At 36.3% G+C, this 60,948-nt stretch overlaps 3 protein-coding genes, 1 non-coding gene and 1 pseudogene across 4 annotated transcripts; 4 read left to right on the top strand and 1 right to left on the bottom strand.

Moving 5' to 3' along the window:
* Positions 1-5,774: 5,774 nt before the first annotated feature.
* LOC115969492 (protein ASPARTIC PROTEASE IN GUARD CELL 2) lies at positions 5,775-7,641 on the top strand. The gene has a single exon (XM_031089181.1). The coding sequence runs from the start codon at positions 6,001-6,003 to the stop codon at positions 7,501-7,503; it is 1,503 nt and encodes a 500-aa protein (XP_030945041.1). The 5' UTR covers positions 5,775-6,000; the 3' UTR covers positions 7,504-7,641.
* Positions 7,642-10,260: 2,619 nt separating this feature from the next.
* LOC115993000 lies at positions 10,261-12,195 on the top strand. The gene is made up of 2 exons (XM_031117265.1): positions 10,261-11,232; positions 11,365-12,195. Exons 1-2 carry the CDS (start codon positions 10,261-10,263, stop codon positions 12,193-12,195), a joined length of 1,803 nt encoding a protein of 600 aa, XP_030973125.1.
* A 4,873-nt stretch (positions 12,196-17,068) lies between these two features.
* LOC115992967 (protein ASPARTIC PROTEASE IN GUARD CELL 2-like) lies at positions 17,069-17,602 on the top strand. Its single transcript, XM_031117223.1, has one exon. The coding sequence runs from the start codon at positions 17,069-17,071 to the stop codon at positions 17,600-17,602; it is 534 nt and encodes a 177-aa protein (XP_030973083.1).
* A 1,371-nt stretch (positions 17,603-18,973) lies between these two features.
* LOC115956197 lies at positions 18,974-19,063 on the bottom strand. The gene has a single exon (XR_004084277.1). It is a non-coding gene; the product is annotated as a small nucleolar RNA snR60/Z15/Z230/Z193/J17 (small nucleolar RNA).
* A 41,300-nt stretch (positions 19,064-60,363) lies between these two features.
* Positions 60,364-60,948, top strand: part of LOC115949578 — a 4,641-nt pseudogene continuing 4,056 nt past the window's right edge.

Genomic DNA, 60,948 nt, shown 5'->3' with positions numbered 1-60,948 from the left:
ATCTCCTATAAGCCTTGATTAACTTTTATACAAATCTTAGTCAGCTAATATTATTGTACTAGCGTGGTGCCAAAAGAATGAGCTCAGCCACCATTACGAGTTAAAACATCAGATTACAAGCAATATTTGCTTTTAAACTACCAATCCACTCACTAAGGGAGAAAAAGGCTGTCCAATCTTTGCAATTTTTTTTTTCTAATTTATATTAATATTATCTGTTACGTACCAAGCACGATGGAACTCGTGCTTCAATTACAAAAGATGAATAACTTTCTCTCATCCTCTGAAATGAGCCGCCCACATAAAATTAATAAAGAGTGAACTAGCTGGTCATTGCATTAATAATATTTTAATTATAAGTCACTGATGTTTATTTATTCTTGCAGAGGTAAAACGTAAAAACCCTGGACATACTTGTAGAAGAGAACCCAAAACCGGAAAAATGAAATAAAGTCTCATAGAAAAAAAAAAAAAAAAAATCATTTTTACTGCTTTTGCCTTGAGGCCCCTAGAAATTCATTGTAATATTTAGGGAGATAAGGGGATTTTTAAAATTAATTCAATGATAATGTAGAATAAATTTGAAATTGACGCTAGTGAAAAGATGCCAAAAATAGAGCATATATGTTTGCTTCAAGAAAATAATTTAATAATCCTAGAATCAAGAAGCAGGAGAATTCCTAGAATTCACGAGAAAGAAAAAAAAAAAACACTCTCTCAAATTTTATTAATGTAATCCTGAATTTCTCAGAAGGCTACAACTACAATATAGATACTAAAGAAGTTGTAGGGTGGTTAAGAAACCCTAGAAAACCTTAATTCATATTAAACACGAAATTAGGCTAGAAGATATGAAAAGTCACTAAAAAAAGACAAAATTGAGAAAATTGCATAATTAAATTGTATGGACTCTAGAAAAATGTCCTTGAAAAAACGGTACCATATTTTGAATTTTAATTTGAAAATTATAACATAAAATAAAATTACTATAAATAGCAAAATTGACTAAATGGGAGCATAAATGAATGAATTTGATTATTTTGAACTTTAATTTAAACATTATAACATAACAGAAAATGACTATAAATAGAAAAATTGACTAAATGGGAGCCTAAAAAAATGAATTTGCTCGAAAAATGACATAACTCTATTAGCGTAATTAAGGTTTTTGAGATTTGGGATTTTTCTACACTATCAAACAATGTTGTTGTGCCTTCAATATGAAGCTGGTGATGGTCTTATTAAACGACGACTAACTTTGTAGCTCAGGGAAAAATAAAGAAGAACAGGGGTCCAGTTCTTCATATTTTGTAGTTAACTTCAACCCAGAAATTAATGGACCATAACCTTGTGGCTTGATGGTATATTTTTGGTTATCCAATGGAAGAGAATGGGTTCAAATCCCCCCTCCACTTGTTGTAATCTGGCAAGTTCTTAGTTTGAATTCTTTAAACATAAAAGAAGGGGGGTAGGGTTTGACTTCAACCTTTGATCTCTCTCTCTCTCTCTCTCAGAGTCAGAGCTTATTCCATTTCCAATTGAGAATGGGCATTATTGTGCTATGGAAAAGCGAATGGGCTAGTCCATGTAGTGCAATTATTATGTATGCTTGCTGCATGCATATATATATATATATATGATGTCGTGGAACCATCTTGCATTAATAGTGCAACTTTATTAATTCATACTCATGCTCATGCATGTTCTTAATTTGCCCCACTGCCTCTCTGCGTGCAGCATCATATCACATCACGCGTGCAAGAGACTACTTAACAACGACACCTACATGATCAATTGTTTGCTTGGATCAATATGTATTCCTACACAAAATTTTCCCATTCATATATGAGAAATGCTAATAAATACCTTAGGGTAATGGTTAAGAATCTAATTAAAGAAAATTTTGACATCACTTTTATAGGAAATGAAAAAAACTATCAATACATTAATTGCTTCTTTTTTTTCCCATAAAAACTTTCTATAACTGGATTCTTAACCAGTATCCTAAAGACACTCGTTAGCATGACCCTTCATATATATATATATATGTGTGTGTGTGTTAAAATTAATTAAATTAATTAGATACGATCGCCCACCAACATTTCCCAATAACTACTGGATCTTTGTCAGTGGAATATTTGAGGCCAATAGGGCCTGTACGTTAATGATGTATTTAATTTATTCTGGTTCCACCTTTGCATACTCTTTCTCTTTTGTCCAAACTCTGAGCATGGTCCCAATCCCATTTTAATATTATTATTATTTTTTTTTTATGAGCAATCCCAATTTATGATGATCACACCTTTGTAATGAAGTTATAAAATGAATATTAATTTGACTAAGGTCCGTTTAAAACTTTTTTTTTTTAAAGAAAAAATATTTTTTAAAACCATTTTTTTCAGCTACAATATTTTCAATTACCTAAATTTTTGAAAAAAGAAAAAACAAGCTATACTATAACAGCCCTACAATTACAATATGAAGTTGTGAACCATGTATCCAGTCTGTCGAATTGAATGAAAACCAAGTATCATACACACACACACAAGTCATTTAGTGGTTTGATCTCTTGCACTTGGCTCAGAGCTTGATTTATGGTCCCCAACTAAGTGACTGCATGTAAGACAGTAATATTCATTTGTTACATCTGGCATCATTCTCTGTTTAAAGATTCATGACTGGTGTATTCTGTGACACTGTTTCTCTGTAGAAAGTTATATATATATATATATATATATTCATTCCTGAAGACGACCTCGATCAATGGACATCAGAGAGGTGTAACTAATTACAGCACAATAATTTCATGATTGATTGGCGTTGGTGATACTGATAAGAGGTAACTTTAACATGGGAACAATTTTTTTTTTCCATTACAGAAACACATGCATATATGTGTACTACCTTTTCTGAATAAATTAACAAGTTATAACTTTGTAAAAAAGGCTATGAAGGTTATTCTATTGTCCATGTAAAAAGATGGTTCTTTGGGGTTTGTATATATTAAATGAAAGAAAACAGGATTACTTTTGCTAACATCACAAGGTTAATATATTAATTATTGTTATTTTTTTCTGTACCTAAAGCTTTTCAAGGTTTTATTTTCGAAAGGCTAATACATAAAGTTCACCAATATATATATTTCAAATATAATTCAGTCCCTCTCACTTTTGAAGCTCCACTCAACTCAAGAAGCTAATTAGCAATATACATATACGTGGCGAGTCTTTGTCTTGAGTGTTTGCCATTCTCTCAGAATAAATTACATTTTTTTTTTGGTTTCCCAGAATAAATTACATTTGTTTATTGGAAATGATTCAATGCCCAAACGAAGCATAGAAGCTCCCTCCTGCAAGACTAATAGAAGGATCCAACAATCATCTCCTGCCAAACCTTTGCAAGTATAATAAAGCGATGTGATAGATAGATACCGTGTATCATAAAATGCTCTTTATCTAGATTGAAATTTTTTCCTACATAGAGAGAAAAAGGTAATGTCACTAATAATGCACTGAAAAAAAGGAGTAATGTCACTAAGCTTAATAATTTGTAATTGTGGCCTATATATGCTCCACCAAAGAACCAATATGTACGTAATTCCAAAAATGAGTTAACCTACGGAAATGATGGTGAGAAACTATAATATCCCATAGGATGCTTATTAATTGATGTTTATTGGGGGAAGTTAATTTGGTTTTCCCCATAATTAATATCCCAAAGTAGGCTTTGTGGTCTGGCTGGTTATTCACTTAAGCTAACCATGCATAGTGAAGCGAGATAAACTATCACTTACCAATTTAAAAGCTTCAATGGTTAGAAAATAATAAATTTAGACACAAGCTAGTTGTTATAATTTCATGATAGATTACCATTATTAATATAACTCAAAAGGTTAAATTGGTAGGAAACAATGAATTTAATGATTGTCTTGAAAGTTGAGGTTTTCAAGGTGACATATTAACCTTGTTCTTGTAAAAATAGACTTCAAACTAGGGATGATATCTATTTTTATTGTTCTTTTTATCTAAGAGGATTTGGTGGAATCTGCTTGTGTCTAAATTAAAATAAGGTCTGTTTGTGGTTGGAGTTTTGAGTTTGATTAGGCTATTAAAATTTTGACAAATGAAGGTTTTTAGACTCTTAATTATCATTTGTGGTTAAATTGAAATGTCAAATTGGACAATAGAAGAAAAAGATACGAGGATGCAATTTTCAAACCATTAATTTTGCAAAAAGTTTAGGCACACATTTTGACGTGTCAAGTGGTGATTGAACCTTTTTATTTTATCAAGAATCAATGGTGATCTTATGTATAAATGATGTATTAATCCAACCACAAGTAACATATTTATAAATTTTGACAAAGTATGTGTCTGAATGGTTGTTTTTTAGCGTGAGAGTAGGGGTAGCTAGATTGCATTGATATAAGAATACATGCCATTCCAGTCTTAACAAAGCTTCGTGATGTATGCGGAAGATTCCTTTTTTAGTTTTTAGTCATGAGTTGGGCTTGCTTTACTGTCCCTCTTTGGTCTTTTATATTTTTTGTTTTTTGGTGTTTTAGCTAGCTTTCTGGTGTTTTGTTTTAGTTTTGATAAAATATCTCATTCATAAAAAATAAAAAAGGAATAAAATAGAAAAGAAAAGAATATATTTTTGACGGCTTTTCTCCTTCCTTTCTTTGGAACATGGAAATCTTCTTTGGATCCAAGAAGCATAAGAACTTTTTATCGACATAAAATGATCGTGGACTGGAGGAGTTTCATGTTGCACTTGAACACACGAGTCAATTTTCATCATTCATACCATGTTGTGAATGCAATTCATTAATAGTCAATGTCATGTTTACACTCATTACCAGCTTTAATCAGGGCTTTTTGTGTATTGTTGACTCATGTTGAGAACTTCATGTTTAGCTACTTAATAAATAAAAGAGGTTTCATCTTGCTTTTCTCAAGTAGGCCTAGGTTGAGATCAATTCCGATGTTTCTACACATGATATGAGCAAGTTTGACTTCCTGTTATGCAAGAGCTCAATCAACGTTTACTCAGGAAACCAGTCGTAGCTCCTTCACAAGGGATCCAATGGTCACATTCTGAAGTCACATGATGGTTTCACACAACCAAGCATAAGTAAAGTAGTTAGCATAATTATAATCAACCCCACCTCCTTTTCATTCAGGACGACCGGCCCGGCCCGGCCCGGCCCTTCTCTCCAAATAATTTCCTTCTTAATTTCAAATAGTAATATAGAAGATCAGTTTATGTATAAAATATAACAGATGATTTATGCGTTAAAACTCGGTTGGGAGAGCTTTGCCGCCCTTGTGGTCCTACCCGGCTCGAATCCGGATTTAGTCGGAGCCCCTGTGGTTCCGGATACCGGTGGTTTAACCAAAAAAAAAAACAGATGATTTAAAAGGACATCACATCCAAAATTATATTGAATCGTCATACCACTATGCTTGGCATTAAAATAGGAGAAAGAGACAAAAGATGGCCTATAGATAAAAGTTAATTGTCCTTTGCCAGCTGCATTTATGATTTTTTTTTTTTTTTTTGATGTGATCTGCATTTATGATTAATACATACAAATGGGTCTCCTTCACCTTGAATTTCCTTTCCTAAAATCCTATCTATATGTGCCAGCAAGTTGTATTAATTCCATGCACCCTATGGTCAAGATATCCTCACTCTGAAAAGGGAGAAAAAAAGATATACTACAATTAAAGTAGGAGAAGCACGAGACATTTCCCTCTCAAATTCTCAATCAATCCAAAAACTAGAATACAAAACCAAACAGAAACACCCCATATATCACTCAATTATTCCACACAGCCACACCTACCTTTTTTTTTCCTCTCCACAATCCCAAAGCCCAAACCAAATAAATCCCCAGATCCCACTCCCACTCCCACTCCCACTCCCACACCACTCTACCCAACCAAAACTTTAAGTCCAAGTGCCAGCAGCAAAAAGCCTTTCCCACAGCCAAAAACCATGGTACCCGTACGGGTTCTACTCATGGTGTTGGTGTTGTTGAACCTCCTAACTAGTATCACCGCCACAACTAACTCGAACTCCACCCCCACCACTTCCTCATCAAGCCATGCAAACGCAATATCCTACCCTGATTTTCAACACCTTAATATAAAAGAAACCATAGCCGAGACTAAAATCAAGCCTATAATAAATTCCCAAAACCACCAACCCCTTGATACCCACGATGATGATGATGATGATACCAAGTCCAAGAGTACCGAGAAAAAGTCATGGAAGCTGAAGCTAGTTCATAGAGATGGGATATCCAAAGACAACTCCCACGAGCATTATAGCCACCGCTTTCGTCAGCGCATGAAACGCGACAGTAGAAGGGTCACTAGCCTTATACGCCGCCTAAGTGTCGGCGGAGTGAGTCATAAGGTGGAGGATTTTGGGTCAGAGGTGGTTTCTGGAATGGAACAAGGAAGTGGAGAATATTTCATAAGGATAGGGGTTGGTAGCCCTCCAAGGAGTCAGTATGTGGTTATTGATTCGGGTAGTGATATTGTATGGGTCCAATGTCAACCTTGTAACCAGTGCTACCACCAATCCGACCCGGTATTTGACCCGGCTGATTCAGCCTCCTATACTGGAGTGTCTTGTAACTCTGCTGTTTGTGACCGAGTGGAGAACCGGGGGTGTCATGCCGGTCGATGTCGGTACGAGGTCGCATATGGTGACGGGTCGTACACCAAGGGCACGCTTGCACTCGAAACGCTGACGTTTGGGCAAACCGCAATTCGAAACGTCGCCATAGGATGCGGCCACATCAACAAAGGCATGTTTGTTGGAGCAGCTGGGTTATTGGGTCTTGGAAGTGGGTCCATGTCATTTGTGGGTCAGCTTGGCGGTCAGGCTGGTGGTGCATTTAGTTACTGTTTGGTGAGTCGGGGCACTGGGTCATCGGGGTCACTAGAATTCGGGCGTGGAGCAATGCCTGTGGGTGCTGCATGGGTCCCCTTGATTCGAAACCCACAAGCCCCAAGTTTTTACTACGTTGGGCTAGCGGGTCTTGGAGTCGGAGGCATGCAAATACCTGTTTCTGAAGATGTTTTTCGTCTAACTGATATGGGTAAAGGAGGTGTGGTTATGGATACGGGCACGGCCGTAACTAGGTTCCCGACATTGGCTTATGAAGCGTTTCGAGATGCTTTTATCTCGCAAACCTCAAACCTCCCTCGAGCCTCTGGAGTATCCATCTTTGACACTTGTTATAACTTACTTGGGTTTGTATCGGTTCGGGTACCAACGGTGTCATTTTATTTCTCGGATGGGCCAATCCTAACCCTTCCAGCAAGGAATTTTCTTATTCCGGTGGATGATGCGGGAACTTTCTGTTTTGCATTTGCTCCGTCCCCTTCTTCTGGACCTTCTATTATTGGGAACATTCAACAAGAGGGGATCCAGATTTCCTTTGATGGGGCTAATGGATTTGTGGGATTTGGCCCAAACGTGTGCTAAGTGAAGACTATATGAATTTTGCTAGTCAAAGTTATATTCGTATTAGAAGTATGTATAGAAGAATCATTTAAGGCATTAATATTAATAATGTAATGTGGGTTTTGTAGAATGTAATTATAGAATGTGATTTCCTTTTCACCTAGTGAGAAAGTAACGTATAAAAACAATCTAATTTATAATGTTTCTTTAGCGAAAGGTAGTTTGATTAAACAAAGGGAAAATATAATAGAGTCAAACATTCCCAACGGAAAATCTACAATACAGTCAAAAGAATCGCAAAAAAGATTATTTACTTGGGTATAGAGCACCCTTTATGTGCCATGAGATGATCCAATAGATCCCTTTTACCCCATGTATAGTAGAACCAAAGCAATCTTTTACTGATGGGTACATGACCCTGACACAAAACAAAGCCTTTGCCTTTTGCCCCCACCTTTTTTTTTTCTTCTTATCATCCAAACAGTGAGATTCCTATCTCTCTCTCAAGGCCGCTATAGTGTTTGAATCATGAGACAAGGGAGCCACCACCACGGTGGACATGTGAAGCCATCACTAGGGTTTTTGCGTTTTGGTCGACCTTTGGTGTGACCCAAGTTGAAGTGCAATCAAGCAATGACTTTCACAAAAGCAATTTTTTGCTTTTGCCTCTTTTGAAAGATTTAAGAAATATTACTTTTTTAGATTGAGAAGACTAGGAAAAAAAAAACATAACTGACGCATCCCATTCAGATCTCTCAAATAATAAGGTAAATATAGCTCTTTTCTTTTGTTCATCAAAAAAAAATATAGCTCTTTTCTTTTAAGGGTGAAAGGCTGTTATACTCAATTTACCTCCCTAGGGTTGAGTAATCACTTTAGACTTTAGAGGCCCACAAAAGTCGGAATTTGTTGGTGAAATCAGTGAAAGTAAGGGAATCAATAAAAGAAATGTTAGCTTTGGTCAGAAATAAGCAACACTTGGGATATACTTTCAAATTTCTTACAAGACTCGAATTATACCCACAACTATTGTTCTCAACATTACTTTTCAAAGATTCTCAAAAAAAAAAAAAAAAAAAAAAATCTTTTCATATCACCTGGGCAAAATTAATTATTATCACTCAGACACTTTTTTCTCAAGCCCTTTGAGCTAGAGTGCTATTGTCCTAGAGCACCATCTCAATTATTTCCAATTAAGAGAGTAAAATGAGAATAATAATTAAATAGAATACTAGGATAAATATCATATCAGAATTATCTGATTGTTTATGTCTATATAGCATGACTACTTGATGAAAATTGAATGTACGCATAACAAGTGGCTAGCTTCAAAGAGAAAATAACGTGATTACTCACATCTCGTTTGATGGTCAAAGGCAAATTGACAATTGAAAACTAAGAAATTGTAATTTTAAAGAAATAATCATGCATATTATCATCAATAAATTTGTGATAATAAATACTAAAACAAAGCACATCCAGCAAGGTTTACAGCAATCTCCTATATCTTTAAACAGTAGTTTGTTAGCTTAATAATTCATAATGACTTTAAGATGGCTTTATTACTGATACCCTCGTGACAAAAAGAAAATATGATATAGAATGACTGGGAAAAAACAAAAGAAAACAAACAAACAGAAAGCATTCCAGAATATTTTTCACAGTTGGACAGGATAGGCACCAAATTTCGGGATAGGTGTTGAAATCTTTAACAGTATTGTCCCTGCACCCAGAGTCAATGTGCAGTATTTATATACAAGACTGGTTCAATGATATCTGGGCCAAGTTCAACATGCTAGTCCATTGGGAGAAAACAAATTGTTTTTTTTCTGGGCCTTCAGCTGGTGGCTTTGAATAAAAACCACATGTCCTAGGCTGGGTTGGGTTGATAAAAATACCCCATGACCCTTCTTCATAAAATGTCCAAAAAGCCCAAAGCCCAGAAATAAGACAAAACATGAAGATGCAATTACTAAGCCCGCTCCAAAGACAAGAAGAGGAGTTATCAGATCTCCCCTTTTTGGGCCTTTCGGCGCAGCAAACGACAGATCTCTAAATCGTTTTTGTGAGTTTGCGGTTTATAATGTTTCTTGTCCTGTTAAGGTTGTGAACTTGTGATTTTGCATTTTTCTATAACCATAGGAAATTATTTGCTTATCAAACACTAGAAGTTAGAACCAGAAGAGTTTCTTTATGGAGTGGAGAGGAAGGAGTACACTGTGAAACAGACTAAGATAGAGATAGGATAAAATTGGGTCATCACCAGCTTGGTTGTTTTCTTCTTTACCCAATCCAACTTGGCCCAAGAATATCACTTAAGTTTGTCTTCAACTTCTCTCTCTTTAATGTTGTGTAATCAATTTTTGGCTATTCTAATAAATATGGTCATTTGGGTTTTGAACACTTGTTTCTTAATTTGTTATAAATTTATCTTTTACATTTTTTGTGATCACTAAGAACCCAATGGATTTTGATTCAATAGTTACACCACTCATGACAGAGATTCTGCATATGTTTTACCAGGCATTTTATAACTTATATTTAATAATTTAAATTATTAAATATAATTTTGTTAGAATTGTAAAATTTTGAAATTCTAAATTGTGTAACATAACTTATATTTAAAATTCTAGAACATAGCTTATATCATCAACTTATATGTTCTAACATTTTATAACATGACATGTTATAAAATGATAACAAATTCTAAATTGCATTATGTTCTAACATTCTAACAAAATTATAAATAAATTGCAGCATAGAACTAAATTGAAAAGGATGTCGCTCTTGCTCTCAAGGGAAGAACAGGAAGAGTTAGCTAGGAGCAAGAAAAAAGTTAAGGATGTAAAACATGCAGGTTTTAGTGAAGGAAATGAGTCGGGTTTCTCACCACCGGTCAAAGGTCTTGGTCCTTGGAACCAGAGTATGTCTTTTAAAGACAAACTTGTTGGTGAGATTCCAGGTGCGTATATTCAAGCCTTCAACTTTGAGGATCTAATGGAGGATGATGTTGAGTCGGATGAGGAGATAGAAATGTTTAGGCAGGGGCTGGTCGCTATCAGGTTCTCAAAGGAGGAAAAACAATTGATTCGGGACCCATGGGCTAGAGCTGTAATAGTCAAGGTGTATGGGAAATCTGTGGGCTTTCATTTTCTTCAAAGTAAGCTGCTCTCTCTGTGGAAACCAGCGGGTAGGATGGATTGTGTGAATATGGGCAATGGATTTTTTCTTGTGAGGTTGTCCTTAAAGGAAGACTTTGAAAACATCCTGAAGAAAGGTCCATGGTTCATTGGTGGACATTTTTTGTCTCTCCGGCCATGGGAACCAGATTTTAGGCCTTCGTCGGCAAACGTCTCCTCAGTTGCAGTTTGGGTAAGGCTAAATGAGCTTCCTATAGAGTATTATAATGCTGAGGCATTACATCGGATTGGCAATGCCATTGGCAAGGTCCTTCGAGTTGATACCTTCACTGCATCTGAGACTAGAGGTAGGTTTGCTAGATTGTGCATTCAAATAGATATTGAGCAACCATTGGTTACGGCCATTCTTCTTGGGAAAGTTGAACAACCTGTTTCGTATGAGGGAATACAGAAGTTATGCTTTGGATGTGGGAGATTGGGTCACCAACGTGAAGCTTGCCCATATACTGTCCGGCACAGTTCACCGACGAGGGAAGCGGAGACGGGGATGGAAGAAAAGGGAAACGAGCATGCACACAATGAGCGTGAGCAGAGCAGGACAGCTGTGGAGGTGGGGCCCGAGGGGGTTTAGAAGGATGCGACAAATGTTGTTCAAGATTGTACATATGGGTCGTGGATGGCAGTAGCATGGAAAAAAAATGGGGCGAGAACGTACAGAAGTGATGGGGATCATGCGGGATAGACAAAGACACAAGGCTTGAATAGTAACGGTAAGCATGTAGTGGATGCCAGGGAAAAGTTTGTGCTGGGAAGGGAGGAGAATTCTATTGGGCAAAGCAGAGAGTCCAAAAGGAAAATTCCAACTTTTAGAGGAATAGAGAAAGGCCAGATTCAAAATGCCATTCAAGGTATTCGTAACAAGCCCGTGGGACGGGCCCAGCCCCCTTTAAACCAAAATCCAAGCCTGCATGAAGTTGTTGAGGCTGATAATGGGCCTAACTCAGTTCACACTCCTGTTAAGCCCACACGGCCTGCTTCAGTGAAGGGTAAAAGAGCTTTAGCTCGTCTGAAGGAGGCAAAAGCTCAGTGGAAGGGCGCCGATGTAAATGGGAAAGCACATAGTTCCTCCTCAGTGCTGACACGGTTCCGCCCTGTGCAAGATGTGAACTCTCAAAAGACGAGCAATGGTGAGCTGAGCGGTGGTGAGCTAAGTCCGAGAGAGGCCTCCAATTTCCGATTTGGCGAATCTAAGTGGGCAGAGGGGATCTATCAGTTTGAGGGGCACAGCCGTGGTGAGCCTGGAGAGCTTTTAAGCTGTGATTTGAGCCAAGCAAGTTCTCAACATGGGGATTTTCAGCATCATTACGAAGAGAGCACGGTTATGCAAAGGTCCGGTGACGGCGAAGGTTGCGAAGGTAAGCCGGTTACTGTTCTTGGACCCTTTTTGGAGGATTGTGAAGAACCCATAGTGGGTAGTGCTAGTGGTTGCGCTGCCATCAACGGAGGAGGTGAAGATTGGGTGGGGAATCAAATGGATTTTGATGGAGATGGTGGAGCAAATGCCGTCTGTTGATTACTGCCTCTTCCCAAGTTGTATTTTTATGATGAATATCTTAGTGTGGAATTGTAGAGGAGCTTTGAAGCCCTCTTTTCAGAATCATGTTAGAGAGCTGGCTCAGAATCATGATCCAACAATTCTTGTTGTAATGGAAACCAAAGTTGGAGGTGATAGAGCAAGGGAAATAACTGACAACCTTCCCTTTGATGGAGCTATTCACACGGAGACTATCGGGTATGCCAGTGGCTTATGGGTCTTGTGGAATGCAAATAAGGTGGAAATCACTTCCTTAGCTAACACTGAGCAGGAGATTCACATTGTGGTTAAGGTACGTTCTTTGAATTCTAGTTGGCTTTTTTCTGCTGTGTATGCTAGTCCTAGGAGTGCTGAAAGGCAGATTTTATGGAAAAATCTCATGAGTGTTGCAGAACTCCATAATATGCCTTGGGTGATAGCAGGGGATTTTAATGAGCCTCTTGTGGGGGAGGATAAATTTGGGGGGAGAGCTATTAGTGTTAGAAGATCTCTTTTGTTCAAAGAATGCCTAGATAAATGTAACATGATAGATATTGGCTTTTCTGGTCCTCGATTCACCTGGACTAATAGAAGAGAAGTGCAAGCTCTAATTCAAGAAAGAATAGATAGGTTTTTTGTAAATCCTAGCTGGTGTGTTTTGTTTCCTGAAGCGAAAGTGGTTCATCTCACAAGATGTCATTCGGACCACTGCCCTGTATTGTTGGAGATGCAGCCAAGGGTTATGAATAGAAAAGTTAGGCCTTTTAAGTTTCAGTCTTGCTGGCTTTCTGATGCATCCTTTCCAAAGGTTGTTACTCAAGCTTGGAGGCACTGTAATAGGCTTGTTGATGCCATTGAAATTTTTACTAAGGAGGCAAAGGTGTGGAACAAGACTCAATTTGGTAATATTTTCTCTCGAAAAAAGAATATAATGGCTAGACTTAATGGTATTCAGCGTTCTATTGCTAGTAGGCCTTCTTCTTTTTTATGTAATCTGGAAAATGAGCTGTTGAAGGAGTTGGATAATGTGATCAGCCAGGAGGAGGAGCTGTGGGCTTTAAAATCCCGGGTAAATTGGATGATTCAGGGAGATAGAAATACCTCATTTTATCATGTTTCTACTCTGGTCAGGAGGAAAAGAAACCAAATTATGGCCATTAAAGACACGTGTGGGGATTGGATTGTTGAGGAAAGCGAGGTCAAGGAGTACATTAGAAGTGGATTTGCTGATGTTTTTTCAACTTCGTTAACTAGTGCCTCTGCCACATACAATTTAGATTACCAATGGCAGCCTAGACTTTCGGAGGAAGAGAAGCAAAGTATTAGTGGGGGGGTCACGGATGAGGAAATTAAGGCAGCCTTATGGTCGTTAAAGCCTTTTAAAGCCCTGGGCCCAGATGGGCTTCATGCAGGCTTCTTCTAGAGATTTTGGCTTGTGGTGGGAAGTTTGGTGATGGAGGAAATAAAGCGGATTTTTATGGAAAAAAAAGTCCCGGATTATCTTAATATCACTCATCTTGCTTTAATTCCGAAGATTCAAGGGCCGGAGACTTTGGGTAATTATAGGCCAATAAGTTTGTGCAATACTGTGTATAAAGTATTGACAAAGATTATTGTGGCTAGATTAAGACCGTTTTTGGGTAAGTTGATTTCTCCCCTCCAAACGACGTTTGTTCTAGGAAGGAAGGGTATGGATAATGTGATCATCGCTCAGGAAATTATTCATTCTTTAAGCAGGAAGAAGGGGAATACTGGGTACATGGCCATAAAAATAGATTTGGAAAAAGCCTATGATAAGCTTGAGTGGAGTTTTGTTAGAGAAATGCTTGTTAGAGCAAACCTTCCATCTGATCTTAGGGACATCATCATGAGCTGTGTTTCTACCGTGTCTACCTCTATTTTATTCAATGGAGAAGCGCTTGAGCCTATTTACCCCTCTAGGGGGATAAGGCAGGGAGATCCCTTGTCTCCGTACTTGTTCATATTGTGCATGGATTTCCTTGGGCAACTAATAGAAGAGAAGTGTAACGTTAAGATGTGGCAACCAGTCAAGGCTTCACAAAGTGGTCCGGCATTCTCCTATCTGTTTTTTGCGGATGACCTTTTGCTGTTTGCTAAAGCAGACTACATTAATTGTTCAGCAATTAGAGATGTGCTTGATGATTTTTGTAGTGTCTCGGGGCAAACTGTTAGTGAAGCTAAGTCGAGAGTTTATTTTTCTCCAAATGTGGATAGAGACACGAGGGAATCATTATGTGATATCCTTGGATTTGCATCTACACTTTTGCTTGGTAGATATTTGGGGTTTCCTTTGAAACAACCTGGCTCGTCTTCTCAGGATTTTAACTTTGTTCTTGATAGAGTAAAGCAGAAGCTTTCGGGGCTGAAAGCAAGCATGCTATCCTTGGCTGGTCGTCAAGTTCTTATTCAAGCTTCATCGGCAACTATTCCAGCTTATGTAATGCAGTGTTCCTACCTTCCTGGCAGAATTTTGGATGGGATAGACAGAGTAAACCGTAACTTCCTTTGGGGGTCTTCGGACTCTTTAAAGAAAATTCACTGGATTGGTTGGCAAAAAGTTACTAAAACGAAGGAAGAAGGGGGTCTTGGCTTGCAAGCGGCTAAAGGAAGAAATCTTGCGCTTCTTGGGAAACTCAATTGGAGGTTTCACACCGAAGGAGATGCGCCTTAGGTGCAAGTCTTAAGCAAGAAGTACTGTTCGGGAAGAAGATTGAGTGCTGCAAACCCCAACAGCCTTCCTTGTTCCTCGGTTTGGGCAGTAATGAAGAAAGGTATGGGCACTTTTGAGAAGGGCAGTAGGTGGACAGTTGGAAGGGACAGCAAGTTGAATTTGTGGTATAGTAGTTGGTTGAGCAAGGGCCCCCTCCGAAGTCTTATTCAAGGGCCGCTTCCTCGGGAGATTAATAAGTTGGTAGTTAAAGATTTCTTGAAAGACACGGGCTGGGATTGGGAGGGACTTTCTTTTGAGCTTCCTTTAGATATCAAAATGTTGATTCAAGCTACTCCTATTGCGATTACAAGCAGAGGTTGTGATAAAATTGCATGGGCTGACTCCGCTCAAGGTAATTTTAACTTGAAGAGTGCCTACAGGATTGCGATGGGGCATGAAGAGAGCCCAAAATTCAGTGCTAGCTGGATATGGAAAGCAAACACCCTTCCAAGAGTTAAAACTTTTCTTTGGATGTGTGCCCACAATAGTATTGGGGTTAGGAGTTGCCTGATGAGGAGAGGTGCATGTGAAGAAGCTGTTTGTCCTATTTGTCAAGAAGCGGAGGAATCAATTTTACATGCCCTTCGAGATTGTCCTTGGGCTGAAGCGGTTTGGAATCATTTGGGTAGAGTAGAAGTTGACCACGAGTTTTGGAGAAGTGAGTTGCTGGTTTGGCTTAGCAGAAATGGGAATCATAGAAGCACATCAGCCACCATGAATCCACCGTGGAATACATTGTTCTCTTTTGCTGTTTGGAATATTTGGAAGAGTAGGAACAACTTCATTTTTCAAAGGAAGAGACTAAACCAGCAGCTTCATGTTGAAATCCTGAATCAAACATTTGAATTCATTCATTGTATAGCCTCACCTAGATTGATGATTCGTAGATGTGTTAAAAGGATTAAATGGGAAAAACCTCCTGTTGGGTGGATGAAACTTAATACAGATGGGTTGGTGTGTGGTAGTTGGGGAGTGGCTAGCTGTGGGGGAGTAATAAGGGATGATTGTGGGAATTGGCTTTCGGGATTCACCAGGAAGATAGGAATTACTAATAGCTTTTGTGTTGAGTTGTGGGGCCTAAGGGAGGGTCTTATTATGTGTTGCAATCTTAACATAGCTTCTCTTATTGTTGAACTTGACGCTAAAGCTGTTATAGAGGCCTTCAAGAATGACCAGTATGTGAACAATATTATTTCTCCTATATTGGATGACTGCAAGTTACTCAGCTCCCGCTTCACCCGGATAAAATTTAATCATTGCTTTCGTGAAGGGAACCGTGTTGCAGACACTTTAGCTAAGATGAGCCTTAACCAAGAAGTAGATTGTATGGTTTTTAATAGTCCACCTGTGGATGTTTTGAATGTTTTTGAGGATGACTTTTATGGAGTCTGTTTGAACAGGTCTTGTCCTGACCCTCTTGCAATCCTTTAGTTTGTTTAATGAAATCGTCTTTCATCAAAAAAAAAAAAAAAAAAAAAACAAAATTATAAATATGGTCTAAAATACTAACATATGCATTTTAAATATATAGCCAAAAATTGTTAGAATTTTGTTACACTGCTCTTCATTCTAACAAAGAACAATTTTGTTAGAATTGCTTGGTTATTATCATTAACTCTTCTTTTTCCATTTTCCAACTTGGTTACACTGAGAAGCAGCACAAATTGTTGAAAATCTCAAAACCCCCACGGGTTTATGCACTGTCAAGAAGGTGTCCCCCTACCCAATTGTAAGTTGTTTTTTACTCATTCCAACGTTTTCCTTGTCGATCATTTTTCTATTAGCTTTCTAGGGGCCCTTCAAGTAAGTGTCACCTAACATGTGTTTTAATTCATATTTCTAGTTTGGCTTAATGTGTCTGTTTGGAATGAATTAATTTTGCTAATTTATTTTACTATTCAGCTTATTTTTGCTACTATTTATGGGTTCCACTGCATTTTTTACTACTATTATTGGATCTCACTGTACTATTTCAACTAACTTTTATCTTTATCTACGGTACTTTCAATAAAAAGTTTTTAATTTTAGCAAAATAAATAGATTCCAAATGGACACTTACTGAAAGATAACTTATAATTGTACAAATTTTTGCCTCTAGTAGATTACTAATTGTTTTCCTTTTCTTTTTATTATTCAAGTGATATGGCGATTCAAGTTCTTTTTCTTCTACTGGCTTGTATCACCATCACCACCACCACCACTACCAACTTCACCTCCTCCCATACCTCCACCTCCACCATTGCCTTTAATGCTAAAATAGGACTAGTTGAGACACAAACCAATCTTGCTAATGAGAGAAAATCATGGAAGTTAGAAGTGGTACATAGAGATAGGATTCACCCTAGTAGCTTTCAACAGTGTATGAAACGCAATGCCAAAAGGGTGGCAAATCTTATTCACCAATTAGATGAAGATGGAGTTTACTATCCTAAGTTGGAACGTTTTAAGAAAGATGTAGGTTTAGACTTAGGGAGTGGAGAGTATTTCATTCCAATAGGGCTTGGTACACCTCCAACGCCTCAATATTTAGTTATAGACACTGGAAGTGACATTGGTGGGGTACAATGTCAACCATGTGTCCTATGTCCCCAGCTTTCCCAACATTTATTTGACCCAACTCATTCTTCATCATTTTTGGAGATATCCTGCAACTCTTATGTCTGCAACTTGCTTTAGAAGAAGAATTGCCAAGCAAGTCATTGTATATTTGATGTTATTTATGGTGATAGAAGCTATAGTTAGGGAAACCTTGCTTTCGAAAACATGGTATTTGGGGAAGTTCTTATAAAAAATTTTGCAATAAAAGTTTTAATACATTACTGCACTAGAGAAATTTGTTGCAAAAACTTAAAATGAAGAAATCGTTATAATAACTTGATATTAATTATTTTTGCAATCTATTGCAACGAAAATTTTGAAATAATAGCTTATTGCAACGAATATATTATTGCAATAACTTGATATGAATTATTTTTAAATCTATTGCAATGACAAATATTAACATACTATAGCAATAACTTGATATAAATTATTTTACAATCTATTGCAATGAAAATTATTGAGATAGTATTGCAATAATCTGATATCAATTATTTTACAATCTATTGCAATAACAAATATTAAGATAGCATTGCAATAACATAATATCAAGTATTTTACAATCTATTGCAATGAAAAATATGAAATAATTATCTATTGCAACTTCTTGTCTTTTCCCTTTATCTATATAGTCATTTTTAGTCCAGTGTTAAAGTAATAAATATTGTATTAATATTATAGTATCATCATAATACCAAATAAAATAGAACTCCACACTTGTACATATGCATATTGAAAGAGTAAAAATTTCTTGTCCAATTTATCTCTTACTACCAAATAAATGAAATTTAATCAAGACAATTTTAAAATTCAATCGCACCAGAGATATGTTCATAATCCTCAACAAACAAAATTTTCTCTTAATTATTATTTTAATATAAAAAATAGAATTGTATTAAGAATTAAAATAAATGTGTAAATTGAGGGCTCGAAGGAGAAATTCTTCTTGAAGAATCTCAATGGTGGTGAGTCCGGTTATTTGGAATTGGGTTAGATCTTGAACTTCATCATATTTAGCATTGCTCAAGATATGACGATGAGTGAAGTTGGGGTGTTGAAGAAAGACAAAAGTGGATGGGTTATTGCGTGAAAGCCTTTCATGGGTTAATCCCACGTCCCACGTAGTAACATTATCTAGAACAACCATGGCCATGGTTCCCTACACTACACTGTCACTGCAACATGAAAAAGAGAGAGAGAGTCTTATAATTTTACAAGGGCTATATCTACGGAGTTCTTGACTCTAACAATTAAATAAACTAGTAAAAGTTAAAACCACCTATATATTAAAGTTGATAGCCCTTGGTAAAGCATTAAAGGAAAATTTTTTATTGAAAAATTTCCCATATCTTGTTTATTAAAATGAATAAAGTAAACACAATTAAATTTACCAATCCTTAAATTTAAAAAAAAAAAAAGTTAAGCAAAAATGTATAACAAGAAAGAGAGATGGGACATTAGATAGGAGCGAAAGACTATGCAATGTGTTAATCACAGATTATCATCTGAACTATGCGTGTTAATCATCACATAACCCATATAAGATACATGAAAAAAAAAAAAAACCAATAAAAAAAAGGCATACCTCAGAAGGAAGGAAGTAGGTAAATGTAATCACAATTGCATGGTTTGTTTGGACCTGGAGAAACTTAGAGCATTGACATTATGCATTATGTGGTCAAATGATAAATTCAAGCAAGTGAGAGATTTCGAGTGGGATGGTAGACCACTAGTGAAATTTTAGTGGAATGGTAGAATACTAGATAAAAGTGATAGTAAGAACCATGTAATTTCTCTAGAGTCTAAAGTCTTTATTTTCCAAATTTAAACTCACATCCTTAAAAGCATAATAAATTATCTCTCACTCGCTCTTCTTTTTACACACTCTTTTAGGAAAGTTCAACAAACAAAACCATCATAAGCCCCATTAGACATATCATAATCAACCTCGACATGTGCAAGCTCATCTGCGGCTGATCCCACTGCATTGCCTGAAGGGGAATTAGAAGACATTGCATGAAGCCATTTCCTAAATATCCTCCACCATTATAATTTCCACTAAAAATTTCACCATTATTAATCACAGAAATATAATATACATATACAACCGGGACATGTTTGAATAATTTGTCATGGATATTAAGTTTTTGTAATAACTTAAAATGAAGAAATCATTGTCATAAATTGATATAAATTATTTTTGCAATCTATTGCAATGAAGATTTCGAACTAATAGATTATTGCAACGAAGTTATCATTGCAATAATTTGATATTATTCTTTTGCAATCTATTGCAATAACAAACATGAAACTGCAATGAATATATCATTGCAATAATATGGTTTCAATTATTTCATAATCTACTGTAATGACAAAATGAAATAATTAGCAAGCACACCACGACATTACTTTATCATACAACTCACCTGGTTAGAGACTATGATCAAGAAAATCAGCAAGTTTCATTTCAAAAAAACTAACATTAGAGACTTAATAGTTAATACCTATTATAAACTTTTTATAATTATCAGCAATAATTAGTCACAAAGTTATCTAGGGCTCTAATCAAGCCCAGTGATTAAACAAGCCTAACCCTTACTAACAAAGCATAAATATGTGCTTTTCTAAATTTTACTAAGTTGCTAAAATACCCTTTATTGACTAAAAATAGAAAACTAAATTTCTAAATCTCAGAATTATCGATAACTAATTACATCCTCCTTGTTGCACCTATATCAAACCCATTACTTGAAGTGCTTCCCATGATAGGATGTCATTAAAATTTATCCAACTAGCTTGTGCTTAATTTAGTTGATGAAAGCATCCCGATATAAAAACAAAAGAGTAATTGCAAAAGTAGAACTTTTGGCCCTTAAAATTTAGGGTTGTTTTCATATTGGTCCTTCAAATTTCAAAATTTTCATCCTTCATGTTGGCCTTTTAAGTTTCCAAATTTTCATTTTGGCCTTGATGATTCATCCAATTCTCTGCTTTGGCCCTTTACGTTTCAAAATTTTCATTTCCATGAAATGCTAAAATGAAGGGTCAAAATAAATGTCAAGAGCCAAATAGAAAACCAAGTCAAAAAGGCCAAAATGAAAGCTATCCCAAACTTAAAAGGCAAAAAGTGTATTTTAGTCAATACAAATTTAGAGCACCCTCATATATCTAATTATTTATATGCTCTTGGAAGTAAACTTGTACAAACCATATCAATCGTAACAACATTTAGACTGTGTTTCCTGTGTAAAGAGTTATATCAACAAGCTCTTACAAGCTGCATTCCAAAATTGCAGGAAACCGGGGAAAAAAACAAAGTATCCTATTTTAAGAAAACTCACATTACATACACGACAGATGGCAAAGGAAGTTTCCAAGCAATTCAATAAATTAATCAACATATCCCAAGGTAGTCTCTTAGCCATTTCAATAGAAACTTTTCCAATAGAGTCAAAATTATAATCTAACAAGGAATGGGCAGTCACAAGCCTGATGGAGGTGAAAAAATATCAATAGAAGATTTGCATATTTCTGATTCACTGTCCTAGGCGCATAGCAGCTGCATATGCCTGCAAATACAAACTCATAATTCCAAGCTACATGCAAATTCGACATACAGTATCACATAAACGACAATTTAGTCTTTACACAATCATATGCAACCATTAGGCCTTGAACGCACAAGCATCGATTGTTTCAATTTAGTTCTTGAAGTTTTAAAAACACCATAATGTCAATGTCACCCTTACTCACAACCAAAAATGTTTGCAATTGCTTTCTATAAAAATAAAATAAAAAAGTAAAAGTAACTAATTCACACATATGTTAATATTTTACCTTATTAGTTATACTAGTTCTGTTTATGGTGCCTGGTAGTGAAGAGTTCCCTCCAACCTCACTTTGCAACTTCTTTTATTATGACCTAATTTACCACAGGCCTTACACTGCTTAAAAATACGAGGTTTATAACTTTTTGGTTCATTAGGTTCCCTTGCTCTCTTCTTTTTAGACCTACCATGTGGTCTTCTTTTGATGAGAGACTATACAAGTTGGATACCATTGGGTCTTCACATATTTTGCCCATTAATAGGTACTATGATTAGCTCATAGCAGGCTTTGTATGTAGAGACCTGGAAACACTTATTAACACACTGCTCAGTATCTTGTTTATTGAAAAATATGCATGCAATTGCATGGAAACAGGGTATGCCAGTTATATCCCACATCCTACAACTGTAGTGTGATACAGCTAAGTACATATTGAAGCTTTATAGACCATTTTTTACTTCAAACTTTGTTTATCCTACCTAACAAGGAAGCCATCTATTGCATGCCATCTTTTCTTTATGCAACCTTTTCATAACTTTGGGTCATATCTCTGATTCAAATTTCATAATCTTCTTTCTATTTTCTTGAAACCTAGTCATTAGATATAACTTGATGCATTCAAGCTCCAATTACATACAAATACAATCAAATAATGAATTGAATTCACCTAAACAATTGAATCTAACTAAATGTAGGTAAATAAAAAGATTCATACCATGCTAATTATAAGCTTAGATCTGAATTTCAATATTCTATGCATACCTCAGAAGGAAGGAAGTAGGTAAATGTAATCACAATTGCATGGTTTGTTTGGACCTGGAAAAACTTAGAGCATTGACTTTATGCATTACGTGGTCAAATGATAAATTCAAGCAAGTGAGAGATTTTGAGTGGGATGGTGGACCACTAGTGAAATTTTAGTGGAATGGTAGAATAGTAGATAAAAGTGATAGTAAGAACCATGTAATTTCTCTAGAGTCTAAAGTCTTTATTTTCCAAATTTAAACTCACATCCTTAAAAGCATAATAAATTATCTCTCACTCGCTCTTCTTTTTACACACTCTTTTTGGAAAGTTCAACAAACAAAACCATCATAAGCCCCATAAGACATATCATAATCAATCTCGACATGTGCAAGTTCATCTGCGGCTAATCCCACTGCATTTCCTGAAGGGGAATTAGAAGTTATTGCATGAAGCCTATTTCCCAAATATCCTCCACCACTATAATTTCCACTAAAAATTTCACCATTATTAATCACAGAAATATAATATACATATACAATCGGGACATGTTTGAATAAGTTGTCATGGATATTAAGTTTTTGTAATAACTTAAAATGAAGAAATCGTTGCAATAAATTGATATAAATTATTTTTGCAATCTATTGCAATGAAGATATCGAACAAATAGATTATTGCAACGAAGTTATCATTGCAATAATTTGATATTATTCTTTTGCAATCTATTACAATAACAAACACGAAACTGCAACGAATATATCATTGCAATAACATGGTTTCAATTATTTCAAAATCAACTGTAATGACAAAATGAAATAATTAGCAAGCACGCCACGACATTACTTTATCATACAACTTACCCTCCCTATCCCATTCAAACTTGATCCTAAAGTCACCGTTTGTTCAATTCTTCTTTCCTATTGGTCCTTTTGATTCGCCTCTGGGTTCCCACCCCCACACCCCTCTCTGAAAAAAAACTAAAAAAGAATCCTGTTGCAACCACATGCCCCAAATGTTAATAAACTAATATTTCCTTCCTTACATATTATATTAGCTCAATTATGTCTTTCCCATTAAAATACAACATTGTGTGAAAGACGTTGTCATTATCCTAACAACTAAATCTTCCTTTTTTTTAATAGTAATGTTAGTGTGTCAATCATAGACATATATAATTATCATTCACAACTTGGAATGGGTGACGATTTCTGATGGAGTAACTTCATTTTCCTATATATTTGCTAGTTACACAGCATTTTTGGGGGGGGGGGGGCCTGGACTTGGGGCCGAAAAGACTACCAAAATAAGAACTCGGTCCAAATCCCAACATCGAAAAGCCCAAGCCCATGAGATGATGCTGATCTAGATTGGCTACCAAACTAATCCAAGGAACACCCAACCGAGAAGAGATCAATGGATCTATCAAGGATGCAACTTCGGTCCCCATTCCCAAGGAACACAAAGAAAACGACGCAGAGCCCAAAGTAACAATCACTTTTGCATTAATTAGGTATTCCTACTTAATGTTTACCCCATTAAATGATGAATGACTGGCCTGAATAGTAAAGACAAACCAAAAGTCTTATTTCATGATCAAAAGACTGCAAGAGAGGTCTCTAATGGGACAAGCATCTCCTATCATTCAGCTTAGAAATGCACAACTAGAAAGGTGGAAGGAGGGGGATAAAAGGAAGAGTTAGCCCACAAGGTGAGGGATCCAGAAAAATTGAGAAAGAAGAGCAAGAGAGACTAGAGAGAGAAAAAAGAGAGAGAGCTAAAATTTGTATCCATTTGTTTACACTTTGTACCTCAGGACGTAGTTTCTCTCAATCAAAGAGTCTTATTCCACCATCTTTGTTCTTCAATTGTTTCTCTAATCTTCCCATTATGGACTTTTTCAACCTTTCTTATAAATTAATTGTATTGATCAAAGGTTTATTCTATGATTTGAGTTTTTTGACCCCCATTATAACTTTCCACAATAACTTTTATATATATATATATATATATATATAAGTTGTGTATGTAGCAAATATATATATGAAAAGATTTGAACTCTTGACATCATGATAATTATTACATCAAAATATATATATATATATATATTTAAAAAAAAAAAAAAACCAACCCTAGCTAATTTCATTCCTAATGTTATTGTTCTCTTGAAATTTAATTAATTAACCTTTGTCAAGGACGTTTTGTGACAATGGCAAAAAAATGCAAGAATTGCCCAAATCAACCCTTTGGTTCTTAATTTAGAAGTGATTATTTCTAGAGAGTATCAAGTCCAAAATTCCAATATTTAGTGAATAGAGGCTAATAGTGCTTTAACAAGAGAGAAATCAAAATGCCAAAAACAAAAATGTAAAGAAATACATAAAAACACAACCGGTTTGAAACTCTGACCCACAGTTACCAATAAGAGAAAATTGAGAAAGGTTGTAAAGAAAAGATGTAAGGTTTCCCTATTACCCATATTTCCACCCCCCTCCCCCACTTCCCCCCCCCGCCCTCCAAGTTTCGGAACTGTCAAAATGTTTGCTGGCTGAATGAGCTTTTGCTCTAAAGTTTCAGATTAATGGGTAAAACGTGGCTAGTCTATTGTTTTAACTACTTCTTTCTCATAGGTAAGTATCTTTTAGTGATTTGTGATCATGCAGTTATGATATTTTATATTTGGATGCAATGTTCGCCACTTGTTGATCCCAAAAAGGTTTGTTGTTGTCATTTGCCATGTTGCCCCTTGCAAAACAATGTGCTTTTGTGGAGCCAATGCATTGAGACAATAACAGGTGCAAACATTTTGACATGGTCGCATTTGGTGAGTCTTCTTATCTTAGTTCTAGATCTTATTTATTTATGGTCTATTTTTTCAAACTTTATATATATATATATATATGTATGTATGTATGTATGTATGTATCCTGTAATACAATCCCAATATTAGTGTTGCAAGAGGCTTGTAGTTAGAATCCATGTGTTGAAGTAACAAAAAGATTGAAAGTCATATGAAATACTTTAACTCTTTCAAAAGCAATATGGTCACTAAAGTTTGTTGTAGTGCATATAATATAGACATGCACAAAGGTAGATAAACACGTAAAGGTACATAAAGATGTCTTCATAGAATCACTATCAAGTTTACTTCACATATGCAAGCAAGAGAGAAGAAAATCATAGTCTACAAGGCTTTGGTTAGAGACTATAATCAAGAAAATCAGCAAGTTTCATTTCAAAAAAACTAACATTAGAGACTTAATAGTTAATATCTATTATAAACTTTTTATAATTATCAGCAATGATCAGTTATAAAGTTATCTAGGGCTCTAATCAAGCCCAGTGATTAAACAAGCCCAACCCTTGTTGCTAAACAAAGCATAAATATGTGCTTTTCTAAATTTTACTAGGTTGCTAAAATACCCTTTACTGACTAAAAATAGAAAACTAAATTTCTAAATCTCAGAATTATCGATAACTAATTACATCCTCCTTGTTGCAACTGTATCAAACCCATTACTTGAAGTGCTTCCCATGATAGGATGTCATTAAAAGTTATCCAACTAGCTCGTACTTAGTTTAGTTGATGAAAGCATCCCGATATAAAAACAAAAGAGTAATTGCAAAAGTACAACTTTTGGCCCTTAAAGTTTAGGGTTGTTTTCATATTGGTCCTTCCAATTTCAAAATTTTCATCCTTCATGTTGGCCTTTTAGGTTTCCAAATTTTCATTTTGGCCTTGATGATTCATCCAGTTCTCTGCTTTGGCCCTTTACGTTTCAAAATTTTCATTTCCATGAAATGCTAAAATGAAGGGTCAAAATAAATGTCAAGGGCCAAATAGAAAACCAAGTCAAAAGGGCCAAAATGAAAACTATCCCAAACTTAAAGGACAAAAAGTGTATTTTAGTCAATACAAATTTCAAGCACCCTCATATATCTAATTATTTATATGCTCTTGGAAGTAAACTTGTACAAACCATATCAATAATGACAACATTTAGACTATGTTTCCCGTGTAAAGAGTTACATCAACAAGCTCTTACAAGTTGCATTCCAAAATTGCAGGAATCGGGGAAAAAAACAAAGTATCCTATTTTAAGAAACTCACATTACATACACGACAGATGGCAAATGAAGTTTCCAAGCAATTCAATAAATTAATCAGCATATCCCAAGGTAGTCTCTTAGCCATTTCAATAGAAACTCTTCCAATAGAGTCAGAATTATAATCTGACAAGGAATGGGTGGTCACAAGCCTGATGGAGGCGTAAAAACATCAATAGAAGATTTGCATATTTCTGATTCACTGCCCTAGGCTCCTAGCAGTTGCATATGCTTGCAAATACAAACTCATAATTCCAAGCTACATGCAAATTCGACATACAGTATCACATAAACGATAATTTAGTCTTTACACAATCAAATGCAACCATTAGGCCTTAAACCCATAGGCATCGATTGTTTCAATTTAGTTCTTGAAGTTTTAAAAACACCACAATGTCAATGTCACCCTTACTCACAACCAAAAATGTTTGCAATTGCTTTCTATAAAAATAAAATAAAAAAGTAAATGCAACTAATTCACACATATGTTAATATTTTACCTTATTAGTTATACTAGTTCTGTTTATGGTGCTTGGTAGTGAAGAGTTCCCTCCAACCTTACTTTGCAACTTCTTTTATTATGACCTAATTTACCACAAGCCTTGCACTGCTTGGAAATACCAGGTTTACAACTTTTTGGTTCATTAGGTTCCCTTGCTCTCTTTTTCTTAGACCTACCATGTGGTCTTTTTTTGATGGGAGGCTATACAAGTTGGACACCATTGGGTCTCCACGTATTTTGCCCAATAATAGGTGCTATGATTAGCTCATAGCAGGCCTTGTATGTAGAGACCTGGAAACACTTATTAACACACTGCTCAGTATCTTGTTTATTGAAAATATGCATGCAATTGCATGGAAACAGGGTGTGCCAGCTATATCCCACATCCTTCAACTGTAGTGTGATACAGCTAAGTACATAGTGAAGCTTTATAGACCATTTTTTACTTCAAACTTTGTTTATCCTTCTCAATAAGGAAGTCACCTACTGCATGCCATCTTTTCTTTATGCAACCTTTTCATAACTTTGGGTCGTATCTCTGATTCAACTTTCATAATCTTCCCTCTATTTTCTTAAAACCTAGTCATTAGATATAACTTGATGCACTCAAGCTCCAATTACATACAAATACAATCAAATAATGAATTGAATTCACCTAAACAATTGAATCTAACTAAATGTAGGTAAATAAAAAGATTCATACCATGCTAATTATAAGCTTAGATCTGCCAATTATCAATGAAAGTTTGCACCAACCCCTATCAATATTAGTCAAATATGTAAAGTTAGTAACTGACCATCCAATATATAAATGTACTTTAAAATATGATAATGCAACTACATACCTTCTGCTAGTCTAATATAAATGCCCATCTTGTATTCTAACCTATGTTTGCAACCAACAAATTTATAAACTAAATCCAAGATTCTTTGGTTTCAACCTCTACTACTGCATATGCAAGAGGGAAATATTCTTCATTAGGATCTCTAGCAACTGCAGTAATTAACTGGCCACCTAACTTAGCCTTCAAATGGCAAGCATCCAAACCAATGATTGGCCTACATCCAGCCAGAAACCCTATCTTGCAACTCTCCACGCATATATATAACCTCTCAAAATAAGGCACCCCACAAATAACAACTTAAATAAGCCTTGTTTTCAAATAGAACTTTAGGTTTGAACCTTTACGGGCTTAATTAGCAGCTCTACTTAACAAAAAAAGAAAAGGGTTGTTCATTTACATGGCCCAAATAGTGCCCGATGGTTGGTACATAGCTAAAATTTGTAATGAAACAATTTATTATTATTATTGGTAATTACATATGCCTTCAGTGAACCTTGAATTTATGACCTCACCATTCACCTTGCAAAGGAAAGAGGTGCCATTTGAGCTAGAGCTCATTGGCGAAATATGTAATGAAACCATGTTGAGTATTCACGATTGGAATGTAGTTTGAAGACAAAATATTCCATGATGCTAATGATTAGATGATACGTGCACTCTATCTACTTAATGGTCCTTCAAAGAACCGTTTCTTTTTCTTTGTTAATTAATTTTAATATGCATCAAAATTTTGAGAATAATAAATGGATGCTGTTTAGTTATGGTTGCTTGAACAAGACAATAAACAGATTGTGCACAAGGCTCCTGCTTTTGTGGAGAATTAGGAGAGAGAATAGTTTGGCATCCTTACTTATTGATTTTGGAGAGGCTTAACATATGACTTAAAAAAATAGCAACATACCAGAAAATGTTTATTGTAGATTTCATCATATCTTTACCATGCACAAGTTTGGTGATATTACAGTGTGAAGTCACTTTCTCTACTTCTAGAGACTTGGCTTACTTCATAAATGTTGATATGGCGGTTGGCTCTTCTAGGTTCTATATACTTTAACATGCATTCTGGGGTTTCATGCATATAACAAGGTAAATTAAGAGGTTTAGCCTTCTATTTTAGCTTAGATTCTTAAATTTGTAATGGTTAATCTTACAAATTCTAAATGGTCAAGCTCACTTTGCTTGACTTGAAAAATAATTTGAAATAATTATCATTTCATGTTTAATGTAATCTAACTGTGCTATTTGAACTCGTTTAAGTAAATTTCCCTCTATTATCAATAGTAGTTTTTGTTCCAATCTTCCCTATTGACCTAGGAAGTTTGGTCTCTGACAAGTGACCTGGTAAGAAATTCTGTTTTTGGGTTAAATTGGGCATGACTTATAGCAATAAATAATTGAATAAAATGGGCTAAAATAGAATGGTGTATATATAAATTCACTAGAAAACAAAATTCAACTATGATCTAGCATGATCTCCAAATGTTCACTTGTCTAAAGTTTTGTTTCATCGACTAAGATGTTTTCCACTCTAGATTTTATTTGACATTATTTTTGGTTGCTTGCCACTGTTATCACTCTTGAAATCCCTTTCTCCCATATTCAGTGTGTATGCACATTTCCTTGTGTTTAATCTTTGAATCTTTGTGTATGCACATTTCCTTGTGTTTAATCTTTGAATCTTAGAACAACTTTTAATTTGGATACAATTGCAAGTAGGAAGTGGGGGGTATGGCTTTATAAATGGATTTTTTGTCCATGATACTGCTCTCTTAAATTTCAGATGTTTGCATCCTCAGGTGGGCAACATAAGCCGGTCTATGAACAAAGACCTTTGCTTCATCTTATCTAATGTTAAAACGTAAAAGATGTTCTAAAAATGCAAGTAAGCTCCTTCTACTCTTCTTCCAGTAGTAGTGAAAGTGAAAGTTGTCTCTCTCTCTCCAAATTCTAAAATCCTTTCCTTTCTCTCCTCCCTCTTCTCTCAGAAGAAGCCAGAAATGCTGCTCGATAATACTAGCTCCTTATCCCGCCAAATGACAATCGGTGAGTCTTCCTTCTTTTCATTTCCATTCTATTCTATTCTTTATTACATTCAATTAAGTCACCTGGCTTCAGATGATGAGCCCAATGTTCCAATCCAAAGCAAGCGAAAGTAGAGCAAGAGTAAAATTACCACTATAAATGTTTTTTTTTTTTTTTTTTTTTGAAAGAATTACCACTATAAGTGTTAGTAACCATTTATCTTTTTTTTTTTTTTTAAAAAAAATTTGTGAATACGGTAGTAATTTGTTGCTAATGCTGTGTCAAAAGCAAATTAACTTGTAATTGTTGCTAAGAATGAGTAATTCTTTGTCCAGTTGGTAAATATACTTAACAATGTTTATGTATGTTAGAGTTTGTTAGATGTGATGGCAAATTCTAGTGTCAAAACATAACTAATTTGGATTGTAATGAAATTATGAAACTAGTTTTGTAACTTGTAAGGGTTGATCATTTTTTGTTTTCTTTGTTTTTGTCAGATTTAATTTCAGTGTCCTGAAGTATATACTTTGTGGCTACTTTGGATAATAGTAGAATCAACTATTTAGAAGATTCAATGTGCAGATCTCTGACCATCTCTACTTCCAAGGGTCGCAATCGTTGGAAGACCAAACTTTGGTAAATCAGCAATGTTTGATAGTCTTGCGGGGTATTTTATCAATAATTCTGGCTTTAGATCTCTGATTAGTATTGATTTTTCCCTATACTGTGGGAATAAAGATTGAAAGTTCCACGTGTGTTTTCACATAGTGAAAGTTGACTATTTTATGCAATGGTTTGAGGATTTTAAGTAACTCATGGTGTACGTTTGAATGTGATGAGAAGAAATGAATCATAGAAGAGCATATTGAATAACATTGTGGATTTTTTGGAAAGCTGAAAAATCGAAGTAATAGGGTGCTGTTACCCACTTAATTTAAAGGTCATTAGCAAATTTTCCATGATTCTCTCATGAATATTTGGGTATTATTGTAGTGGTAGAACCGTAAATTCATTGTAATTGTCTACGTCTAGGCATAGAGCAGAGTTCACATGAATATATCTGGGTGAGTTACTAACTAAAAGTGATATTATTATCCTTTGTTCACAAACTTAGATCTCGAATGGATCTCTTGGAAGTTTTTGAGGGTAATTTGTTGATTTAGGTCTCAAATTGTGCTCTTGCTATTGGCCAATGAGCTCTAACTCATATGGCATCTCCTACCCACATAAAAATGCAACGGGAGTGTGAGTTTATGAAGATGACCAGATAAATAACGAATAAAAAGAGAGAGAAAGAGGCTGTAGGCTTGCAACTGTATTTTGTTGACTACAAGCCTTGGCAACATGAACATATATATATGGCTATATTTTTTGGGGGCAGGGCAGGGGTTTGACTGGAAATGACAGGTTTTATTAAGCATGAAATGGATTGAACACACGGGGAGAGAACCAAGGCTTGGAGATGGAAGTGGAGGATCAGGGCCCTAATAGTCTCACATAGCACCTGCATGATCACAAATCACCACACCCATCACGCTAACACTGTGCACTAGCCGTATTGTCACCAGATTGACTCCCTCTGGACCTTAACTCTCTCAAGCACAATCTGGGTATTGCTTTTGTATAGAGGTGAAATTTGATCACTCACGGATGCACGGGCACAAGTGACCCCAACCGAGCTCACCTAGCATTCAAAAGAAACACCAATTAAGTCTCTGATACAATGTAAATTTTCCATAGTATTAGTAGTATCAACGAGTGTCTTTGCAACAACTGACTTGAGTTTTTGGCAGTGTTTGAGTGGCTTTGCAACAACTGACTTGATTAGTAATGGAAAATTAATAAATAATTTTTTTTTTACTTCGCCCCCCTTCGATTGAACTTCTGGCTCCATCCCTGTACTCAAGAACCATAAAAACACTCAAAGTCATGAGAATTCTAAATTTTTGGGTATTTACACCATTATAAGCCAGTAGACGATTCTTGTATTTGCAAAATTTGAGAAGTTTACCAAGCCAGTTAAAGCAAACATCACACCATGAAAGAGATGTGAACTTTCATATTTTAAAACCAAGGATTCATTGTCAACAACTTCACAATCTCCCTGAGCCATAAATAGGCATTGCTAAGGGAAATTTCTAAAACCGGCTATAGCAAATATGTGTCAATAACTTCATCGTCTTACAAACTGTAAGTTACAGGGTACATTATAAAAATAATTTCAACATCAAAACGAACACCAACTTTTGTAATAATGTCTTTTTTTTTTTTTTTTTTAATGATAATGCATAACTAATGTAGAAGCCTAATGTTTCGGCTGGAACGTTCAAGTTGCAAAACAATTAAATAAATAAAAGAAGAATCTTGGTAAGGAGCATCAGCTATAAATAGCAAAAGGTCTTACAAGTCCTGCTGCTTCAACAATGGCCTTCATTCGATCTGTTGGAGTAGTGGGTGAAGTGAGCAGTACCTTAACCACACCATGCAGACATATCAGACCAACAAGATCCATTTACTAGCTATCAACAACATAAATTTTAAAGAAGGAATTGCATAGCACATCTGAAGGGAAAAAGGTTTAACAATTTTGTATATAAGGTTAATGAAAATTAATGACTTGGCAATTTGAGCAAAGTGTTTAACAAATATTTATCTTTAGAAAGGAAAGCAACAAGCCTTTTAAAAAATTGTTTAACGTAATTTTTAAAGATTAGCCTCTTTTTTTTTTTTTTTTTTTTTTTTTAAATGACATGGACCATCACCAAGGCATGGCCCTTTAAACCCACCCTTTGGGAGTAAACCACAAATACACAATCAACCTACCAAAACCGTGTATAAGGTAATCTAGGATAACTCCTAATAAGGATCGAACCTAGAATGTCTAGGTCTACATCTCATCTCAAGCTTTCAACCACTAGGTTAAACCCTGACGGATATCCATCTTCAACTATTTAAAAAGTAGTAATTTTTATAAAAACAAAAAATTTATACCATTATTTAAATTAGTGTGTAACTCTGTACATATACACATATACAATTAAAAACAATCACAATTATATTATTCAAATTATAACTTTTTTTGAGAAGAGGTTCAAATTATATATAGTATTAATTCACACTTTCTTTAAACCATATATTTGAGAGTTGAGGTGTTGCATCTAGACAACTGTCTAGATGCAACCCCTCAACTCTCAAATAAAAAAGAGTTCAAGAACTTGGAGTTGCAACTCCAAGTTCTTAAACTCTTTTCTACATTTGTTTGAATTCAAAATTTGCTGTTTGTTCTAAATAAGTGTGACCAAAAGATGTTGTACATTTTTTAGTGAATTTGGAGAAATAAAGCACACGATTAGCACATAAGTCTTAATAAAGATATATCTACGTTGTTCTCAAACCCTAAATTCGACAATGGACGAGTTCACATGGTGCAGAAGATGATATGTGATCAATGATTCTCTCCTATATGAAAGTCATGATCATGACAAATGACCACCCTTTTATCTTTAACACCAACTCAGGAGGGCATATGGACCTTAATTTGAACCGATGGTGTCTATTGCTTTTCTAGAGACCCCACCGACCGTTGTGAATTTGAATGAGTCCGGAAACCACAATATATATTGTACCACAACCACAAAGTTGGATTCTTCTGGGCTTTGAATTTTGAAAACAAAAATATATAGCTAAATAATCGATCCATAAAAAGTGCAACATCAGCAACAATTAAAACAAAAAGCATAGTCTCAGTTCCTAAAATTTTACTTTTGTTTATATATATATATATATATATATATATATAGTTATTTTGGTGATGACATGACAAAAAAGACGTCTTTAAATCAGGTCACCGATTAGCTCAACTGTAATCTCAAAGTCTAATAGTAAAAAAATAACTAAGACGAACTTCACGCTGAAGAAAGCAGGAGTAATATATGTGTTTTGGTGGTTGATATTTTAAGTGCCGAAACCAAGTTATTAATTAGTTGGTTGGTTTCTGTAATTGTTGAAACATTTTGTTGCGAGTACTAAATAGCAATAGTGACCGCAAATTTTACAAAATATAATCTTATAAACTCATGTGTCAACTTTTAAAATACAAAACATAAAAGTAACTTAAAATTTATTTATTATGTTGTTAATCACATTCATTCTTATGTGAGACTTATGTAAAAAAATTGGTAATATAGTTTTAATATTTTCTTTTTGTTACTATAAATAATGGAGACATGCTTAAATGCTCCCCCATGAGATTCTTAGAATTGTGTTTGATAACCCTACAATAAATACTTTTTTAGGTTTTCGGCCTAGGTGACCCAAGGCTTAAGGTCCCTACCACAAAAATATTTAACCCTTAGGGAAAAAGGCTTCATCCCTATTGTAAAAAGCCCAAAATTTTATAAAATTATATATAAATTTTTAATGGTTGTGCACTTTTCTTATATTAATGATTCTAAAAATACTATAAATTTTACTATAGGCTTACAAATTGAAATATTGTTAATAACAAAAAATTTATTTATACATTCATTAATTAGGTTATTAAAGTTCATTAATCATTGTCACATCATATTGTGAACATTTTGTAGTACCTTTAATGCATTTTCCCTTTTCATTTCTATCAAGACTTCCAAAATATGTTAAATTATATGTATGTATGTATGAATTTAAATTATGGTTTGGTTCCATGATGATGAGCTATTTATAACTTATGAGTATCAAATCTATATATATTAATAGTCAAAACTTAGAGAAAATTCAATAAGATTTTAATTAGATTTTCAATTTTGTGACACGAGTTTCATTTAATTTTAAATTTTTGTGACAAGTAAATTATTGATTACAAAAATTGAAAAGTTTAAAACTAATTAAATTCTAAATTTTATATATACACACACACATAATGAGAAACCATTACATATTTTACAAAATGTATGGTTTAAAAAAGTGTAAGAGTACCACTGCGCACTCTTGGTACGGTGGTAACTCTACAAATATAAACGCTTGTAGAGTTTGGGGAACAAGGGCCGAGGTTTAAGTTTCTAGGGGGGAGTTTCACACACATATACACTTAGATTATTAAGTTAGAGTAAAAATTCTATCTTATATATAAAAAAAAAAAGTCTAAAAGTACGTTTGGTACACGGAATGTAGATTACATTAGGAATAGTAATTTTTAATACTATGAATAGAAAACATTGTAATAAAATAACTATTATTATTCATAAGTTTGATTATTACATATGGAAAGCTTGTAAATAATGATGTATAAGGAAACTTTATATTTTTGAAAATATATTAATTTTAAAACTTATTATATGCACTAAAAAATAGCTATTACATCTATTTTAAAGAAAAATAACTAATCTTCAATTTAAAGAATAGTTATTCCAATGTAATAACTAATCCATGTAATAAAAATGCAATCAAATGACTAACTTGTTATTACACATGAATAACTATTCCATTATAAAAGGTATTAGAACATATCAAACATACCCTAAACTAATACCATGTATAATTTGAACCTAATCTAAAAAATATTTAATTTAAACTGTTTAATTGTGATTATTTTTAATTGTATCCGTGTATATGCACGCAGCTACACACTAGTTATAATAAAATGATAAATAAATCAAAATTTTGAAATTTCGCTTTGACTAAGGTAACATGGACGTAACAACTCATAAGAGCATCCACAATACCTCATGCCATCTTATCCCATTTTAGCATCTTAAAAAGTCACTTTATCAATTATATAATACCATTTCACAATACGCTCAGCAACCCAACTTTTATTTTACCATCTACATATTAAAATAATATAAAAATATTTCTCACTTCTCTCTGATCTCTATTTCTCTTCCTTTGTCAACCACCTACCACCACGACCACCACCGTCTAGCTTCTCAGTCACACCATCCACCTCTGCTGAGCAAAATCAATAGCAAAATCTGGCCAAATCAAAATCCAAAATCAAACCTATCTGTTCTCACCAAACCCAACCCATACCCATCTGTTCTCACCGGCAGCGATGGCGAGAGAGAGAGGGTCGCTCATCGTCGTCTCTATTCATCCCAAACCCATCGTCGTCATCATCATCATCATCTTCATTAAAACCCACTACCAAACAAACCCAACAAACACCGAAACCCACCATCAAACCCATCGGAACAAATCCCCCAACCCATCGGAAAAAATCACAACCAACGGACCTATATCCAACCACCCAAACGCCACCCAAATTCGACCCAAACACCAGAAACCCATGAACAAACCCACGCCAAAAACCCATAAACAAACTCACGACCTCCACGCCTCCACCACAGCTATTCTAATCGAGCCTCCACGCTGTTGTCTCCATTCCGTTGAAGACGAAAGAGCAAGAAGAAGAGAGAGCAGAAAGAAAGAGAGAGAAAGATAATGAAAATTATGGTCTACAGAGAGGGGAGAGAGAAGACCAAACCGATTAAAAAATCATTTTTGTTTTTACCATTGAGCTACAGTGCGATTCTACATTTAGAATCGCACTATAGCACAATTGTATTTTTTTTTTTTTACAATACTTACATTTTACAATGTCTAATGGAGTGGGGTTTTGGGCTTGAATGGTAAAAGGAGCTTATATTTTGGCATTTAGCCTTTCCATTGCTGATGCTCTAACATTGTGGATAATAGCGAAAGAAGGTGCAAATAATCAAATATACATTTTGCTCATACATTATAACTATTAACTACTCAAGCACCATATGAAAGAAAAAAAAGCCAGTTTTACTTTTAGACATATCAAAACAGAAGAAGAATGAAAAAAAAAAATCAGATTTCACCAGCTTCTTTGCCCACTATCAAATGCAATTATTTTCTGTGCAAACCATATTTGTTAGAAAACTTAGTTTAAGATGACCCAAATGAGGATCGAAGTTCAAACCATTAAATGGGCTAAATCTGCAAAGGGAGTGTTAGGAAGGAGCATGGTTCGGGCCCATATTTGCTCTCATTTTCAGCTTTGAGCAAAATTTGGGCTGCTCTTACCTCTTAAGTGTAATTCAACTGCCTAATTGACAGCCCAGTACAATGAGTCTGTGGACTCTGTCCATTGGAACTTTGGAAGTGTGAACTGAGTCATAAATCAGAACTAATGTCCTCCGAATTTTTGTCTTAAAACTAAGCCTTTTTTGGATGGGAATTAAAATTATTTTACTATTCAGTTTATTTTTACTATTATTCAGAATTTTATTACATTTTTTGGTACTATTTATGGACCTTACTGTACTATTTCAACTAACTTTTACCTTTATCTAAAGTACTTTCAACGATAAATTTTTAGTTTCAGTAAAATAAGCAGTATCCAAACAGACCCTTAGTATGATAGAGAGGCTTTACTATTTGCACCACCTCTCTTTTTATTGACTGCTGCAACATCTCTTATCCATGTCATGTGTATAAAAAAATTAGGGAAAAAATTCCTTTGTGTTATTGTATGGCACAATTAAATTTTAAAGGGGTTTAGGCAATGTTTGGATCCACGTTTAACCACGTTTGTGTCTGCGTTTGTTATAAATTGCTGGGTTTCTGTTTTTTTTTTTTTTTTTTTTTTTTTCATGCTTTTGTTTTGGAGTATTGCGGTTACTGTTCAATGAACAGTAACCGCAAATGTTGATTTTCTGCAGTGAACAGTGCACATATGCACTGTTCACGGACCCACAAATTACACTTTTTATCAACTTTTTCATTAAAAACGGGTCCCGCGGTACTATTCACACATTTAAAAATTATTTTGCTAAAGTGTTTTCAGTTTTCAGTTTTCAGTTTCAGCAAAATAAGTTCTATCCAAACACACCCTCAATATATGAGAATTTTTTAAATGGAAGGTAAATTAGAGATAAGAAATTGAAGCTAGAACTTTTTTTTTTTTTTTTTGATACCATGATAAATTACAAAATAAATTTTAAGTTATTAGCAAATAGTAAATTTAATTGTATTAATTGAGACCTGAGAGAATCACGTTGTTATCCACTCCCAAGTCCCATCCTAATAAATATTTTCGTTCTTTTGTTAGTTGGTTCGTGTATTAAGGTGTCCTTCATTCTTATTGAACCAAAATTTGGGAACAATTGAATCTATAATCCATAAAAATACAGAGACTCAGCCCATAAAGTCTTAGCCCTAGACCCTGTAGATGTAGACCACAAGTTCAGTGACTAGTAACAGTGTAACACTTACTGGACTCTTGTCTCAAAGTCGTGTATTACATGAATATGGTTATATGACTGTTGTGGTCTGTCTGGTCACATCAAAGTGGATTTATGGACTTAATGCTTGGACTGGATCGGATAAACTGGACCTAATCATTGGCCACATCACCATTTTTAGAAGTTAAATTATTTAACGCCAATCAAGTGGAAGAAACAAAATGAAAATTAGTTAGTAGAAAAATGTTACGACCTTCCTTGATCCCTTTTTTGGTTATATAATAAAAACTGCTTTTTTTTATTGGAAGAACTGCTTTTATACAGCTTCAGATATATCTCGTTGTACAATAGATTATAATATGCAAGGGTGGCAATTTTTATCTAAATCCATGAACCCATTCAAAACCCACTTAATTTGGATAAATCTTGACCCAATCTAATTAAATGTTTGGGTTAAATGAATAAGACCCAAATAAATAATTCAATTAAATGGGCTTTGATCGGTAAACCATTGCGTACCCAATTATCCATTTAAAATTTAAAGTTTAATACTTAAAAAAACAAAATCCCTAACAAACAAGGTAATTTTCCAACTAGCAAGCATTTGGGAGAGAATATCGTTAGTTAGTAAGCATTTGAAACAATTTTGTAAAATAGCATCTCAAGTCTCTTAGACTCGAGTTTACTGTAACAACTCAAGCATAAAAGACTCGATTTCAATGTGCTGGCACAGGTGAGGTGTTGGCTAAAATCCCCGTGGAACTCGAGATTTAGACACTCGAGTTCAATTTTCTCTGTTTTTCCTTCTCCATTTTCCCCTTTGCTGATTTCTCTAATTGTCAAAACCCCAAACCCACTTCTGAAGACAACAAACCTAGAACAAAAAAAAAAAAAAAAAAACAGAACAAGAAAAATATAAAACAAAACCCAAGCGCACTCCGATGCTGAGATCAACAAATGCAAGCCGCTCTGGTGCCGAGATTAACAAACCCAAGCTTAGGGAGCTGCTCCGATGCCAAGATCGTGATTTTTGGGTTTGGGTTTTTGCTCCGGTGCCAAGATATTATGAATCCGTGGGGTTTTGTTGCTCCGGTGCCAAGATTTGATGAATCTGTGGGTGAGGTATAAGGAGAAAAGGAAGAACAAGGAGAATGAAGGAGAAAATGAAGAAAGGGAAATCGAGTGTCTAAAACTCGAGTTCTACATGGTTCCATGTGGGAAATTATCCATGTAAGTGTATGAAAAAATCTTGAACTCGAGGTTTAAAAGCTCGAGTTCTGCATTGATCTTAAGTTTTAAACACTAGAGATGCTATTTTTCCATATAGTTTTGAAACCTAACAACAAATGAAATTATTTGATATTTAAGGCTAATTGGAAAAAAAAATTCCCTAACAAACAAGAAAACATCACAGGAACTACATCCCAGCCGCCTCTTCCTCTATCTAATGTAAAAAATTTCTCCTCCATTTTCTAAACGTTTTCTTAGCTACCAAACTAGACAAAATGTAAACACCTTTCCCTCTTCAACTTTGCCTGGTAAAACACCCACAAAACCTCACTCACTCACGCAGAAAGAAGAAGATCACAGAACAAAAATTGAAGGAAACATCGTTGGGCTATCATTTGGATTCATGGCATCAAAAGCCACATTGGAGGGATCCAAGACGATGTGCTATGATTCAAAATCCATGGCATCAAAACCATGGATCTCATCCACTCGAATACGTCTTACCAATCTGTAATTACTCTATATTTTCCTTAATTTTTTACTAATCTTATGTTTGGATGTCGAGAAAAGTTAGGAGAAAGGGAAAAATAGATATCTTAGGTTCAGTTTGGCGTTTGTGTATATGCTATTTTGCTCTATTTTAGGGCATAATTTGTTTTGAGGGAAAATATTTTCTAGAGAAAATTTGAATTTGTTTTGGATTGAAAAATCTATGTGATTTGCAATTTTGCACATTTTAGGTCAAGGTGGATAAAGACTTGAGAATGATACCTCAATTCTCATGATTTAATTAATATATTTTTTTACTTATCTTCTATTTGGTAGCCAAGAAAAGTTAGGAGAAAAGAAAATCTGCAGGCTAGTTTCAATGTTCTTATGTTTTGAGGGAAAGTTGAATTAGTTTTGCCCCAAAAAAATAAAAAAAATAAAAACCTCAAATGATTTGCATAGTATGGGTGAGAAAATTTTTCACGAGTAAGAGAACTTCTTGTTGAATTGCTGAATATGAATTTTATAATGGGTTAAATGGGTGGGTTGGGGATTAAATGGGTTGGGTAGATAATGAGTATTTAATTTTTTTTTAAATGGGTCATAAATAGATAAGTGGATAATTATATATCCAACTCATTTATGACCCAACCCGAATCATACCCAACCCGAGGGAATTTGCAGACTAGCATAGTGAGGAGAAAGAATATCATAAGTTAACATTCAGTTGGAAGAAAATTGCAAACTAGCATCTCGAGTTTCATAAACTTGATTTCAATCTAAAACTTGCGGTTAAAGATTTGATTCCCACTTGGTGAGTTGGAAATATGAAGCCAGATAGATCTCGAGTCTTATAGACTTGAGTTCTAAAAAGCAAAACTGAGTCTTTGAGACTCGATTTTGGTACTTGATGAACAATAGACCTGAAGAAGAACAGGAAGAACAATCTGATGAAGAACAGAGATGAAGAATAGAGGAAGAATAGATCTGAAAAGGAACAATGAACAGAGGAAGAACGAAGAATGAAGAACGTTAAAGCTCCGATTGGACAATTGAACACAGACCTAAAGAAGAACAGGAAGAACGATCTGACGAAGAACAGAGGAAGAACAAATCTGAAGAGGAATGATGAACAGAGGAAGAATGAAGAACGCTGGAGTTTCGATTGGACAATTGAACGCTGGGTGGGTGATTGGATGATCTGGGCTTCAGATCTGCATGAAGAAGAACGTTGGGTGAGAAGAACGCGAGGAAGAACTAGAGTCTTAAAAACTCGAGTTCCACGTAGATTTTTTTTCACATCAGATGCCACCACTTAGAAATCGAGACTTAAAAACTCAAGTTTTATCTTAGATCTCGAGTTTTAGACACTTGAGATGCTAGTTTCCCGCATTATTTTGAAATGTGACAACTAACTAAATTCTTTGATATTTAAGGTTATTTGGAAAAAAAATTATACCCAACTCACCCAATTGCCACCCTTACTGATGGCACTTAGAGAGCTTGAGCATTCAAGGAAAAAAAACAAAGAAGAATCTTATTAAGTGTAGTATGAGATTGTAGTTGTAAAATAGTGTTCAATACATAAGAGTTAGTTTATTGATTTTCATCTGTTCATCTTTTCCTAGAAGGACAATAGCTTATAGAGAGCTAACCCTTTCCCTTTTTGGAAGTTGAAGACAAGTTGGTGGGTTACCAAAGGTGGACACAAGGCTCTTTGTTAGTGTTACAAATGTATATGAAATTCTAGGAAGACCTCCAGTGGACAGTAATCATATGTGGAATAGGTGAGGCCCTATCACTGTTGGTGGGGCATCACACCATCACTATAAATATAATAAAGGGAATTTTGTAAATTTAGTTATTGTTTTAATACTTTAAACCAAATTCTTATGTTGTAGTTGCTTTATGGTTAGAATTGTTAGATATATATGTTTGATCGTTAGATACTCCCTTTTTTTTTTGGGTAGACAATTTCCACACCATGTTGTTGTTGATTAGTCATAAATTTAATCAAGCTATTTGTATCTCAGTGAGCATATATTTTCATGTTCTATGGTTAGACACTTTGTACTTTGGATGATATATTTGCGTATGAAAGAAAGCATTACTTTACAATTCTACCAAATTACTATCAGTTCTTGGTCTGCAAAAGTTTGTGTCTTCCTCAATCATATTAAGGGCTTTAATCATTCAATATAATGCTGTGAAATAGATGTCTTTGTTCTTTAAATTTAATGTAGTAGTGAATTTGCAATTCATTCATCATGATAATATTTGATATCATTCTCATTTTGATATCAGAATATTTGATATCACTTTCATTTTCATTTGTTTAATTGATTGCAGGTCCAGTAGATTTGCAAGGTTACAAAGTATTCATTGCTCTCTCGCTGGGAAAAATCTGTATATGAGATTTACCTGCAGCACATGTGATGCGATGGGAATGAACAGTGTCAAAAGGGGTCAAAATGTTATTGATTTTCTTCAAACTGATTTCCCTGACATGGATGTAATTGGTGTCTCTAGTGAGTTCCTTGCTCTTTGCTACTATAGAAGCTGAGAATTTATAGTTTAGTGGTTGGTGAGACTAGTGTAGGCTGGATATATTTTACTGCTCTGTGTAAGATAATGGGCAACTTGATGGAAGTGGCTAAAAGGGGAATTCCAATGCTCTGTGAGAAGTGAAACTGTCATTAACTTTTTAGAAGTTGAATTATCTGCCGTCAATCAAGTGTGAAAGGGTAAAAATTGGCATGACAGACCTTCATCATGATGGGCTTGACAGATCTTAGCCCATGGGCCGACAATGGGTAAGCCCAAGGCATAGCAGGAACCCTAACTTAAAATACTTGTTACACATGCTTGAAATCTGGTAGAGTCCCAAAGGAAATAGGAATCCTAGTGTAAGGAGAATTCCGAAAGATACGCGCGTTAATGAAAGACCCTCTTTACAAGGAAATGTTTTGTCCATCACGTTTGGGATTACTCAAGAGGATTCCTATAAGGAAAAGACTTCTACATCAAGGAAGAGAGGCCAAGCTTCTACTACTATAAAAGCCCCAATACCCTCACAAATCAAGGTACGCATAATTACCCTCTCTCTAGCACTCTAGAGTTGAGAATAATTCTAACTTGACCTTCGAAGGTTATTTGGCCGACACCACACCGGTGCCCTCTGTTAGATCACTTCTTTCTTCTTGCAGGTTGCTATTTCAAGTGTGCGAGGATCGTGTAGTTCACTGGTGATTTTATGGCATCATTAGTTGGCGCCGTCTGTGGAAGATGAAGAGTTTAGCCAGACTATCGCTTCCCGGACATAAGAGTTGCATGGTACTCACTCGCTCAATGGCTACCACCAACAACGTTCAAGGAGACGAGCCACCAAGATCTACTGCATTAGAGAGGCAGGTCCAAGCTCTCATGGCAGCAGTAGAATGTCTCACAAAACAGAACCATTATCTGGAGGAGCAGCTATGCCAAAGGGACGTAGGACATAACGTTCAGGAGGAAAACCAAGAAGGTACCAGTGCCGAACGAAGGGACCAAGAGAAGTCAGAGGGCAGCAACGCCCCAAGTAGACTAGAGCGACAAAACATTAGCCTTCCATCTCTCATGGATTCGGCCCCTCCACCTATTGTCGCAAGGATGAAGGCGATGAAGGAACAGATGAAGGTCATGATGAATGCCCTTAAGGGATGAGTGTCCAATGATCTTGATAACCTAGTAAACAGAACTGACTCACCATTCACTACCTCCGTTAACTCATTCCCCCTACCACAAAAATTCTGCATGCCCTAGATTGAAAGCTACGACGGGGTCAAGGATCCCCTCGATCATCTAAAAACTTTCAAGACCCTGATGCACCTTCAAGGAGTACCAGATGAGATCATGTGTAGGGCATTCCCGACGACGCTGAAGGGCCCTGCGAGAATTTGGTTCAGTAGATTGACACCGAGCTCCATCAATATTTTTAAGGAGTTGAGCACCCAATTCACCTCGCACTTCATTGGGGGACATAGGTACAAAAGGTCCACCGCGTGCTTAATGAGCATCAAGTAACGAGAAGACGAGACGCTGTGGTCCTACATAACTCATTTCAACAAGGAGGCCCTTTCAATTGACGAAGTGAACGATAAGATACTCGTAGCTGCATTCACTAACGGGTTGCGGAATGGTAAGTTTTTGTTTTCTTTATACAAAAATGACTCAAAAACCATGTCAGACGTACTCTACAGAGCCACCAAATACATGAACACAGAAGATGCATTGCTGGCCCGCGAGGAAAAGCCCAAGAAGAGGGAAAGACAGGAGGACATACGACAGGATAGAGGGCGAAAGATTGCTAGAACCGGAGATCAACGAGATGAAAGGCGCCCTAGACCCCCCACTAGAAAGTTCACCAACTTCACCCTATTAACCGCCCCAATATATCAAGTCTTGATGCAGATCAAAGATGAAGGAGCACTGACGTTCCCTGGTAAACTAAAGGGAGATCCTAAGAAGAGGCCAAGGGACAAGTATTATTGCTTCCACCGTGACCACGGGCACGACATAGCCAACTGCTACGATCTGAAACAGCAGATTGAGGCCCTTATTAGACAAGGGAAGCTATAGAGGTTCGTCAGCAAGGAAAGAACCGATCCGCCCCAGGAACAGGCCCCACGACGGGAGAACGAGCGCCCTAGACCACCTATGGGGGATAAAAGAATGATCTTAAGGGGCACAACCATAGCTGGATCTTTCAAAAAAGCCCGCAAAACCTACCTCAGAATGGTCCATGGCGTCCAACTTACAAGATCCGTACCTAAGATGCCACGAATAGATAACCCCGTTATCGGATTTTCAGAGGATGATGCTCGGAGACTTCACCATCCTCATGACGACGTACTTGTGGTCAGCTTGCAAATAGGGGATTATAACATGCATCGGGTCCTCATCGACAACGGCAGCTCAGCGGACATCCTATACTACCCGGCATTCCAACAAATGAGGATTGACAAGGAACGGTTAACCTCAACGAATGCCTTACTAGTGGGATTTTGGGGAACGAAGGTGTTCCCCTTGGGTGCTATGACACTGTCTGTGATGGCAAGTAACTATCCTCAACAGATCACTAAGGAGGTAACGTTTCTCATAGTCGACTACTCGTCTGCCTACAATGCCATTCTTGGACGGCCTACTCTCAATTCCTGAAAGGCGGTGACTTCAACATACCACTTGATGATTAAATTCCCGACAGAGTATGGGGTAGGTGAAATGCGAGGAAATCAAATAGCACCACGGGAATGCTATATTGCCATGTTAGAGATAGAGGATCAATAGAAAACAATGTGTACCGGAGAGCAACGAGCACTAGCAGAGCCAGTTGAAGAGCTGGAAGAGGTGAGCCTTGATGACACACGGCCGGAACGGACGACTAGAATTGGCACACTAGCTAGTTGGCTGGTGCGCCAAACGCTCATGACTTTCCTCAGAGATAACCAAGACGTGTTCGCCTCGAGTCATGAAGACATACCAGGAATTGACCCCTCAGTCATGCTCCACAAGTTAAATGTGTCGCCCTTATTCCCTCCAATCCAACAAAAGAAACGAGTTTTTGCTCAGGAGTGGGACAAGGCCATAGTTGAGGAAGTTCGAAAACTGCTAGAGGCAGGTTTCATCCGGGAAGTATACTACCCCGACTGGTTGGCAAACATCGTCATGGTTAAAAAGACCAACAGAAACTGGAGGATGTGTGTAGATTTCATGAACCTCAATAAGACTTGCCCTAAAGACAGCTACCCACTCCCATGGATAGATACCTTGGTAGATTCGACTGTGAGACACCAGCTCCTAAGTTTCATGGATGCTTTCTCAGGCTACAACCAGATCAAGATGGACGAATCTAATCAAGAGAAAACATCCATCGTTACAAGTTAGGGATTGTTCTGCTACAAAGTGATGCCTTTTGGACTCAAAAATGCTCGGCAACATACCAAAGGCTAATGAACAAAATGTTTGTGCACCAGATTGACAGGAACGTACAGGTTTATGTTGACGACATGTTGGTAAAGAGCCTACGTGAAGTTGATCACCTAGACGACCTCAGGGAGACATTGACACACTCCGATCATTCAACATGAAACTGAATCCAAACAAGTGTGCATTCAGAGTGACGGCCGGGAAATTCTTGGGCTTCATGGTGTCCCAAAAAGGAATAGAAGTCAACCCGGAGAAGGTACGGGGCCATAATGGAGTTAAAGCCACCAAGGACGGTTAAGGAGTTCCAAAGTTTGAATAAAAAGATTGCACCCTGAACAGGTTCATCTCAAGAGTGACGGACAGGTGTCTACCCTTCTTCCGCACTCTAAGGAAATCATTCGAGTGGACGGATGAATGCCAGACGGCATTTAACAACTTAAAGGCATATCTCTCATCTCCACCGTTGCTCAGTCTATCCATACCGGGAGAAGAGCTTTAGCTATATTTAGCCGTTTCACAAGCTGCTGTATGCACAGCTTTGGTAAGAGAGGAGGGTGGATCCCAGAAACGAGTCTACTTTATTAGCCGAGCACTCCGAGGGGCAGAAGAAAGGTGCCGTCAGATGGAGAAGTTGGCCTTCGCGTTGATAATCGTAGCACGAAGACTTAAGCCATACTTCCAAGCGCATACCATCGTTGTCTTAACGGATAAGCTCTTGAGAAAAGCCATGAGTAGCCCAGAAGCAGCAGGAAGAATGGCTTTGTGGGCGGTAGAGCTAAGCGAGTTTGACATCGAATACCGCCTGCGGATGGCTGTAAAAGGGCAGGTAGTAGCTGACTTCATCGCGAATTCACTCTCGGAGACAACCAGGTGGCGGAGGAGAAAAGACAATGGAATATCTATACAGATGGATCTTCGAATAGACGAACCAGAGGAGCCGACGTAGTGATCCAAACCCCTGAGGGAGATAAGATCCAATGTATGAGCCGACTAGATTTCCTCACAACCAACGAGGCAGAATATGAAGCCTTGGTGATAGGGCTAGACTTCACAAAGGCTGCGGGTGCGGAAAAAATAATCGTACACTGCGATTCACAGATGGTAACGAGTCAGATCAATGGTGACTACGAGTGCAAGAACGATAGAATGAAGAGGTATCTTGAAGAAGTAAAATATCCAATCGGCAACCTCAAAGTTAAATTCATTCAAATCCCAAGGAAAGAAAACGAATGTGCCCACCATCTAGCAAAAGCTGCCTCAGCCAAATCTATGCTTGTCCCCAAATAGGTATTATCATTCGTTCAACTCTCCTCACTTATCGATGACAGAATGAGTATGCAAGATGTAGACTCTGAATGCAATTGGACTACGCCATTGATATCCTACCTGAAAACCGGCGTGTTACCGGACGAGAAGGGCGCCTCAAGAAAGTTGAAGGTCCAAGCATCACGGTTTGTGCTGATGAAAGATGTCTTATATAAAAGAGGGTTCTCTCTACCATACCTGAGGTGTTTAGACCACGAGGAAGCAAATGACGTAATGAGAGAAGTCCACAAGGGTATCTATAAACAACTCAGGCGCACGATCATTAGTACACAAGTTGATTTGAGCAGGATACTACTGGCCTACAATGCTGAAGGACACGCAAGCTTATGTCAAGTCCTACGATAAGTGCCAGAGGTTCAGCAATTTCATCAAACAATCGTCCAAAGAACTGACCCCCATGACGGCACCCTGGCCGTTCGCACAATTGGGACTAGATATCATAGGCCCATTCCCGACGACGATCAGGCAGTTAAAATTCCTAGTAATTGGCATAGACTACTTCACTAAGTGGGTAGAAGCAGAAGCCTTAGCCACCATCACGGAGAAGAACATCTGAAGTTTTGTCTGGAGGAAGGGATACCCAGAGTATTGGTTTCTGACAACGGTAAGCAATTCGACAACAGCGCATTCAGAAACTTCTGCTCGGAGCTGGGGATCAAGAATCACTACTTATCGCCCGTACACCCGCAAGCAAATGGGCAAGTCAAAGTCACGAACCGGTCCCTGCTCGAGGGGGTAAAGGGTATCTGGCCGGATGAACTACCAAGCGTCCTATGGGCATATTGGACCATGGCAAGAACACCCACTGGAGAAACACCATTTTGACTTACATATGGAAGTGAAACTGTCATTCCCGCAGAAGTGGGGCTCATAAGCTACCAGGTGGAGAGCTACGACGAGGATAAGAACGAAGAGACCATGCGCCTCCAGCTCGACCTAGTGGACGAAGTCAGAGCGGCAACAGAGCAGAGGTTGGCGCGTTATCAGAATCTCATGGCAAAACACTACAACACTAAAGTGAGGCATAGGGACTTTCAGGTCGGTAATCCTGTACTATGGAAGGTAATGGGTGCCGCTAGAGATCCTTCATAAGAAAAGCTCGGCCCCAACTGGGAAGGACCTTACAAGATCGCATCATGGCAGAGGAAGGGCACCTACCATCTCGAGACAATGGATGGACAAAAGTTGTAGCACCCATGGAATACGGAGCATCTATGAAAATACTACCAATAGAGATAATATGAAAAACAACGACGATCCCCAATTTCCCAGTTTATTTAATTTTAGCTACAATTACTAGTTTTTCTTTAATAATTTTTGCTACAATATTGGGTGCCTTTTTAAGCCCAAGGGGGCCGGTACTTTTCCATACAAATGCATTTTCTTTTTAAAGAGGAATTATTCAGACACAACCGTATTTTTCTACTTAAATTCTCAAAAAGTGGACGGACAACCGTGGGTGCAGATGACTACCAAGTCCACAAAGTGGACGGATCACCCATAGGGTGAGAATATTTACAAAGTCCACAAAGTAGACGGATCACCCATAGGGTGGAAATATTTACAAAGTCCACAAAATGGACGAATCACCCACAGGATGAGAATATTTATAAAGTCCACAAAGTGGACGGATCACCCATAGGGTGAGAATATTTACAGTCCACAAAGTGGACATATCACCCATAGGGTGGAAATATTTAAAAAGTCCACAAAGTGGACGGATCACCCATAGGGTGAGAATATTTACAAAGTCTACAAAGTAGACAGATCACCCATAGGGTGGAAATAATTACAAAGTCCACAAAGTGGACGGATAACCCATAAGGACTGAAATTGTAGTCCACAAAGTAGACGGACCACCCATAGGGCGGAAATAATCGTCAAGTCCACAAAGTGGACGGGTCACAAATAGGTTAAATTTATTATTGACCCCAAAAAATTTGAAGGACCATCTATAAATTGTAAACTCCACAAGATTGATGGATCATCCTAGACGGATGAAAAATAAAGTACACTAGGTAGGCGAATCGTCCTTGACGGGAGAAAACTCCTTAAGTCAATAAAAATGGACGGATAGAAAAAACCCACAAACTAGACGGGTAGTCCCGGACAGGTGAAACCCCTAAGCTCATAAAAATAGCGTTTATCCACCGGACAGGTGACGACTAGCCCATAAAATGGACGGATAACAACAAGTTCTAAATGGATGGACAAAAGCCCGTCAACTGCATGGATCACCCCATTAGGTGAAAATTTCCAAGTCCACAATGAAAGACGGGATAAACTACAAGGACGGTTCGTCCAAAAACTAAAACTATGCAAGTCCATAAGGATGGCCAGTTCTCCGTATAGTAAACAACTTAAGAGGACGGATATTTATGCAACTTTCAAATGATAAAGATTGATAAAGCAAGCATAAAAATTGTGAAATAAAGCAACATTGATGGATAAAACCCTCAGAGGGTAATTGTTTAATACACAAAATTAAGGATGGATTGTTTTCCAAAAAAAAAAAAAAAATCTACTTTTTAGGGTCAGCATCTTGGACATTTTATGCTGGAGCTGACTCTCCGTCGCCTTGAGCCGCCTCCTAAGCAAATAAGTCGTTTGTGTTCTCTGAGGCGATGGGCAAAGCAGACGTTTGGCCTTGATCTTCAACGATTATCATGGACACATCTAGTTCAGGGTAGGCTTTCTTAACTTAATGAAGGGCATCATCAAAACCTTGCAGGAATGAGTCCCCCAGCTCAGCCAATAAAGCGACGGAGTCAAAGTATTGTCGGACCGCTACCTCCTTAGCCTGATAGAGCTTTTCCTTCAGGTCTTGGATCTCCTTTTCTTTGACCTCCAAGGCCTTCCCTGCCTCATCCGTCTTTTGCTCAAGCTCCTTCCTTACTTGCTCAGAAAGGTCAAACTTCTTCTCCATATTAGACTTCCACTTGTTAAATTGACCCAACTCATCCTTTGTCTGCTCTGCCTTTGCTCGCACACGTTCTAGAGCCACCTCACGGTTGAGGCACCGATCCATTAAGCCCTTCATCATGACCAGGGACTGGAACAAACAAGTTAAGAGTGTTAGACAAAAACTAGGTGGAGTGGACGGGCGTAAATCAACGGAGAAAATTTACCTGTGCAATAGCAAAGGGACCCGTCTCCCCCATTGCCTCCATCGAGTGATTACCCAAATCCTCATAGTCCTCTGACGAAATAATAGATGAAAGCTTCTCCAGGGCATATTTGGAGTCGTCACGAAGGAGAGGAGGAGGCTTCTCTTGGCTTGTGGATGGGGCTTTCATTAAACCCTTGCCTGACCCATGCTTTGCTAGGGTAACGGTCTTCACACCCTCAGCCATTAACCCTACGACAGGTTCTAGATAAAATTTTTGCTGCTTAAGTGGATGATCAGATTTGGGCGGAGGTTTCCTTTTTATCGACAGAGCCGTCCCCTTAGGAACCACCTCGCCAGACTTTTTTCTTTTGACAGCCTGTGATTTTATCAGTGCCCTTCTCTTAGCATCGTCCATCTCTATAAAGAAGGATGGGTGAAGTTATTAACTGAGAATTGAAGCCATTTATGCAAAACAAAGGTTGACGAACTTACATCTGTGAATTTTTTCGTTATATCTGACGGCTTCCAGCATGGGTTCAGGACCGTCCTAATACTAGTGGATGGTATTTGGATTTAACCAACTTCGCCCAAGTCCTTTCCTCTGGCTTGGTCTTTTGAAAAATCTTCTCGAGAAAACTAAACCCCTCAACACTAACTTACGGACGCCGTCTACCTACAAAAACGGACTGTTAAAAGAGAAATCATAACTGAGCGAATATAAAAAGAAGTTTACAAATTAGGACAGATGCATATGAGATAGATCTACTACTCCCCAGGTTGTGTCAACGGGCATATATTCTGTCTCCCCTGGACGACCCATCCACCCGTCGCCCTCTAGGAAGAAGTAACGACTCTTCCAGTCTCTATTTGGGTTGGGTGTTTCAAAAATGACCTTCAACGATGGACTCCTACTAGCAAAACAATACATTCCCCTTGACCTGTCAATTTCATCTGGACGATAGCAATGAAGAAATTCACGCACCGTCAGCCTCCTAGCACCGTCTGTCATAGCACCATAAAGAATCTCCATTGCCATGAAAACCCTCCAGGCATTCGGGGATATCTGGGTGACGGACAGACTCAAATACTTTAGAAGTTCTCTATGCAGGGTACTTAACGGAAACCTAAGTCCCACCTTCAGCATCTGTTCATACACTCCGACACCTTCTACCCCCTTATAATAACATTTCTCTGATACATAGGGTAGACGGATTGAAATGTAGTCTGGAATTTAAAAATTGGCCCTAAATGTGCTGAAGTGTTTCTCCTTGATGATGGATGTGAATATATGCACCGTCCACTCTAGTAGCATGATGAACTCCCTAAGTCCATCAGCACCAATGACAGATCTCAATGGTTGAACCTCGCCGTCATCAGAAATATCCTCTAGCTCAGCCATCTCCATATCCTCATTTGTTGAGGATGAGGAAGAGGCAAACGAACTCCTCTCTTCGCCCGAACTCTCTTGGTCTTTATGATCGGATGAGTATACTTCCTCATAATCTGCCCTGTCACGAACTACTGACTGATTACTTGACGTACTAGACATTGCCTACAAGTGACGACAAAACCTAAGACTGACGAATCTAGGAGTGTTGACGAGTACGTATGAGAGATTAGCAAAATGAAAAGCACAAATGCAAGACTTGTAAAAAATAATAATAATACTCACCAAGTCTGAGTAACTGAAGGTCGACAGTTGTATAGATGACGGGTACAGATATTCGACAGAAAGCTCTCTAACAAGGTTGATGATGGCGCTCTGACAATATGTTTTAGCTAAAAAACGGAGAAATGAGGGAGGAGAAGTGTAATATATATATGTGAAATGCACGGAAGACAAAGCGACACTTCGATCCGGGACAAAATCCAATCAAAACGTGATACGTGTCATACCTCATAAATCCCTGACAACTTGTCAACAAATGATCACAATTCTTGTCGTCCTCTTGGAAAACCGTCAACTCCAAGAACCTTAAACCGTCAAACCTAAAGATATTGAACCGTCGCCCTATGTGTCCATCCACCCAAGCATGACGGACGATAGGGTGAGGGGGGCAGCTGAAGGGGTAAAAATTGGCATGACGGACGTTCATCATGATGGGCCTGACGAATCTTAGCCCATGGGCCGACAATGGGTAAGCCCAGGGCATAGCAGGAACCCTAACTTAAAATACTTGTTACACATGCTTGAAATCTGGTAGAGTCCCGAAGGAAATAGAAATCCTAGTGCAAGGAGAATTCTGGAAGATACGCGCGTTAATGAAAGACCCTCTCTACAAGGAAATGTCTTGTCCATCACGTTTGGGATTACTCAAGAGGATTCCTATAAGGAAAAGACTTCTACATCAAGGAAGAGAGGCCAACTTTCTACTACTATAAAAACCCCAATACCCTCACAATCAAGGTACGCATAATTTACCCCTCTCTAGCACTCTAGAGTTGAGAATAATTCTAACTTAACCTTTGGAGAGTATTTGGCCGGCACCACACTGATGCCCTCTATTAGATCACTTCTTTCTTCTTGCAGGTCGCTATTTCAAGTGTGCAAGGATCGTGTAGCTCACTGGTGATTTTATGGCATCATCAAAGCGGAAGAAACAAAATGAAGATTAGTTAGTAGAAAGATGTTTTAGGACCTTTCTTGATCCCTTTTTTTTGTTATATAATAAGAACTGCTTCTATACAGCTTCAAATATATCTCAATGTAATATGGAATACCATTTAGAAGCACCCAAAAAAGCACACTTAAAATCACCAGTTTAGCATGCTTACACTAAGTCACTAATACAAGTGTCACTTTAGATGGCCAACTGACACAAATAATAAGGCAGAAGTAGTGTTCTGTTGTTTTAACAGGTGATAATAATCCTTTTCAACATGTACCTCTTATGGGAACATTTAAAATATGTTACACACACACAAAACAACAACATGACTTTAAAATTAGGCTCCTAATCACTCATATAATAAACATGCATGTACAAACCAATCATCATCATCATATAATAAACATGCATGTACACACCACTCATATAATTGTATCAAGACATTTCTCAAGTGCCATGTTATAGATAAGGACTAATTAAAATTTAAAAGATAAAGACTCTTTATTTTCTTAAGTTCATTATTCCAAGACTTTCCTCTCTCTCACAAAGTACAAAACTTTTCATGTTTCTACTCACCCTTTTCACCTCTTGCACTTCTGCTACTTTATATACACTTACCCATAGTCTTTCATCTTCATGCCATAGTTTAGGTGCTTTTTGATTTTGTTTTAGCCCTCACAATTTCTTGGTTTTTTTGTCATTTTTTTTACTACTATTTAGTGTGGCATTGGTACGATCCTCAACCAAAAAAGTAAAAAAAACAATGCTTATTTTGAAGTTTTCTTTGTTGTGAATCAAGATCATCTTAACTTTAGTTGCAACCTCAAGTTTAGTTGCAGCTATTCAAAAATAAGAGCACTCTCATCAGGTGTATTTGGCATTTGACACACCAAACACCAAAAAACCCCTCTCATGAGTAGGGGTGTGTAGCCAACCCGCTAACCCGCTAAAACTGACCCGACCTAACCCAACCCACCAGGTTGGGTCGATTATTAAGGCTTGGTTGGTTAGGTTAGGTTACAAAAAAAATTTTGATAGCGGGTCGAGTTAGGTTTGGGTCATAAAATTTCAAACCCACCAAACCTGACCTGACCCGATTACCCACCCATATATTAAAAATATATTATATAATTAATAATTTTTTAGAAAATAACCGGCTCTTCCTCCTATCCTATATAAAAGTCAATATTAATGTATATTAGTTTATATATTAATGTATAACTGAGTTGGAATATTAATTCATATATTAATTTATATTTTGTTTATCAACTCAGATGGCATGTGTGATTTTTTTTTTTTTGTGCTCAATTTAATAATAATAGTAATAATAAAAAATTGTTCAACTCGACCCATGTGGGTTGGGTTGGATTTATGTGATGGGTTAAGTTGGGTCGAATTTTTTTTAACTCACCATGACGAGTTAGGTCAAAAAAACCCCCTTAACCTGATCCAATCTAACCCATGCACACCCAACTTATGAGATGTTCCAAATCTCATAATTTTTACCCCCATGTGGATGTTCCATCCTTGGGACGGTACAAATTGAGAATGCTAAAAAAAAAAAAAAAAATTTATTCATTTCTCTCTCATCCTTTTGACTTTCTTCTTCTCTCTCTCTCTTTTTTTTTTTTTTCTTTCTCCTCCACTCCTTCATCTCTGTCACTCCCTTTTCCTCTTTTCTTCTTCTTCTCCAGAAGCTTCACTTTTTTTTTCCTTTTTCTCTTTCTCTGCGCCTCTCTGTCTTTTTTTTTTTGGTCATTCTCTCTCTCTTTCTTTTTTTTTCTCCGCCTAGACTGTTGCCATTGTGGGTGGTGGTGGAGTTATTTTTTGGGTTGTTGTGGATTTTTTTTTTTTTTTTTTCAGTTGTGGTTTTTATTTATTTATTTATTTATATATATATAAAGTGGTGTTGGTGGATGTGGGTTTGTGCCAGTGGTGGCTATCGGTGTTGTTGCGGTAGTGGTTGTTGGTGGCCGTTGTTGTGGCAGATTGTCAAGTAATATATTCTTGTATAGCTCTTTTTGTCAAAGGAGTGGCCTTTAGTGAAGTCTTTGTGATTTAAAGTGATAATATGATCTAGTGTTCTGGCTTTCATTACTGTGATGCTTTATTAACTTCCCATTTGAAAAAGTCAGTGATGCACTAGTCATCTCTAGAATTATTTGATTTGTTCCAGATATATACATATTTCTTGGCGTCCTTATTTTCCTTAGGTGGATGGATAGATTTGGTTTAGTTATTTTAGTATGTTCATGAATGCAATTACTTGTATTAAGATTTCTTCATCTATTTAAATTTTAATTAAGTAAATTTCAAGAGAAGAATAACTTATGAATGAAATTAGCTAGGGTTGTCTTCTTTTTTTCTTTTCAAATTTTAAGATTTTCTTATGTAATCATCATGACGTCAAGGGCTTCAATATATATATATATATATATATATATATATAAAAGTTGCGTAAATTTAAATCTTAGGAAAAAAAAGAACTTTTTTCTGTGAAATTTAAATTAATAGGCTTCAGTTCATGAGACGTATTTCTTAAGTTCTTGCCTTTTACAGTTTACTTGTTTTGGGCGGTTAACCCAGTAAGTAAAGTGTAAATTGGGAAGTAGCGCATGTGCAAAAGTCCTAGCTCTAGGGGTATCTCATAGCCTAGCTTACGGCAGAGATATTTTGGCCAAGAATGAGACGCATCACACATCGAGTAAACCAGAGATGGTATAAACTTCAGTTAAATTCTACCATCTCTTTTGGCATGTTAACACCGTCTAATAAATTCTTGTTAAAATTCCTCTAAAAAAAAAAAAACTTCTTGTTAAAAAATATTGTAATTATTATGAACCCTTGTAATATAAATTGTAGAAGGAAAAATTTGTGAAACCAACTATAGATTGTTTTATTTAGGGTTTTAGGAGTTAGCTATTTGTAAAAGTGTGTTTTTGAAAATTTTATTGTTAAAATCACAATTAAGTATTTGGTAAAACTTTTTAAAGGTATTGTTACTGTCAATTGAGTTTTTGGATAATTGACCAGAAATTAGTCTTTTTTAGTGATAAAATGACCAAAAAGGACCTAATTTTGCTGTTAAGGTTTGTTGGGTTCTGATATAGTGTTTTTTGGGTAAATTTCAATGAAAGCTCTATTGGTTCTTACGGTATTTTTTGGGTTTTTTTTTTTTTTTGGTTGTGAGTTTCTAAATGATTATGAGTATATTTATGGGTTTTTCAAGGTTTGTGATATCTGTCGATCAGTGGGTTTTGAACTAAAGCTTTTAGTGGGTACATGAGTTTAGTGGCCAATGGGTTTGTGTTATATATTTACACTGTGTTTGGTTGGGGTGAATTTAGGAAGGATGGAAAACATAGGGAGGAAAATAGAGTGGAAAATAGTATTTTTCACTGTTTGGCAAACGAAAGAAAATAGAGAGGAAGGAAAACCCAGGAGAAAATTTTCTCTCCCGGGCCCACAAATTTTTTCCTCCCAAATCGGGAGGAAAACCCTAAAGAGAAAGAGATAAGGGAAAAATAAAATAAAGAATAAGAAATTGAGAAATGCTACTACAATATTTTTACAATAATTCTTAAGTGGGGGGTTGTTATTAACTATTACGGATGAAAAGAAATATTTAAGTGAAGTGTTCAAATTAAAATCAGTAATAACTTACCATATATAATTTATTGTGAAAGCATTACGAAAAATGTTATGAACATAACATTTCTCATTGAAAAATATAATTGTTGGTAAATTTTATACTATTTAATGAGTACAAATAAATCTATTTCTTACCTATTATGTAACAAGGGTATAATAGTCAATTTATATAAACTAAATTTTCTATCCTCTCACTTTTCTTTTCAACCAAACAAAAGAGTTTTCCACCTTCCCACTTTTCCATCCCTACAACCAAACACACACGAGAGAAAACTAAATATTTTCTATCCTCCCACTTTTCCATCCTCCCACTAATTTTCCATCCTCCCACTTTTCCACTCCTCCAACCAAACGGACCCTTAATCAAATTACAAACTCAAATCAAAATTTTAAAACTAATCAAATTAGAACCCAAAAAAAAAAGAGCAAAACTGTCCCATCTGAGCCTCAGTGGGAAGAGGACATGCAGTGGTGCTTCTTGAATGCTCTGGAGTAGACGTAGTGCTAGAGAAGAAAAGGAAAAAGAAAAGTGAAGATGGAAGATACAGCTCTAGACGAAGTGCTAGAGAAGAAAAGAAAAAAGAAAAGTGAAGATAAGAGGAAAAGCTCCAGACAAGTGAAGATAAAAAGAAAAAAAGAAAAGTGAAGATAGAGACAAGGGAAAGGTGTGGAGGAGAAAAAAAGAGGAAAAAAAAAAAAACAAAAGGCACTTGCAGATGAAAAAAAAAAAAAAAAAGGAGAAAGAGATAAGGGAAAAATAAAATAAAGGATAAGAAATTGAGAAATGCTACTACAATATTTTTACAATAATTCTTAAGTGGTGGATTGTTACTAACTAATACGGATGAAAAGAAATATTTAAGTGATATGTTTAAATTAAAATTAGTAATAACTTACCACATATAATTTATTGTGAAAGTATTATAAAAAATGTTGTGGACGTAACATTTCTCATTGAAAAATATGATTGTTGGTAAATTTTATATTATTTAATGAGTACAAATAGATCTATTTCTTATCTATTATATAACAAAGGTATAATAGTCAATTTATATAAACTACATTTTCTATCCTTTTACTTTTCTTTTCAACCAAACAAAAGAGTTTTCTACCCTCCCACTTTTCTATCCCTCCAACCAAACACACACGAGGGAAAACTAAATATTTTCTATCCTCCCACTAATTTTCCATTCTCCCACTTTTTCACTCCTCCAACCAAACGGACCCTTAATTAAAATACAAACTCAAATCAAAATTTTAAAACTAATCAAATTAGAACCAAAAAAAAAAAGAGCAAAACTGACCCATCTGAGCCTTAGTGGGAAGAGGATATGCAGTGGTGCTTCTTGAATGCTCTGGAGTAGACGTAATGCAAGAGAAGAAAAGAAAAAAGAAAAGTGAAGATAAGAGGAAAAGCTCCAGACAAGTGAAGATAAAAAGAAAAAAGAAAAGTGAAGATAAGAGGAAAAATAAAATAAAGAGAAAGAGATAAGGGAAAAATAAAATAAAGGATAAGAAATTGAGAAATGCTACTACAATATTTTTACAATAATTCTTAAGTGGTGGGTTGTTACTAACTAATACGGATGAAAAGAAATATTTAAGTGATGTGTTCAAATTAAAATCAATAATGACTTACCACATATAATTTATTGTGAAAGTATTACGAAAAATGTTGTGCACGTAACATTTCTCATTGAAAAATATAATTGTTGGTAAATTTTATATTATTTAATGAGTACAAATAAATCTATTTCTTACCTATTATGTAACAAGGGTATAATAGTCAATTTATATAAACTACATTTTCTATCCTCTCACTTTTCTTTTCAACCAAATAAAAGAGTTTTCCACATTCCCACTTTTTCATCCCTCTAACCAAACACACACGAAAGGAAACTAAATATTTTCTATCCTCCCACTAATTTTTCATCCTCCCACTTTTCCACTCCTCTAACCAAACGGACCCTTATTCAAAATACAAACTTAAATCAAAATTTTAAAACTAATCAAATTAGAACCAAAAAAAAAAAAAGGAGCAAATCTGACCCATCTAAGCCTCAGTGGGAAGAGGACATGCAGTGGTGCTTCACTCTGGAGTAGACGTAGTGCTAGAGAAGAAAAGGAAAAAGAAAAGTGAAGATTGAAGATACAGCTCTAGACTAAGAGCTAGAGAAGAAAAGAAAAATGAAAAGTGAAGATAAGAGGAAAAGCTCCAGACAAGTGAAGATAAAAAGAAAAAAAAGAAAAGTAAAGATAGAGACAAGGGAAAGGTGTGGAGGAGAAAAAAAGAGGAAAAAAAAAAAGAGATAAGGGAAAAATAAAATAAAAGATAAGAAATTGAGAAATGCTACTATAATATTTTTACAACAATTCTTAAGTGGTGGGTTGTTATTAACTAATACGAATGAAAAGAAATATTTAAGTGATGTGTTCAAATTAAAATTAGTAATAACTTACCACATATAATTTATTGTGAAAGTATTATGAAAAATGTTGTGGACGGAACATTTCTCATTGAAAAATATAATTGTTGGTAAATTTTATATTATTTAATAAGTACAAATAAATCTATTTCTTACCTATTATGTAAGAAGAGTATAATAGTCAATTTATGTAAACTACGTTTTCTATCCTTTCACTTTTCTTTTCAACCAAACAAAAGAGTTTTCCACCCTCCCACTTTTCCATTCCTCCAACCAAACACACACGAGGGAAAACTAAATATTTTCTATCCTCCCACTAATTTTCCATCCTCCCACTTTTCCACTCCTCCAACTAAACGGACCCTTAATCAAAATACAAACTCAAATCAAAATTTTGAAACTAATCAAATTAGAACAAAAAAAAAAAAAGAGCAAAACTGACCCATCTGAGCCTCAGTGGGAAGAGGACATGCAGTGGTGCTTCTTGAATGCTCTGGAGTAGACATAGTGCTAGAAAAGAAAAGGAAAAAGAAAAGTGAAGATGGAAGATACAGCTCTAGACGAAGTGCTAGAGAAGAAAAGAAAAAAGAAAAGTGAAGATAAGAGGAAAAGTTCCGACAAGTGAAGATAAAAAGATAAAAAGAAAAGTGAAGATAGAGACAAGAGAAAGGTGTGGAGGAGAAAAAAAGAGGAAAAAAAAAAAAAAAAAGAGATAAGGGAAAAATAAAATAAAGGATAAGAAATTGAGAAATGCTACTACAATATTTTTACAATAATTCTTAAGTGGTAGGTTGTTACTAACTAATATGGATGAAAATAAATATTTAAGTGATGTGTTTAAATTAAAATCAGTAATAACTTACCACATATAATTTATTGTGAAAGTATTATGAAAAATGTTGTGGACGTAACATTTCTCATTGAAAAATATAATTGTTGGTAAATTTTATATTATTTAATGAATACAAATAAATCTATTTCTTATCTATTATGTAACAACGGTATAATAGTCAATTTATATAAACTACATTTTCTATCCTCTCACTTTTCTTTTCAACCAAACAAAAGAGTTTTCCACCCTCCCACTTTTCCATCCCTCCAACCAAACACACACGAGGGAAAACTAAATATTTTCCATCCTCCCACTAATTTTCCATCCTTCCACTTTTTCACTCTTCCAACCAAACAGACCCTTATAGATTCCGTAGAGCATTGCAAATAATTCTTGAAGAAAAAGGTTTGTGACATGCTTTCTCTTGTTGGAAGGCCAAATGTTGTTCAAAGGCTCAAAAGAAATGTTAAGAACACTAATTTTGACAAAATTTTGTGCCACAACTCACTACATGGCTTGTTGTGATTGATAAAGGTGTGTCCCTATATGGTCTACTAACACATCTTTACCGATTACAACTCGCCATGTGGCAAGTTATGATACAAATTATGTCAAAATTAGTGTCACATGGCAAGTTGTGACACAAATTATGTCAAAATTGGTGTCCTTAATATTTCTCAATGCTCAATCTTAAACTGCGTTCTTTGTTGTAGATAGGACATTAATTCTGACTTGCTATGCGTGGGTTCCAGCCTGAGGTCCACCCATTATGTGAGAAAAGTAGCATTATTCCTGGAGCATGTGAAAATTACCCTAAGGCCCAACTCTTTGTCGTAGATGTAGTTAGCTTTCCATAAATGGATAATGTATAGAGTACGTGTTGAGCTTGAACTTATGAAATGTTTTACCTGTATCAGAATGAAAGAGATGCCTTGCGTGCTTATCAAAAAAAAAAAGAGATGCCTCGCGTCAAGAAAAACCCACTAGATTATAAAAAGCAACATCGCATGGGTAAAACTTTAATCAACCCACTAGAAAACCCAACCCATTTGTGTGTGTTTTTTAATCAACTCACGCCTGGGACTTCAAGTTGTCAACATAAAACCAAGGTATTAGAAGGTGTGTGAAGAGAGAGAGAGAGAGAGAGAGAGAGAGAGAAATAGAAATAGAATAGAAGTTTGTTTTCGTTATCCTGGGATCTCCAAAGCTTTGGAAATGGTGAGAGCGTGAATTGGGTTCTCCTAGAATAGTCATTTTAGCCTTGGATGGATTTGCTGGGAGGTGTGTCTTCATGGAGAAAATCTAGGAGTAAATGGCATCATTTTGAACACAGAAGAAGACAACACCAATGTGCACAAACACAAAAGGAAATTGCAAAAGGAACGACAGCACGAGGAAATTTCTCAACATGGCATCTAGTTGGTGTAGGATCTCCCCAATCATTCCCATTTTTGTTTGGTTTCTTCTTGTTTTTTCTTTGGTTTGTCCGGTTCATTTATTTGAAACCATTGAAGACCGTGCATCCAGCCAAACGAAGAGTTGAAAAAGCTCAAA

Source organism: Quercus lobata, chromosome 1 (genome assembly GCF_001633185.2).
Source record: "Quercus lobata isolate SW786 chromosome 1, ValleyOak3.0 Primary Assembly, whole genome shotgun sequence".
NCBI classification, from domain to species: domain Eukaryota; kingdom Viridiplantae; phylum Streptophyta; class Magnoliopsida; order Fagales; family Fagaceae; genus Quercus; species Quercus lobata.
This window is presented reverse-complemented; position numbering and strand designations above follow the sequence as displayed.

What these genes read in the sequence shown, in the direction of transcription:
- LOC115969492 (XM_031089181.1), top strand. Translation starts at nt 6,001, where the DNA reads ATGGTACCCGTACGGGTTCTACTCATGGTGTTGGTGTTGTTGAACCTC.
- LOC115993000 (XM_031117265.1), top strand. Translation starts at nt 10,261, where the DNA reads ATGTCGCTCTTGCTCTCAAGGGAAGAACAGGAAGAGTTAGCTAGGAGC. An exon ending in AGAGCAGGACAGCTGTGGAG is followed by an intron (nt 11,233 to 11,364) that starts GTGGGGCCCGAG and finishes CATGCGGGATAG; the next exon opens with ACAAAGACACAAGGCTTGAA.
- LOC115992967 (XM_031117223.1), top strand. Translation starts at nt 17,069, where the DNA reads ATGGCGATTCAAGTTCTTTTTCTTCTACTGGCTTGTATCACCATCACC.